The sequence below is a fragment of the Medicago sativa genome, chromosome 1 (assembly GCF_051527215.1).
Source record: "Medicago sativa cultivar Bolivia chromosome 1, Bolivia_mono, whole genome shotgun sequence".
Classification (NCBI taxonomy): Eukaryota; Viridiplantae; Streptophyta; class Magnoliopsida; order Fabales; family Fabaceae; genus Medicago; species Medicago sativa.
The window spans coordinates 6534078-6605936 of NC_140749.1; the positions used below are offsets into that span (position 1 = coordinate 6534078).

General features: G+C 32.4%; 7 protein-coding genes and 2 non-coding genes across 12 annotated transcripts; 6 read left to right on the plus strand and 3 right to left on the minus strand.

The window, feature by feature from the left end:
* The first annotated feature begins 7526 nt into the window (after positions 1 to 7526).
* LOC146952107 (uncharacterized) lies at positions 7527 to 9470 on the plus strand. The gene is made up of 5 exons (XM_085716129.1): positions 7527 to 8307; positions 8455 to 8691; positions 8814 to 8879; positions 9002 to 9067; positions 9198 to 9470. Exons 1-5 carry the CDS (start codon positions 7666 to 7668, stop codon positions 9294 to 9296), a joined length of 1110 nt encoding a protein of 369 aa, XP_085572255.1. The 5' UTR covers positions 7527 to 7665; the 3' UTR covers positions 9297 to 9470.
* A 3842-nt stretch (positions 9471 to 13312) lies between these two features.
* Positions 13313 to 26808, plus strand: LOC146952108 (nucleic acid binding protein). 4 transcript variants are annotated; one of them, XM_085758031.1, is made up of 9 exons: positions 13313 to 13720; positions 15165 to 15898; positions 19343 to 19604; positions 19725 to 21090; positions 21819 to 22042; positions 22128 to 22737; positions 22960 to 23041; positions 24387 to 24434; positions 26112 to 26808. In XM_085758031.1, the coding sequence occupies exons 1-9, from the start codon at positions 13351 to 13353 to the stop codon at positions 26313 to 26315; spliced, it is 3900 nt and encodes a 1299-aa protein (XP_085614157.1). In that variant the 5' UTR covers positions 13313 to 13350; the 3' UTR covers positions 26316 to 26808. The 4 variants fall into 4 exon arrangements, with proteins under 4 accessions (XP_085614157.1, XP_085614165.1, XP_085614160.1 ...); XM_085758039.1 differs by having other exon boundaries at positions 22143 to 22737; XM_085758034.1 differs by having other exon boundaries at positions 19728 to 21090.
* Positions 26809 to 30786: 3978 nt separating this feature from the next.
* On the plus strand, positions 30787 to 32259 carry LOC146952109 (Galactose oxidase/kelch repeat superfamily protein). The gene has a single exon (XM_085758051.1). It carries the CDS (start codon positions 30866 to 30868, stop codon positions 32045 to 32047), a length of 1182 nt encoding a protein of 393 aa, XP_085614177.1. The 5' UTR covers positions 30787 to 30865; the 3' UTR covers positions 32048 to 32259.
* A 3829-nt stretch (positions 32260 to 36088) lies between these two features.
* On the plus strand, positions 36089 to 36162 carry TRNAN-GUU (transfer RNA asparagine (anticodon GUU)). Its single transcript has one exon. It is a non-coding gene; the product is annotated as a tRNA-Asn (tRNA).
* Positions 36163 to 36959: 797 nt separating this feature from the next.
* Positions 36960 to 39554, minus strand: LOC146952111 (mitochondrial outer membrane protein porin 2-like). The gene is made up of 6 exons (XM_085758064.1): positions 39320 to 39554; positions 39138 to 39205; positions 38935 to 39045; positions 38459 to 38545; positions 38157 to 38365; positions 36960 to 37547 (listed from the first exon to the last, which is right to left on the minus strand). Exons 1-6 carry the CDS (start codon positions 39369 to 39371, stop codon positions 37241 to 37243), a joined length of 834 nt encoding a protein of 277 aa, XP_085614190.1. The 5' UTR covers positions 39372 to 39554; the 3' UTR covers positions 36960 to 37240.
* TRNAT-AGU (transfer RNA threonine (anticodon AGU)) lies at positions 39480 to 39553 on the minus strand. Its single transcript has one exon. It is a non-coding gene; the product is annotated as a tRNA-Thr (tRNA).
* A 1303-nt stretch (positions 39555 to 40857) lies between the features above and the next one.
* Positions 40858 to 46547, minus strand: LOC146952113 (beta-galactosidase-like). The gene is made up of 18 exons (XM_085758055.1): positions 46297 to 46547; positions 44855 to 44950; positions 44654 to 44766; positions 44503 to 44569; positions 44292 to 44384; positions 43989 to 44132; positions 43671 to 43759; positions 43463 to 43568; positions 43243 to 43330; positions 43040 to 43161; positions 42781 to 42945; positions 42504 to 42679; positions 42292 to 42401; positions 42093 to 42202; positions 41859 to 41969; positions 41646 to 41756; positions 41346 to 41551; positions 40858 to 41256 (listed from the first exon to the last, which is right to left on the minus strand). Exons 1-18 carry the CDS (start codon positions 46474 to 46476, stop codon positions 41151 to 41153), a joined length of 2193 nt encoding a protein of 730 aa, XP_085614181.1. The 5' UTR covers positions 46477 to 46547; the 3' UTR covers positions 40858 to 41150.
* Positions 46548 to 49561: 3014 nt separating this feature from the next.
* Positions 49562 to 51995, plus strand: LOC146952114 (uncharacterized). Its single transcript, XM_085758060.1, has 3 exons — positions 49562 to 50155; positions 50241 to 50705; positions 51647 to 51995. The coding sequence occupies exons 1-3, from the start codon at positions 49643 to 49645 to the stop codon at positions 51701 to 51703; spliced, it is 1035 nt and encodes a 344-aa protein (XP_085614186.1). The 5' UTR covers positions 49562 to 49642; the 3' UTR covers positions 51704 to 51995.
* A 10527-nt stretch (positions 51996 to 62522) lies between these two features.
* Positions 62523 to 68621, plus strand: LOC146952115 (uncharacterized; the record flags this gene model as incomplete). Its single annotated transcript, XM_085758451.1, has 3 exons — positions 62523 to 62680; positions 63049 to 63635; positions 66587 to 68621. Coding segments are annotated over 3 exons (2628 nt in total), but the record flags the coding sequence as incomplete, so codon positions are not given.
* Positions 68622 to 71859: the final 3238 nt, after the last annotated feature.

The window sequence follows — 71859 nt, forward strand, 5'->3', positions numbered from 1 at the left end:
GTGAATACAAAATATAAGGAGATAAAAATTATTTTTGATCTAAATATTGTGTATTCACCTTATATAAAAATTAACAAAAGTGCAGTTCAATAGTCAGGGGACAGTTTAATCTGTAGTTTCTTTTACAATATGTTTTTATTCAATAAAAATTAGTGGATTATGATAAAACTTTCTTTTTGTTTCCTTTTTTTTCTTCCATTTTATTTCTATCCCCTCATGCTTTGTTGTTTTCCTTTTATTTTAATCTAACTTCAACCTTATGAAAAAATAGTGAATTTTATTTAGATGTCAGATTGTTATTCTAACTTTAGTCGATGAAATTATTTTATAAAAAAAATGAAATAACCCCCTTTAAGTAAAAATAATTTTTAAATAATTTTTTTTAAAAGAATATTTTAATAGAGTAGTAATATTATATTCATCTTAATCCCATTTTAGTAAAAATAGAGTAGCAATCCTATATTCATCGTAATCCCCTCTACAAAGAATATTTTAAATAAAATTTAATTTGATTTTTTATAGTTTCAACATTGTATATATAAATGGTGCACGATATTTTTAGCATGTTTAGTGTTAAAGATAAAAACAACTTTTTTATTACAATAAAAATATTATTATCTACAAAGCATATGAAATTGTATTTAGCAAAACTGAAAAATGTGATAGGTTATTTCATCTTTTCTTTGCATCCAGATTGAGTATTATCATTGTAATTGAGTCCATACTTTTTCAATTTTCACCTATATATATACATTTTCAATTCAATAAAGTCAATTGAAAAGAATACATTAAAAAATATTTTTTAAAAATAGCCTAAATTAAAAAAATAAAATATTACTCCTTGATGTTGTCAAACAAAAAATTTCAAATATAGTCATTTTATTGTCCTATATGGTTTGGAATGGACAATAAAAGGCATGAGAGTCCAATTTTCAAACATATGCATATCATTGGTACTTCTGCAATAACATAATGACATGTAAATATATAGTGTGGCATGAAAATAAATATGAAACAGAGATAAGAATTTTCTCACTTGAATAATTGCATTAGCTGATTTGTTTGTGGGATATCTAGGTTGATATTAATCTTTGTTGACTTTGATGATGACATGCATATAGTATCACCTTTACAGTGAGGGGAAAAAAGTTTTTAGGAAGTTTGCACATAAATCAAAATTTTCAATTGAAAATCCACACTATAAACCTTACCTTAATAGTTCTTAACTTTTCAATTGAAAATCCACACTATAAACCTTACCTTAATAGTTAACAGAGATAAGAATTTTCTCACTTGAATAATTGCATTAGCTGATTTGTTTGTGGGATATCTAGGTTGATATTAATCTTTGTTGACTTTGATGATGACATGCATATAGTATCACCTTTACAGTGAGGGGAAAAAAGTTTTTAGGAAGTTTGCACATAAATCAAACTTTTCAATTGAAAATCCACACTATAAACCTTACCTTAATATAGTTCTTAACTTTTCAATTGAAAATCCACACTATAAACCTTACCTTAATAGTTGTTTATGATTCTACTAATTATAGAGTAATGTGAGAACAATGAATTTTGTAACCCCGATGCCAGCTTACATTGTCCAACATACTTGAATTGACCGTTTTTTTAATAATAAAAGAATAGTTATGGGAGGACATATATATCTATCATAGACAATTAATATAGATAAAAGACATGAGATTCTGAGTGAAAAAATATATAATTTCAGTTGAATGATTCTAGATATAATCAAAAATCGGATGACAAATGTAACAAACCACCAAATTATAGAATAAGTAAAAAATAATGGAAGAAAAATCAATATTAATGTAACGATGACTACCTTTTCATATAAGAAGTGACATTTCAACAAAATCCACATATTTCTATGGCCTGCAATGAAACTAATAAAAGAAGAAATATTAAAAGGAATGAACATGAAAAATACCAAAAAAAATGAAATGAAAGACAATGTAAAGATGGACAACCTTTTCGTATAAGAAATTGCATTTCAACAAAATTCACCTATTTCCAAAACCTGCAATGAAAATAATAAAAGAAGAAATATAAGAAGTAATGAAAATAAAACTACCAACAAAAAATGAAGTGAAAGAAGAAATGGGAGGAGGATAATAAGTAACATGAGTTGTTACTAATTGAGGGAAAATAAAAGGTTAGTGGTGGCTAGGAATTAATTGATGGAATAGAAATAGCGTAGTAGAAACAAAAATGAACCAAAAGATGAAATGGAATTGGAAGAATTAGTAACATATCTATCTATTAAAAAGTTTTTTTAAGCCACTCTTTAACAAACCAATTATCAAAGTCAACAAAGATAGTGGGGAAATAGAGCACTATTCCCCTTCTGTAACAAACCAATAGTGGGGTTTGTGGTTTTGGGTGCGTTTGTTTCAGCTTTAAAAAAAATAGATTTTGAGTTAAAAGAATCTAGAGATTTTTAAAAAAATCTAAAGCTATTTCTGTTTGTCTACTATTATAAAAATCATTTTTTTTGAGATTTGAAACACTTACACTTGAGTTCCTTGCATTAAGAAAAAAATAGATTTTGGAAAAGCTACTTGAAATAGATTTTCATTTTGAGGCTAAAAATGATTTTTTTAGCAAAATGGATTTTTTAAAAATCTCAAACAAACACAACAAAAACTAAAAAAGTGATTTTTTACTCAAAAAAAATCCAAAACAAACATGCCCTTTAATTGGTTTATGTTAAAATTTCTTAAACCGTTACATAATTTATTCAATTAGACTATGAAGGGATATTCAATTAGGAACTATTAAAGAATGACATTATTGTAAAATATAGTGGGTCATGTTTAATTATAGATGAGAAGCTTTAAAAAAAAATTAGAGATGAGAAACATCTCTAAAGCATGCCACATCGTCATAATTGAAGCCTAAGAATAATTCAAGTTTCTAATTCAAAGATATATATATATATATATATATATACACACACAATGTTGGACAACATATCATTTCTCATAATTTATCCTACGAATACTTTTCTTTAATAACTATCGGAATACTTTTTGTTTGCGCGAAACTACTTATTGGAATACATTAATACAAAAAGTAGGTTACACACATAATTTTATATCTGAGTTTTAGTGTACTTTTTGAGAATGACAATTACAGTCACAGGCTCACAGCTGGAAGTGGAAGAAAATGCAAAGATATTTTTGCCAGACATTTAACTAACGGCTTTGACTTTGTTGTGGTGGCATGATTGCTGACGGTAACGTCAAATACATTTCCGTATGTAAATGTACTTCGTTGCTGTCATTGACTTGGATGATATACGCGCCTCATCAAAATAAAGTTTTTGCATGGTTTTACAAGCAAAATGGATTAACTATAGTACAAGGTATATACCCTAATCCATTACAACATTCATTCTCATCCACTTCAAAGACAAGGTATACAACTATTCCACCAATCCAAAAAAGAAAATTTGTATTCCTCACTACCCTACACATTAACCAAGACTAAACCAACGTTTCATCGATCATCTCTATAAGTTAAAACCAGACAATTTCATATATGTTTGTTTCCTCGATCTCTCACATTGCTTTTATGGCCTATATAATGTGTACCTTTAAGTTGGCCGCCACACCGTGCTATTGAGATTTGGATGTTTTTAAAACATAAATTTAATGCATGTTTTGAATTACGTTGAGCTCATCCTGGATTTTGTGAAACTCACATTAAATCTGAACATGCAATTAGTCAAATTCTTGAAAGGAACACGTATTCCTTACTTTACAACTCTACATTTACTTGTTCTGATGTACTCCCTCCGGTCACATTTATCATACCTAAAAAACAACTTTTTAGGTACATCAAATAATTAATGTATCTAACCTATAAATGTGACCGGATACATTAATTATTCAATGTACCTAAAAAGTCATTTTTTGCTTATAAATGTGACCGGAGAGAGTAGAATTTAAGGTAATGAAAAAAGATATCATAGAACTTTATCAACATGTGTTGATCTAAGTGGTAATAGACTTAAAACACTTTAAACTTTAGATGGGTAGAGATTTGGTCTCAAAAACTTATAGTTACATGTATCTGAAAGTTCTAGTTAAAATGAGATAACCTATCTTGTGCGGCGAACAAATTTTCAAGGAGAGATTAATTAGTGTTAAATAGAGATGCATGATTCATATTTATAATATGGTTATAAAAAAGAAATCATGAAGCTTTTTTCCCCTTTTTTGACGGAAGGAATTCATAGAAGTTTGGATTGTAATTTAAGAATTTTTTTTATTCAACTTCTTCTCAAATCAATGTTTGAAACTGATAATCAAACTCAACATGTCTTTTATTTATTAAACGCACTCAACATATTTAATTATGGTTTCTCATTTTGTAATATTTTCCATACAAGCATGGTTACATATAATTTATAGGGGTTTCAATAAACCTTTTAGATGAATCTCATTCTATCATTTCTTTATGGTGTTGCTGCTGCAACTTTTAAAGTAAGGACAATTAGCTAATGATGTCAAGTCCCAAAATAGACATATTAACGATAAAAAAGAAAAATAGGATCGCACACAGCAAAATTGGAAGAAAACAAAAATCAAAGTCAGAAATGTTCACACAACGATTCCCCAAATTCGGAGGATTGCAATATTTTCCAAGCATTAGTACTAGACCATTTCAATTCTCCTCCATGTCGGATTTATTCCACTTGGATTGTATTCACAACATAAAGTTCCACTCCACATCAACCCGAGTCGAGTCTAGCAGAACCGAGTGTGTCAAACTAAAATTTGAATTTCATTAGTTTGAAGAGATTTTCACATTTATAGTCTGTTTCAATTGACATACTTTAGCTAATTTATTGGCATAAGCACTTGTATGATTGCTTATGAGAACTTATGAAAACAACTTATGACAAGTTGTTTTCAAGTTATTTTCGTAAGCTCTTCAAGATTGCTTTTAAAAAATGCTTATAATTATATGAGAACAATATTTTAGCTTTGTTTTATGATTAATATAAAAATAGGTTATCCACAAACACTTTTTGTTATATGTGCTTATGCTATAAGCTGTAAATTAATTTGTTTATCCTAACAAAGCTTAGTGTCTCATAGTGACTCAAACATAGTTACCTCCTTAGAAGTAACTTGTGGGAAACCAACAAAAAATGTTATACTTTTGCCATATTGTAATTGCTTTTTGTTCTATTAATTTAACTTCTGTCAAAACAAATAGTGCCAGGTTTTGTTTAAACCCCCAAAACATTCCTGATGAAAAGATAAGACCTATTTTATATTAGGCACAATTATTAAAAAGGATAAAAAAAAACACTTTGATTATTGTTTAAAAAAACTGATTTTCTTACTTTGTCAAAAACAACTTTTATATCGCCCAAATTATCTGAAAATTCTACCCCTCTGTGAGGGGGATAAAAATAATTCTGTCCAAATTCTAAGAACATCTCTACTTTGTCAAAATATGAGGGCAAACTGAGTTGTTAGCTTAATAGTCATGCATTTTAAAATATTAATAATCTGTATGCTTTTAATTAATACGTCACGAGACCTTAAAGGTCCATTTCTCAATACACTACTTGTTGTGTTCGATTTTAATAAAATAGAAAAGCATAATTTATTCAGCTGTACTATTTTATTATCAAATGATTAACTTTTGACAATAAAGAAATATATTATATTTTTATACAATTTTCTTCTAGTTTAAATAACATTGTGAAAATTAAGAAAGTGTTTTGATGAGGTAATTGAAATTCTAGAAATCCTTTTTGAGCAATTATTGGGAAATAAAAAATTTAGAAATTAAATGATTCAATTGAATTTATTTATATTTTCATTTTTTTGGATGGAATAATACAAATTCTTCACTCTTAAACTTTGTTGGACTATTTCTATAGTAAGGAGAATAAATCATATGAATGATAGTCAGCTCATTAGAGAGTAGAGACATAAGAAGACCTAGAAAAATTATGAGAGAAATTATTATGAAAGACTTAAATTAATGAGTTAGACCAAAATATGGTTTATGATGGCATATTATGAGATAGTTCCATCAATGTAACTGATCCCACTTAGTGGGATAAACAAACATGGTTGTTAGACTATTTTTATAAAATTTCAAAAAGTTAGAAAACAATATCAAAATATGAAAAATAGGGACCAATTCGCAATTTTTTGTGTGTAAAATATAGCGAAAAATTTGGAAGTTTTTAAAGAATTATATGGACCAATTTGTGATTCACAATGTATGAAGTAGGGAATGAATTTCAAATTCTTAATTTTTAGGTGATATTTGAAATTTCGTAAATTTATCTTTGACAAAATAATTCATAAAATCTTTTGATGTTAAAATTTCTTCAAATTTATCATTCAAGCAATATCATTTAGAGAGAAGAATTTAAATTAGTTCTAAAATTGCATTGCCTAAAAAATTTCCTTATCCAAACACACCGTGCATATTTATTCTTGGTTTGGACTTTGGATGCAAGAAGAAAATGATTCAAGAGAACATGGATAAAAAGAAATTAGGTGTGTTTTTATGTATACTATTTGTATGAATAACATACGAGTGAAATGTGCACCAGAAACAAGAGATTAATGTGTATATAATGCAGCCACGAATACAAGCTATGATCTCTTTATAAACTATATTGATATACTCATGATTGATGATTAATACAATCTCTTTATCCGTATATAAAGTGTACATAAGTGGCATAATACATCCAAGATAACATGCATGGTTAAAACATTACAACTAATTTTGAAATCATTTGTATAAAAAACAAGGTATAAGAATTATTGATCATGGATGGATTGTACATTATTTATTTATCCTAAAAGCTTATCTCTATCCTTATTGTATAGGTAGTTAATGTTGTTAATGTAGGAGTTGAAGCAAAGGTTAATGAACTTGTTAGTACAACATACACCACAAGGAGACAATGACCGTTCTACACGGTTGCTATGTCGGTTTTAAAAGTACTTATAAGAATATTTTTCAGATTCATCCCACGATGTATACCCAACCTAATTGTGACTTCAAATTTTTTATTAACTTAACACAATTCCTTTTAATTTGTTTATTATATACATGGAGACTCCCACGTTCGTTGTTCAATTTCATAATTAAACGCGCATGCTAAGCTCACACTTTTTCTTCTAACTCCTAACTATCACTATCACCATAATTAATCAAAATATTTATAATTAATCTAACTAATGATCATCTCTCAATCATTAGACTTAGACTCCCCTCCCTCCTGTTTCAGTTCTAAATAAGTGTAATTAACAATGTTTAAATTAAAACCATATTGAAGAATTATATTATTGTAAATTATCATACCATAAACTTTGGTCCCATATGAGTTGTCGTTTGCTTTGTATATGGCCCCTCAGTGGACTTCCCTAAGTTTAGTTACATAGAACTAGGACAAATCCATTTTACAATAATTACAATTTTAATATTTCTATTTACATATTAAGTCAATGCTTATACTACTAACATTTTTCTTGTGATTGAGTATAAATATGTCCACAACTTTTTGATTATGGCAAAGCAAAACATTTTACTTAGCTTTTAAAAAAAATATTATAACCTTTAGCAATTTTTTTCCTAAGCATATACATTATAGAATATGGAACCTATAGGTACTTTCCCTGAAGGAGAATGGGATTTCTTTCGCAAAATGTTTGCTAGTGAAGATCATGAATATTACTCACAACAATTTCTTGATCAAAATTCACTTCTTCTAGGGAAAAATGATGGATTGAACAATGGAACACAGTCCACATTTTGCACTGCTGAAATTGGTGAAAATGAGCGTATGTTTTATTCTTTTGATCATGCTCATATCCAAAACTCTAACTATATTTCTCAATCTCAAGAGAATAGTTACAATAGCAATTCTAGTGCTAGTGATGATACAAATTACTATTTTAGTTATCCTGATCAAGTACTAGTAAATAATATTAATAATTGTATATCCAATGATTTTTGCATGGATGAGAATTTGTTTGCTTCTTCTGTTCCATCCCTTAATGAGATTGTAATGGAAGAGAATGTGAGAATGAATGAAGATTCTGCAAGTGATGATCATATTTTGGAGAAAAATGGTTATAATACTCAAATAATGGAACCTGTTCATCTTCACACCGAGCATGAGTTGCAAATGCAGCTCAAAAGGAAACTTGATGTGATAGAAGTGGAGGTTCCTGTTGAAGAAAAAATTAACAACAAATCAGAGAATCCGAAGAAAAAACCTCGCATTTCAAAAGATGTAAGTTTTATTTTGTACCTAATCTTACTAGCAACAAAATTAACGTGAAATCCGTCTCTAATTCCGCTTTTTAGTGTTGAAGATGCCGGATATGGTGATCAATTTTATTTTTTGTCTCTAATTTTCGTCGTTATTTCAATTATATAGGGCCAAGGATGCATGAAAATTGCAAGGTCAAAGAAGAATAAGAAAGTTGCTAACAATGAAGAGGAGATTACAGAAGAGATTAATAATAGAGGATCAAATGGAAATAGCTCTAGTAGTAACATTTCTGAGGATGATAATGCTTCTCAAGAAAATAGTGGAGGAACTACTCTCAACTCAAATGGGAAGACAAGAGCTAGTAGAGGATCAGCAACAGATCCCCAAAGTCTATATGCAAGGGTAACTAATCAATTACTTCAACTCAAACAAAAAAACTAGCTTGATTTATTTATATATTTTCATATCAAAACAAAAATTAGTTTATGCATATTTATGATACTTTTTTTATTTGGATTTTGCAGAAAAGAAGAGAGAGAATAAATGAGCGACTAAGAGTCTTACAAAATCTTGTACCGAACGGAACAAAGGTAATATTAATTGTTGATGTATTTTTGTTTTAATATTGAAATTGGTGGCATTTTCATGCGACAAATTCATTGGTGTGTAATTAATTGTACAAGAGAATTAATTTCATTGATGGTTTATGCAGGTTGATATAAGTACAATGCTTGAAGAGGCAGTCAATTATGTGAAATTTTTACAGACTCAAATCAAGGTAAAGCACAATAGGAGACATTATATATGGATGAATAAAATTTAAATCCTTTTTTTTTTAATATAAGATATATTCATAAAAGACAAGTACTAATTAATAATCATTGTTTTATTGTCTTTTTTTAATGTAGCTTTTGAGCTCTGATGATATGTGGATGTATGCACCACTTGCTTATAATGGACTTGACCTTGGACTCAATCTCAACCTCAACAGTTCTCTACCACTATGAGCTTCAAAGATATATGCTTTTTTTTTTTCTCACTGTAATATGTAGCAATTAAACGGGAAACAATTCCTTAGTAAGGGGAAAAACATAAAATGAAATTGAGCAATTATATATATGTGTATTCTTTTTTTGCAAAGGCAAAATGAATGAATTAAGAAACCAATTATATATTATGTATGTATTCTAAAATAGCAATATCATGCTCTAAGAAAGTATAATCACTTTCTTTATTAATCACGTGGGGTAGTTTGTTTCTGACTTTTGTATTTGAAAGCCATTAAATGATTAAGCAGACATCTTTGTTGCTCCAACTTTGGGACTGTCTTATGTTGAGAGAACAAAGTAGTAATGAGCTCAAACATACACAAGTGATAAATCAACCTCGTGCTCCTTACATCAGAAAAAGAAACCATGAATATCTTATTGAAGTTCTAAACTTCTTTTTTCAATGAACCTAATAACCTTGGCCATCCAATTTTTCTTTTCTTAAAAAAAAAACTGATCAAACAATCATTATAGTATAGATAAAATCACCATTCAGTTTGCAAAGTTCTGAACTTCTGATTACAGATTCATAAGGTCCTGACTATATTTGAGATAAACATATTTGTCTGATTGTCAAGTGTGAGTAAAAAGATTGCATGAGTTTTACATTGGATAGAAAATTAAATGTTGAACACTTATAATAAGATGATTTATGGTTAAGATGTGGTGTCCAATTCCACTTTGTGTGGCTGCTAAAAGTCAAATGTGATGATCTCGCGGACCTTCTCTCTTGACCCAATAGTGGTATTAGAGTTGATGGTTTGACCGACTCTTCATATTGAAAGGCTTCGCCACAAAGATAGTCAGAAGACGTGTCTTGTTGATGGCACACTAATGGAGGTGCAAATGTATGTCGATAAAAAATCTTCTGCTTAAGGGGAATCATATACTCATATAAATTGATCGGCTCACACTTGATGAAAAAATTGTTATAATATCAAATACGAGTAAGGGTCTCATGTTGGACGAAAAAAGAAATGTTGATTAACATATACGTGAAAGAACTCATATAATAAATGTCTTAAGGCTTTTTATTCAGATATGTTGTTTAATTCTACTTGTAATGGTTTTTCAAAGTCGAATGATTCCTGAACCCCCATGTTATCCAACAATAATAGTACAGGGCTATTATATGTGCACCATGTCAAGCATAGGGATGCACCTCTGAGAACACTAGCTCACGTAACTAACTAAATTGTGGAGCTGTTACAAAGCTAGCTGCTAGGTCATATGATAATCTGATCCTATGTTCCTAATAATAAAAGAACAACAGATCGATAATAAATCAAATACGGGAAATAATTATACTATTTAGTATTTACTCTATCCATTGGAGATGATGTATTTTTTAGAGTAATAAAATGAGAGCAAGCTCAGCTATCAAATGCTATTTATATGCTTAATTTTACCATCAATAATTAAAAGTCACTACAATTTATATAATGAGCAATATTCAAGACTATTGAAACTTGAGATCATTCAACAACCAAAACTTTCATAAAGCTATGGATCACTTAAAAAGTGACATATTGGCACGTATGATTTAACTATAGGCCTAAACAAGTCATCAAACAACTTTCCCAACAACAAAAAAAAAAATTCCAACATCACGATTTGCAAATCAACTAGTTTTACATGCATCAATTAATTTTACATCAGTTAAAATTAGGGTGGAAAAAAAAAACAAAAAAAATTAAACTGAACCGAACCAAACTAAAAAAAACTAAATCATTAATAACAATTTTGAAACTGAACTGAAATAGTCCGGTTTGGTTCAAAACAGTTCAGTTCGGTAACTAAAATTCGATTTCGTTTGGTTTATTTATTTATTTTTTCAATGGCACCAATAATAATAGTTCAGTTCAGTTTGGCACAATTCGGTTCAGTTCGAAATGCAAACTGTTCGGTTCGGTTCAGTTATTTTAAATTTAGCAAACAGTTCTATTCGATTCAATTCATTTTCATCCCGAACCGAACCATGTTCACCCCTAGTTAAAACAAGCATTGTTTAGTAATTATAGTATTATGTTACGAGTGAAGTACGAAACAATCATACACATGACATTGCCCACGTAGTGCATGTTGTTGGTCAATTTGTGAATTCTCCTGATACAGTGCATCAATCAGATATTCTTTGCATTTTCCGATATTTTTCAGACACCCAGTTTTAGAGTCTTTATTTTTTCCTTTATCTTCTTTAGAATTGTGTGTTTAATGTGTCCATGTGAGATTAACTCAATTGATAGACCATTGCATTATATATAGAGGTTGAGATTCGAACCTCAAACACCTCATTTATTCACCTCAAAAAAGTAAATTTCTAACCACTAGGTTATTTGACAAAAAAAAGTTGCGTGCTTACTCTATTTTGGTTGGATTGGTGACACCATTAATCGCAGACCTACCACATGCTTTTGTAGTTACGTGCTTACTCTATTTTGATTGGAAGTCCAAGAAGCAAGTGTTGTTTTCTTATTCTTTCAATGATATAAGTGTCCATATTTCTAATCGCGTTCATATGTATTGTGATACCAAGAGTGTCATTCAAATCGCCAACAATTCAAACTTTTATGATTGCACCAAGCACACCGAGGCTCACGCATCACCGCCTTTAATATGACACCATAACCTTATAGTTTGTTTCTCCATCCTTGCATATTGTTGTCACTTTTACAAAAAACACATTCATTTAATATTTTTGGTTCTTGATTCATTACAAGAGATACTTCTTGTTAATGAATCAAGAGTTTGACGACTGATTTCAATGACCAATCTGTAATCTAAGAGTATATTTTTTAAAGAATCTAAGAGTATCTTATATTATATCTTACGATTAGATTTTATATATTACCTATTACTATTATTATTATTATTATTATTATAACCAAAATTTATCTCTTGCCTTCAAGTTTATCCCATCAGCAAAATAGTTACTTATAATTAAACACAATGTTTGCCCTCGTGAACTTAACTCAGTTGGTATGGATAATGAATAATATATAATTGTATAATATATGCAAGGTTCAGGGTAAAAACCTCGGCCACAAAAAAAAAACAATGTTTTTTTTGACCGACTAAAGTTTTGTTTTTAAGAACAATAAATCTTAATCTTAATATATATAAATGTTAAACAGTTCTGATAGGTTTGCCCTAATTCTGATCCCGCCTTTTTTGGTGGGTCTGAGTAATTTTTATGAAAAAAAGAGTTTGCAAGGAATCGAACCAGGTACCATTTGCTTACACTTTACAAGTATAGCCACTATGCCACTTCTCTTTTTGTTGAAATATTGTTGCTTCCAAAAATGAAATACATGACTAAAATATTTTTTTTAAAGCCCCAACCGCCCTAGCGGTTACCTCTCTCATAGCAGTTATTTTTTAGTAACTTTATTGATAGTAGTTCTTTTTCATATTTTTTTTGATGTACGCTAACTACGTGTTACGATATTAAAGTTGCATCTTTAAAATTGTAGATAATTTGACTGATTCATATGATAATTTTTTTCATTAGAAACTTCACTTTTTCCTGTATTATATTACATGAAGTTTTTGTTCTGAATTTTTATTTGCAAAAATCATTAAAGTAGACTGACTATAACATTACATTGTTTTGACAAAGTAATGACTTTGATTCTATATTCATTTTTGTTGATTTCCATATTCATTTTTGTTGATGCAAACTAAATGTTGTTAATTTGCTTCTTTGAGATTGTGCATGTCGATCACTCTCAATTGTCACTTAGTTTGATTGTTTCTGAGTTTAAATGTAACTCTACAATTAATAGTATAGCCAATTTGATATTTTATATATGAAACTCTACAAAAACCCGTGCATCGCACGGGTTAGAGTCTAGTTTGAAGTAAAGTTTTTTAAGAACAATAAATTTGAAGCAAAATGATGATTTATCGGAAGAATCTTTTACTTTGGTAAACTCAAGAATCTTACAAAAGCCTTAACTTTCCTTGTTTTTAACACATCACTCTCACTCTTAACCGTTTCCAAATAACTCCAATGGAGGGGGAGAATCTTCTTAACACAACAAAACTCAAACGACAACATACAGAAACCACCGTAACAAACTCACCACTCTCCACCACCACCACTGCCATGACCTCCGTCGAACATCCTCTAAAAAAGCGAAAGCTCTACGATTCTCCACCGTCGCAATCGCCACAACCGGAAACTAGCTCTCACTTTCTGCAAACCCTACCTACTCCGCCGTTGTCTCAAGATGAAATTCTCGCGAAACGCAGAAACAAAGACGCAATTCGAAACCTCTATGAAGGTTACAAGCGAATTAAACGTTGCATCCTTCAGAAACAATCTTCCTCCATACCTGATCTTGATCAGAATTTTCTTGCTCTCATCGCATCTTCGAGAGGTAATCGTTTTTCGTCATTTCTTTCTGCAGACTTTGTGTTGTTCAAGTAGAATTTCTTCGTGTATGATTTACTTGTTAATTAGGGTTTTAGGATGTAATTACTTGTTGATTAGGGTTTTAAGATGTAATTACTTGTTATTGAATCTTGAGTTTACTGTAGAATTGAAAACCATGGAGGAATCGTTTGTGCATGGAATTTCACTAGGTTCTGTTGTTTGTTTGCCTCAAAATGTAGTTTCTGTAATTGATTGCTGTGGTACTCCTTTTAACACTGTGTTTTGAGTAATGAAAGTTGAAAATAAAATGATATTGAATGTTGTTTGGAATGGTTCTGCAGTGAGATAAATTGATTTTGAATGAATTTATCTTGTAAAATTGATTCTGAGTTGAATGTAAAGTGATTTCTGTTACGATATATTCATATAAAGGTGAGTTGAAAAATGAATTCAAGGCTAAAAACCAATTGCAGAAGCCCAAAGCTACAAATTTTAGCTTCGAGTTAGAATCAATTTTGGAGGCAAAATTAATTCTATACTTCTAGAATTAGTTTTTAATCCTCCAAAACTGGAACCAAACATGCACTCAAAATTTCAATTCACATCAAAACTGTTTCGTCTGAGTAGTCAGTGATAGTGAATTAGTGATACACGAGTCACCTGGAGGCATGTCTGCTGAGCATGTATCGCTATGACCGACTCCCCCAAAATAATAGATAGGGATATGGGGGGAGGGGGTTGAGCTGGGCGAAAGAGAAAAAAATTAATCTAACAACTAACGATTAACATTTGCCATTTAAAAAAAAGACAGGGATATGCATATGCTCGTTAAATTGTAAGGTAATGTTAAAATCAGGAGTGCAAACAGAGAATAGTAGTGATAGGAGAATTCAACACAGAATTTAACATGTTTCAACTTAAAGTAGACAATAGACCTTCGTGCATAAACAAGGAATAACACTAAACACTTAAGTCCTAATCCATCCAAACACTCATTGTGACTGAGATTTAAAATGCTTCACCTGCCACTGTTGAATTACTGATTCAGCTAAATTTCAGCTCAATATATACTTCTCTACTTACCCATGTAGGAATTCCATGTTTGATTGAATCACTGAGGTAAACTGCAGCTTTCTGTACATTTGAACTAGAACTGTCCAAGTTACACGCATTGATATGTTTCATTTTTGCATGTTAGCATCTTGGATTTCAGAATCTCCCCACTTAAGGCCAAATTAGTTGCATAAAGCACAAGATATTTAAGTTTCAATATCACCTCAAATAGCCATATGTGTACATCATGTGGTGTGATTTTGTAACCTTATTAAATGCTTAATATGCAAGCAAACTATATTTCATTGCCCATAATGTAGGAACTGATAGAAAAATCTTCATGATTGGAGTTGGAATTCTCTTTTTCTCAAAGTGAAACTTTTAAAATGTGTCAGGTTGTACGAGTGTACAAAGAATTGTGGCCGATTTAATTCCTCGATATGCTGGTCACTGTCCAACAGCTTTGGAAGCCGCATCCAAAGTCATTATCAATATGCATAACTGGAGTTTGGCATTGACTAGTAAGGAAGAGGATTCCAATGGTATTGCATTTGAAACTGCTAAAGCATGTATTTTCGGATTGGCTGATATTTGCTGCATTGCTTCTTCAGTAGCACCAACATCAGCTGTAATTAGAGGAATTCGCTCAACAGTTTTTCAAAATGTGCTCACCTTTTTTGTTGTCTTATTTGAGGGAAATGATGTCTTAAAGATGATTGACAAGAATTTCCTGAATATGCAAGATAATCCCGAGGTCTTTTCTGAATTGAAAGAAAAGGTTTTAGATGAAGATGATTCTTCATTGACTAAATTGTCTAAGTTCCGTGCATTATGTATACTTAGGGTATTCTTCTCTTGTCCAAAAGAATTGCTTGCAGCTTGTTTGGAACTCTTAGGCTCCACCACAAAAGAGGGATCTTCTAACGAAGGACAGCGTTTTCTGAGCATGGTGACTAGCATGCTTAATTATGATGAAGCAGTTCACCTTTTGGGTAGAGCAAATGATGGACCTAAATCATGTAACGATTCTATTGAGGAAGGCATCAAAGAGATTGAGGTTGGCGAGAAAGCCGTCACCAATGACAACCATATCTCCGATGCGATTCAAAAGAGCTGTTTGCTTATGCTGGTAATACTGTGTTTGTTATCTTCATGTATATTTGTATGTATATATATCATTTATTGGCTCTATGTATTTTTCATTTTTTGTCATGCTAGTTTTTTTTTTTGTTATTACATGCATGTTCTCTGTCTATTTTGAGCTTTATTATTGGTCTAGTCTGAAAAGTATTTATGCAACTTGGAAAACCATGCTGTTTTTTTCATGGTGATCTCTCCCTTGGAAGAATTCCACCTATGCCCTTATCTATTATTTAAACCTTTAATAGCCTTGTCTTAAAATAGTTGTGCATAACTGCATATATTATAGAAGTTTAAGTTAACTTGAGCTTTAGGGCTTGTCGTCTAAAGCAGAATTTTTTTATTACTGTCATTGTGTTAAAAAACACATCAATATAGCTTTCACAGTCAAGCTTCCAGAAAGACACATCGATATAGCCTCCATAATTTGCATCAGTACACGAAGGCCGGTTCATTATCCTTGTTCTTCACTACTTCTAATACTGGTGGAAGGTACTGATTCCTTTAAACAGAAGACAGACGAGGAACAAGAACAGAAGCAATTGACTCAAATGTTGATCTGGAAGACAAAGACTAAGGATGAGAAGTTTGGAATCAAATTTTAAATTACCATTCTCCTCCTGAAGGTGATTGGGGGAGGGGTGAAGGACACGTGTTCATGGAAGGTGACATCCATAGAAACAAAGTATCAAAGACTTAGGAGGATAGTAGCAGCATTTGTAGCCCTCTTTGCTAGGTGCATAGGCATAACCCAAAAAGAAGCACCTGACTGCACGGGAGTCCAACTTAGTTCAATGTGGTTTATGAACATGGACAACACACCCAAAGGCCCGAGACTAAAAGCTCTAGATGATAATAAAAACAAACAAATATGAGAAACAAAACAAACATTACATTACTCAAAACACGGAATGATATCCGATTAATCAAATAGGCAGCAATCAATACTACCTATCTCTAATATTAGTTTGAGACAGGCATTTGAAAGAGGAAGGCTCAAATAACTTCACTTAAGAGACAATTTTTCCTTTCTTGTGGCCTTATTTTGCTTCGGGGTGTCAACCATAAATTCATGAATGATGCCATGTATACTATAAAAGCTTGAAAGCCTCTGATTAACTCATTGCTTTCTATTCTTAGAACATAAACTTTTGATGTGTTCCTCAAATTAAGTTTGTACCATATGGCAATTGAATGAAAAGTTTAGGTATTTTGATTTACCTTTCATGAAAAGTGAAGTTACTTGAGTACAATAAAATCAATAAATACAAGCCATCTGACACCAGAGATATTAGAAACGGATAGATCCCTAATCACCTAAAGAGTAGATTCCTAATTATCAGCAAATGGTTGAACTCTTTTATGAAAAACTAGGGAAAAAAGTAACACAAAGGTGTTTAGAAAACTCACACGTATCTCATTTAAAAGATTCAACAGACTTTTTAGAAAACAAAGCTGGAAACATAGAATTTATTAACGAACGAAAATGGGGATGCCCAAGCACTTGTGTTGAAGCTAAACTTGGGAGGCAGGAGATTTGGACTCGTATCAAAGGCACAGCAATAGTACCTTCTGATCAGAACATGCATCACCTCTTTTATCAACAAGGTAGTACATATGTTCTCTAGCAAATCCAATGTTTTCCCCTGGCTAAATCCTGAAAAAAACAATGGATGGAAAAAAGGTTGCTGCACACTTCAGGTCCCGTGTAAGTTTGTATATAGAAGCAAGATTATTGGAAAGACTGGGAACATTTAGGACATTATTAAAGTGTAAGGAAGGGTGAAGTTGAATTTTTCCGCTTTTAGTAATAGGAGCTTAAGATCCATTAGCAGTGATAAGATGTTGCTTTCTGGATAGTGTGCAGTAGGATACAAAATATAAGGAACACAATCATATACAATCAGTTGCAACGATGTCAAGTATCCACAAATACACAGGAATAGCACCAGTGACATTAAGAGAAGTCAAGGATGAAATGAGTCAGTCGTGAGGCCCAGAAGCTGGAAGTGGCCCCAGTCGGCCCATGTAGGGATGACAATCTGCTTTGGCAGTGCAATGGCGGAGATCGGCAAGGTGGTATTGAAAACAATGAGAGGAACAAGAATATATGGGATTCAAATGATCCAGGAAAAAAGGAGCTCATATCGAAGGTGGGCCCCTTCAAACAGAACGGGAGACACCAACGAGGATACCATTGAACTTTGACGGAAAATAGAGAACAACAGGGTGTTGCTTGGGTTGCACATACTGGAGAAAGGAAGTCACTATTGTGGTGTGAGGGGGGGCATGGTGTGATCTTCTGGGTTCGAGCAGGTTTTGGGGCGATGATCCTCTTAGTGTCGTTGCTGGTTTGACATCAGTGGCAGGCAATGTTTAACAAAATTGAATAGTGACAGACGATGCCAACAAATTGCTTTAATGGGTGACATCCAAAGAGTAATATAGGTCAAACCAATGGTTCCAAAGACTGCAATGAAGGCAGCCAAGAGAGCTGAATGAAGGTGATAGGCCCGTGGCTCGAGTGTACAGGAGGAGGGAGTGAATGAGAAAGAGAGTCCAGTTGTAGATAATGAGCTCAAGGAGGATGCTGATTTGGAAGTGAATGGCCCAATTAATCAGTGTGTTTTGGCTGCACTTGAAGTGGAAGGAGCAAGTGAGAAGGCGAAGAGGATGGTAGAGTGGACAGGTGGTAGTCTAGGAGTGGGAGAGAATGTGTGGCGAAGGGAAGAGAGAGGCTGAATTGAGTATTTGGGGGGAAAATTGTAACTGAATAGGTAGGAAATGAATTAGGAGGTTATTGGTAAGGAAGAGATCAGGGAGATTTCGCTGGCTCGAGGGTATTCAATACTACATTTTTCCTTTCTTATCCATATTGTAAGGAGGTTTCCCTCAAATCCGTTGTCCATATTCAGTGTTAATTCTACATTTCCATAATCTATTTCCAGTATAGCTCTTGTTATATCCCAATATTTCAGTCTATTTGGCTTGTGATACCATATGGATAAGTGTTTTGAAATATTATTGAATTATGTACAAGCACTAATCCAATTATATAGACTAAGCTCTACTTAACTGGCTTGATTGATGAGCCTAATACAAAAGTTGCTAATAACTACATAATATTTGCCTATGAGGCTAAGTCAATAATTACATATTACATACTCACAACAATAAGCATTCGATTGGTTAGCCATGATGGTGCAATTGTTCTTTTGTTATGTTATTTTCTGTTGTGCTAGTCATGGCCGAGTTTTTTTTATTGTATGGTTGAATGCTGATATGTTGTTATTAATTGACTTCCGTAGCATATGCATTGCTCGTGAAAGAGCTCCGTTGCAAATTTAGTACTTATTGGTTATGCTGTTTAATTTAAAGTTTTAGTTCTAATTGCTTCTTACTAAGAGACTGTTGCATGTCCTTTCTATATAAGGTTCTTAACAAGGACCCCTCACTGCGGAAGTGGACTCTGCGCCGATGTAAGAAGTTGCTTGACTCGCTCACTAATGCTTCACCGGAAACTACATCAGTATTGCAAGGAATTCTTGGAATGTTCGCTCAACAGACAGAGTTAGAAGACTGTCAAGTAGATAGTGATGAAGATAAGTCCGATTCTTCAATCTTCACGAATAGAAACTATGTGATTCCTAGGATCTCCGAGGAACTTGAAAATATTGGTGAAAGATCACAAAAAGGTAGCAATTTATGAGTTCATGTTGGTTCTTCTAGTGATAGTTTTACTGATAATGTGTCTGAAAAATATGTGACTGTTCATTTCTCTTCTGTTTCTCTTGACAATGTTTCTATTTTTAAAGCAGGTTCGCACTTTGATAATGGAGGGGTATCAAGGTCTGTGGGCGTTGAGAAAGGTGATATACCCCATGTTAGATGTTCCACACCTAGGGACTCTGTAAGCCATCAGATGTTCTCACCTACAGTTAGAACAGCAGTAGACTTTAGGAGTAATTCATTTGATGGTAGAAATGAATTCCCAAATGTTGAGAAAAATCAAGTTTCAAATATAAATTTCAATTCACCTCTGTCGAGGTCCTCTAGTGGAGCTGTCAGCAATGTTCTGGCTTCTCCCAATCATCGTTTTATGTCACCAACTTCTTTAACCAAAAGTCAAATTGTTTTGTGCTTTGACGGGGATCCTGCTGCTGTAGATATTGTTGCTGCTTCTAGGCAGCTATGGGTAGGTTGTGTGGCACCTGACATGCCTGAAAGCCATATTAGGTTTCAAATAGAGAGGTTTGGTCCTATTGAAAAGTTTATATTCTTCCCATCGAATGGATTTGCTTTAGTTGAGTACAGAAGGATAATGGACGCAATAAAAGCTCGACACTGTGCACCTGGAAATTTTCCTTGCCGTGTAAAATTCATGGATGTGGGACTTGGTAGTAGGGGTGCAGTGAATGGTGTTGCAGTTGGCTCTAGTTCTCATATTTATGTTGGAAATGTTTCCAGTCAATGGGCCAAGGATGAGATTCTCCATGAATCAAGGAAAGTAGTTTATAAGGGTCCTCTCGCTGTGATTGATCTTAGCTTTGAGTGTGCGTTGCTTATGGAGTTTGAAAGCCCTGAAGAAGCTGCCTCCGTCATGTTGCATCTGAGACAGCTCCGAAGAGAAAGAAGTAGTTATAGCCCACATTTTGGTCCAGGAACAGTTAATGTTGTAAGTGGGCATGGTTATATGGATGGTGCAAGACCTTTGCCCGCCCCTGCTCACCTGGACCTCAAGGTCAGCAACTCTGCTGGATCACCTCATGCTCGAGCTTTACATGGGAGCCCTGCCGACAGCAGTCGAACAAGAATGTCTCACTTGTGTAACATACTAGCTTCATTGCGTGCAAAGTATAATATTAATCAAAACATAGGTCTCCATGATAATTATATGACTGGAAATAGTTGCGCTTCTTCCACGCGTGAGGAAGATGCAGTGCCATCCAACACTCTGTGGATAACAATTCCTCATAGTAGCTCCCAGTTCCTCACAGATGATGAGCTAATGAGTATTTGCAACCTTGCTATTGGAAACTCTGGTTCCATTGCACGGTTGACACAAGCAAAAATGCAAATGGGATGTGGTTGGTTTGTTGAATGTAGTAATGTTGACGGAGCAGTTACAGTCTTAAACAATCTGCGTGGTTGTCCAGGACTGTTTTTCCAAATAGAATTCAGGTTACACAAGATTAATCTTTTTCATGTACATATACACATCAACATATTTGTTGATTTAAGTGTGGTTCGTGTTTTTTATTTTTCTGTTTGAAAGCATATGTCTTGAACTCCTACCTTCGTTTTCTTAAATGTTATTGGAATGGTTCATCTGTTATCAGTAGTGGGCCTTACAACTTAGAATCCAACAGTAATTTTTTTTTTTTTGGTACAAAAATCCAACAGTAAATTTATTAGTAGTGTGGATAATATTTTTTCCAAGCACTTGTATAGAATAAAAGATTAGTATGGAAGAAAAGTTGAAATGATGTTGCAATAAGTTAGAGTACTATAACTAATAACTTCTTTCATAAGTTGAAATCAACTTTTGCATATATGTTTTGTCAGAATCTTTCTCATTTAACTTCACACAATCACCTATAATTTTGTAAGGTCTTTTTCTTCTTTATTTCATGAGTTGGAAACTGAATACTTATTTCATTTGAAAAACTTCTATAGGCTAGAAGCTAATTCAAATCAGGCCCTCATATATGCATTCTGATGATGTTTTCCGTTGATGTAGATTATTTATGTTTTACACCACACTCAGCTGATCTTGAACGTTGTATCTATGTGTGCAAGTGATTCTTATTTCTTCCAACAGCTTTTAAATTGTTTTATAACAAAGTCTTTTGGACAACTAGTAGTATTCACTAACTTTGTTTAGTTCTTCTTGTTCAATCTCTACACAGCAATCCAGGGAATCAGAATGCTGTTCCATTTGCAATTAAACCTGAAAACCGTGCTATGGAGCTTGTCTCCCCCAGAATGAATGCTGAGAATCGTAGTAGTGGAGGACATGGCGCACCTCTGTCTCAATCAAACTGGCACTTCCCTGATTCAAGAGAGATGCCAGAAGTTGGAGGAAGGAAACCTGATGGTTATGATCATTTATCACTGGATCCTCGTCAAGGAGGTAATATTTTATGGTTGTACAGCTTTTTGTGTGTCATGGAATTATGGATTAAATATTTACAATTGTGTTTGTTTCTGAAATGGAGTCCCTTCTGCACCAGGAAATGTTCCACATGCATACTCTGGAGCACATGGACCTTCCATTCCACCACCACAACAAATTCAGTCATCTCCTTTCACCCGCCCTGTTTATGTTCCTCCAAATGGCCAATGGGATCCCCATGGAATAAACAATCAGTTACCTGTGAACCAATACCAAACTGTTGTAATGCCAAATAATTTTAATGGCAGTCCTTTTATACCTGTTTCAGTAACTCCACTTGCTCAAATACAGGGAACTCCAATGCAACCGTATAACCAGCAGATTCCTCCCTCAATTGTACCACCACCCTTATCATCCTTGCCACCTCCTCAGCCTGAAATGCCACCTCCTCATCCACATCCTCCTTCTCAGCCACCTCTACCTGAGACACAACCCCCCTTGGTTCCTCCACCTCCTCCACCTGGTTCTCCTCCACCTCCTCCTCCTCCGCTGCCTGTCCAAGAACCAGTCAATATGGAATGTTCGGGGCAGCCGCTGCAGTATCAGTGGCAGGGAAATCTCTGTAAAAGTGGAGTTAGCTACTGTACAATTTATGCATGCAGGGCAGATTCAAATATTTGCAGCTATTCGAATGTCTTGCCTGAGCCTGCTGAGTAAGAATTCATATTTTGCTTTCTTACTTACTGCTCATCTTAGAATTTTTATATTGGGTCTAACTAATCCTTACAAAACCGTCTTGTAAAGTGAGAGGTGCCACTCTTTATAAATCTAATCAGGCCTTATATTTAATCTATCTGGGACTTGGTTTTTTCAATAGCTCAGAATGTTATTTTCTTCAAAAATATGCTAGTTTAAATTCCTTGTTTCTGTTGCAGATGGCCCACCAAATTAGACATGACTAAACGCACAGATTTTAAACATGTGCAATCAACATTTGCTGCTACTCCATCTCATAGAGTGAGTTATCAAATATCCTTTGGGGATGTTCCCTGCCTTCTCCAACATCTCATATGCACCATATCATGAACTGTGCCTACTTTATTGTTAATTGATGTTTTATTCCAGGCTATTACTTTAGATGAGCATTCGCAGTGTATGTTTTTAGGTTTATGTAGCTCGGTATTAAGAAGTATGTTCACTCAATCTCATGTAGTCCCTTCTCCATCCTATGATTCCCATCATTCCCCTTGTAATTAGCCTAATTTCACCTGTGACTGAGATGTCAGATAGTTAGCTTCCCATCACCATCTAGACCAATCTGTAAATAGATTGTAGCTATACATAATTCCTTAGGAATTCTTTTGAACCTCATTTCAGAAATTAAAAAAATTTCAGTTTTCTATCAGATTTTCTCCATCTAGTTTAGATTTCCAAGACTCGGCGTACTATAACATGCCCAAACATAACCAGCATGCTTTTGTCCCCATTTGTGCTAACGTGTATGATGGGATATACTAAAGATTGTTACATTGATTTATTGGCGTTCTTTTACTTATCAACTGCACATCATTCCAAACATTTTATTGACATCCCACATCAAATAGAGATATGACCAAAGCAGTCTTTACAAGGCTTTGGTAAGGCAGTGGTGGAGAAGGAAATAATTTGAAGGAAAAAAAAAACAGAGGAAGATCGATGATCGAAAACGAAAAAACAAGATATAAAAGAGAAGAGGGAAATCAAATTAGGGAAGATAAGGTAAAGGAGATAAGCTGAAAAGAGAAAAATAGGGGAAAACAGGTGAAAGAAAGGGAGAAGAGAGAGGTATAGTAACAGAGGAAAAGAAGAAAGAACAGAAAGAACATAGCTTTACACCTGATAAGGAACTCGCGAGAGGAACGCAGGCTTGCCAGAAATGGAGTTCGATGTGAAGAGAAGAGGATGGAAGCAGTTTAGGTGTTGAGAGGTTTACCATTTGGGTATTAGGTCGTGATTATATACGAATCAATCCTCGTGAACTCTGTTTTTCTCTTTTAAAGTGGTCATGTGCAGCTGCTTTTATAATGTTACTATTAAAAATCCTACAAATACTTATTTTTGGCAATTGCCACTGGTAATTGTGGCCGCTGTTGCCTGTTGCAGTGGTAACAAAACAATCATAGCATATTGGAGTTTATAGCGTTTTGCACAAACCCTGTACACAATAGTTCTATGGCGCCACCTTCTTAAAGAGAAAAAAAAGGATCTATGGCGCCATTATAGTTGCTATTTAACAAGAGTCTCTCCATAAAACATATTAGTATGCATTGCACTGCCCTGCCATTCCCTGAGTCTGACTTTATTGTGTTGACTTCTGATGCAGAGGGAAGTGTGCCGTTTAATCCCATCTTCCACAAGTGAAGACAGAAGGGTATGTTTTCTTTTCATCATTTGTTTTTCATTTCAAGATGGTATTGTCTTAGAACTGTGCACCGAATCTTATTTTAGTTTACCCGTACAGTATAATATTACTTATTCAGTGAGACTTCTAGGAGCTGCAAAATTATCTTGCAAGTTACTTGTTGTCATATGTTTTTGATGAATCTTGTTCTGAGCAAGGAATGGGAGACCAGTGTTTAACTGCTGGCTGAGATATACTTAACATTATCCCAATTTAGTATATTAAACCAAATATGTCTCGTCTCTTAGTCCCTTTTTTAAGAATTTGGTTCTTTTTTAAGTGATGTTTGTATTTTAATAGTAAAGTGTAGTACAAAATATAGAGTATGTTTTAACAACTCCATGGTTTGTTTACTTGTGCATGTTTTAATAGTGTTGGAGTTGTGAAATTTTAAGTTAACAGGAGAGAGAGTATAATATATTATTGATAATAACTTCATACCGACTTGATGGCGACTTCATTTAAATGACTAAATAATAATCTCCGTATTATAGGGAAATCAGGAAACAAATAGTAATACTAATAAGTAAAAAATCTGGGAAATAATTTTAGGTTGTAGGTTAAGTAGTGGCAGAAAATGGTTGCTGGAAGTGATAATGGTCGAAAAAGGAGATAATGGCATAAAAGAGGAAATTATTATTACATTCCCAAACTTCTGGAAACTCGGCTGTAGAATAGTGACGGGACATGTCACTGGTGTTTGAACCAAACTCTAGATATCATGTTGAAGTGGTTTGGACTTTACATAGGACGCCAGAAAAATAATAACTTTGAATATTGTTGATAACTAGCGTTTAGACGGGCACTCTGTGCCTGTCTTTCCGCTCTTCTTATTGCGCTTATGAGTATAAATTACAAACAATAGATTTTGTGAAATTTTGATTAAAATTATAGGTATATAGATAGAGAAATGATATTTTGACAACCACTTTTTGACAACTTTTAGACAACTTTCTCTCTCATACTCACATGATATTGTTATCCTTTCTCTTCCTTTTTCTCTCTCCATTGTTTTTGACCAATAAGAAGTGAGAAAAACAAGGTTGTCAACAAAGTTGTCATCAAATGGATGTCAAAATATCATTACTCATATAGATAATAGATATTTTGCACTTTCATATTGTAACAAACTATATTTATCCTTTTCAACAATATAACAAATATAATATTTTTAAAAAATATAATAAATATACTATAAATTTTATCTTTTTGAATGACACCAACAAAAATAATGGTTAAATTTGCTCAAGGGTATAATTGAAAGGAGAAAAAGCCAGCCCAAAATGGTCTATTTTCTTTATATATAGTATAGATAACTTCATACCGACTTGATATTGACTTTGAGTACTAATCCCTATTTATAGGGAAATCAATATGCAAGATATTCTAAGAAAAGATAAGGTGATAAACCAAGATTTTATAACACAATAGATACTTTACTTTCTGACAAATAGTATTCATTTTCCAATTAAGAGTTAAAACTGTTACACTTTGCTCTCTAGGTTTCACCCTTCTGTGCAGAGAAGCCAAATTCCTTTCTTTCAACATCATAAATCATTCATATATATTATATTTACGTTCACATGTAATACAAAAGAGAGTTGGAATGTGATTTGTCCTTGTGTTGACCCTGTGTTTGTCAACCAGTTTCAGGATTTCGTATCATATTTAAAACAGAGGGATTGTGCTGGAGTTATAAAAGTCCCAGCTTCAAAATCCATATGGGCAAGGCTGCTATTTTTACTTCCTCATTCACTTGAAATGTGCTCGTTGCTTTCTATTGCACCCGATCCATCTGATTGCCTAATTGCTTTGGTTTTACCCAAAGAAACAAACTCTGACTGGTTATAATAATTGTCCAATCATAGGGTAAGATCATTGAGCATCACGAATGTATGTAAGTTTTTATGCTTTTTGCTTGAGATGTAGGATTCTTTGTAGAGATAAGCAAATACATATAACTCAAGATGTCAGTAGAGCTGTCAAAATGGGTTAATCTGGCCCACCTAGATTAGCATAACATGGATTTGAAGTTACTATCACATATCATTTATAAATTTTTAATGAATTTAAAATAATTTGGTATGTTATTGAGATACATCAAGAGTAACGTTATTCAATATAGAAGTGTTACGCTATTTTGACATATTTCAATTACATCAAATTATTTTAGTTTATGTAAAATTTTGCTTACATGATTCATGTGATAGTAACTTTCAAACTAACAGTAAATTTTGTGGTATAAATATTAGATAAAAAGTTATCGACTGATGTAAATTATCCAAGTATTATAGTGTAGTTTGGCTTCTCCTTATATACATAAAATTTGACAGTTATGTTTTTATGTTTGTGATGATTCAACACTATCCATATAGCACGGCTTGGAGGTCGAATATGGAGGCACATAGAGAATTGAGGTGGTAGAGTATAGATGATACGCAATAGAATAGGTCGCACAGATAATAGAGTTGAGAGGCACGGTTATGAGGGCAAAATAAGACACGTGTATTTCGTCCTATCGGTTAATTTAAAACTCAGTCTAAACTTAGGATATAAATTATAAAGACCCGTTGGGATAAGATTAGAAAATGGTTTAATTATCATATCCCTTTGAAGCATTAAACTGAAGATTTAAACATGATATGACAGGTTTGTCATTTCATGTCTCTTTACCCTAACTATCAAACAAACTTTTACATTTTGCCATAATCAAATATTTATGGTATGTTTGAGTTGGTGGTATAGAGTGAAAAGAGGTGAAATGGGATGAAATTAGATAACATCTAGTTTTAAAATCCAACAACCTATTTCATTCCATTCTTCCCATAGTATTTTGACGAAAGAGAAGCTTTGGACAATTAAAATGTACAGCCACAACAAAGGTAGAAAAAAGACAGCATGATGAACAACACAATGGTCTCAAACACCAACTTAATCTTAAAAATCACATAATTTATAAAGGAAAATGGCCAATAATTCCTCTTCCACTTAAGTGCAGACAAAATATTCTTCTGCCTCCATGATTCCTTGCTTAGTCTCTTGAAGAACCATCTCTTAATACATCCCATGTCCCTGCACCGTCTCAATAAGACAATAACCTATGTGGATCTTCTCACTCTTTAGCTTTTACGGTTTTTCTTGTTGCCTTACATGTAGAAGAAATAATTTCAGTTTTATAGTGGGGAAGAGAAACGTTAGTGGAGGATTGAGGAATAAGTATTTTCTTAGTTCTTACAATGCGGTTGATTCTTAGACCAATATAGCATTCTTAATTCTATTAGCTTAGCAAAATATGCTTTGCAAACTAAAGACCAAAGAATATGTTGAAATGGAGATAATTATATACTAATAAAAGTGTAAGCTTTGTTAGTGAGAAGATTTGAGTGGGTGGGTGCACAAGGGCAGCTAGCTTTTCATAATGTGTGGAATATTCTACCGAAAGCTCAACCGTAAAACTTTAAACTATCGGGTTTGTTATTCCATTCAAAGTACAAAATGTCTAGGATATATTTACTAGGAGCAATCCATGATTAACCAATGGCTAATACAACATCTTGGTTTGACAGACAGAAAATAATATACTCCCTCCATCCGAAATTGTTTTGGGAAAAAAGTCTCAAATTGATGAGCTAAAGTTTCTGACAAAATAGAGCAATCGGCTTAGAGCATCCACATCCATGCCACTCTATATGGGTGGTATAAACGGGTCCCACATAATACTTTATACACCCTCCGGTCACTATTATAAGCAAAAATCAACATTTTAGATTCATTCATTAAATGATATACATCATTTAATGAATGAATCTAAAATGTTGATTTTTGCTTATAATAGTGGCCGGAGGGTGTATTATTTCACACTTTCCAATTATTTAAACAACTTAACTACATTTTCTAAATATTCATACCACTCTTCCAAAACTTAAAATGGGTCCCACTAATCTTACAATATACTCCAAAAGCAAGTTAATAAAATATTTCAAAAGCAAGTTTTCAAAAGATTGGCAAAAGCAAGTTAATAAAATATTGTTAAAGGAGTGAATGGAACCGGTTCCATACTTTGCTACGTATCCAACAAATACCACCTCCATCATGTTAATTATCGGTGTCCAAACTGACACACAGTGGCACACGTTGGAATGGATACGGCCGATGTTTATGCTCTTATGGCACTGCACTAGGTATTTTTGAGCAGGAACTGCACGCAGGTTACCCATACCTTGTCCTCGGCAGACCCTTGCGCTAGGGCCTGCCGATAAAAAATCAATACTGTCTGTCATTGGTGTGTTGCTGCTTGCTACGTTCACATTTTCTTGGCCACGGGTCCTCTTCTTTCCAATTCAAGATATCATTTAATCAAAATTCATGTTGGTTACTGTAGTTGGTGTTGCTGAATTGATACGCATTAAAGACTTTCCATGGTTAGCCGAATTACCCACTAATTGGTGTGTAGAATATATAGTAACAGCAGATTGGCTAATTAATAATTGTTGACTTTCGGTTACAGAATTGCCATTCATTGTCTCATTTGGATAATAGAGAAACTGGGAGCCCCTAATATGGACCTCTTTTTTAAGGGTTCACCCATGGTCCTTACTTCATGACTGGGAATAGTAGGTACAAACCCCTTTTTTATTTTTGTTTACTGTACACCCTCTTCTTCCATGTGAATCTATCCATGGTCCTTACATGACCGACAAACAGTGGGTAGTTTTCATTTTTTTTTCTTCTGGTTTACACTTCTAATTGATTGTGTCATTGAAACTAATTTGTAGCAGCTTTAGCTCATTGATATCTCCTTAAAGACCGGGTCAGTTTCAAGAAATCTAGATTGAAATCAGTTTGTTATGAATAGTTAATCAGTTACGGCCTCTGCTCCCGCTGCTATCTCTTGTCTTCCCCACGCTGATTTTGGAACAATTTATGAAGATTTCTTTGCTTAACTTTCAAGGTTGACTCCGCTGATAAGAGAAAATACACGATAGTTTTGTTCTGGTTGTGACACGGTGTCGGCGTTTGCAGAAAACATGTTGAAGAACGTTGATTCATGTTTAAGGCCTTGTTCAAACACTTGTTTCATGGAATCTCTATTCCAAATGATTGTGAACCTAACGAAATTGAATTGTTTAATTTGAAATTAAATTGTTGTATAAATGATGCAATTGATCAAGTTGTGGAAATAAATACTGAGTTAGAGATTTGTTGAGAGTTGAACTAAATGATTCATTGGTGTCGATTGAAAAGCTCAGCCATAAGATAGATTCACATGGAAGGAGAGGGTGTACAGTAAACAAAAATAGAAAAGAGGTTTGTACCTACTATTGCCGGTCATAAGTAAGGATCATGGGTGAACCCTTAAAAAAGAGGTCCATATTAGGGGCTCCCAAACTTAATATAGCTTGCTAAATTTATCCTTAAGAACTTCTCCTTCCACCCTCTCTCTATGCTACAAACATCTTCCCACCAAGATGAATCTAAACTACTCACTTCATTCCTTAATATATGTAATTTTTGGAATGCTTTCCTATAATCAATGATGATCTTGTTTGTTAAAATTGTTTATAGTATACTCTTATATTTCATTTCCCTCACTTCGTTATAAAATGTCGATCTTCATGGCTAAATAACACAACTGTTATCACGCTCCTTATAAAATGAAGAGTAAGAATGTTCTAAAAAAAAGAATAAAGAGTTAGGTGGTATTCCATTTCATTATTCTTTCTTGCAAAAATTATCAGGTCAAAGTCAATGAAATTTACTCCTATTGTTTTTTTTTTCTTTCAGTTTTCTTGTCACTTTCTATGGGCCAATGCTGCATTTTTTCCACCCCGGATTCACACTTTCTTCGGTAAAACAATTTTACCATATTAAAAAAAAAAAAATCAAATTTTTACTCTGATTGGATGATATCATAATAGTAACATATAAGATTTTATATTAACATAGAAATAGAAAAAAAAATATATATAACTCAAGAACACTTGAATAAGATAATAAAAGATTTGTTTCAACTTAATCAAAAAAGTCTAATCTAACTTTAAAAACACTTTAGTATTAAATCTTTTAAACGAGAGTTTATAATTTATTGACGTCCTACCTTCTTCAAGAGAATCGATATTTGGTTAAAAAAGACCATGATACAAATTTTTTTTTTCTATAAAAAAAAGACTTGATGCAATTTTGACTGTTTTGATTTTAAGAAATAATATAAAAACATTCTTCAAAAAAAAAAAGAAATAATATGAAAACAGAATCGATTCTCTTTTGAGCTTTCACATTTTTTTCTTTTTCTATAATAACTTGACACAGTTTCAGCTTTCACATGAAACACCAAATCCGACCAAAACCATCAAACCTCAAAAACCAACCAAATCACAAAACATAAAACCTAGTAAACTCCGATGAAGAACAAAAACAACCTTAACATAATCACAAAAATGAACAATCATAACATCACTCACATCAATCTTAAATCACTTCCAATGGATCCAAATATTTGGAGCAAATTACCACCTGAAATTCTTGAATACATCCTTTCTTTTCTTCCTCTCAAAACATTCATGTCTCTAAGATCAACTTGCAAAGGTTTTTGGCCATTGATTTTCTCTCCTTCATTCATTTCAAAACATTCACCTTCATCATCTTCATCTTCTTCTTCACCTTTTTCTTCTTTTCTCTTACTTTCTCACCCTCAATTCCACCGTCACTTTCCTCTCTATGATTGCAACCTTGGAACATGGCGTAATATTTCTCTCTCTTTCTCTGATTCACTTCACTCTTCACCTTCTTTCACTACTCTTGTTTCTTCTGGTGGTCTTTTTTGTTTATCTGATTCACTTTCATGTTCTTTACTTGTTTGTAACCTTTTAGCAAAATCCAAGAGAAAGATTCAATATCCAAATTTCAATATTCACATTGAGCATCTTACATTTGTTACAACACCAAAAGGGTATGTCATTTTTGTACTATCTTCTGAATCAAATTCAAGTAGTGTTTTTCTTTATGAATCAAGCTCAAAGATTTGGAAGAAATTCAATGGTTTTGGTCCAATTCTAAGTGATAATCCTCATCAACAAGGCGTTTACTTTAAAGGGTGTTTGTATTTTGCTACACCAGAACCATTTTCTGTTGTGTATTTTGATTTGCAGAGTGGAAAATGGGAAAAACCAATTGCTAATTTACCTGAACAACTCACTTTTGTTAGATTGGTTAGTGTGAATGATGATGCTGTTGAAGAAGGTAAAAAACTGTTTTTGATTGGTGGGGTTGGGAGCAATGGAATTTCAAGGAGTATTAAATTGTGGGAAATGAGTGAAGAAGGAAATTGGATTGAGATTCAAAGTTTGCCTGATCTTATGTGTAGGAAATTTGTGTCTGTTTGTTATCATAACTATGAGCATGTTTATTGTTTTTGGCATGAAGGAATGATTTGTATTTGTTGTTATACTTGGCCAGAGATTTTGTATTATTTGGTTTCTAGAAGAACTTGGCATTGGCTTCCTAGGTGTCCTTCTTTGCCTTTCAAATGTAGCTGTGGTTTTAAGTGGTTCTCTTTTGTTCCTAAGTTGTATGCTGAAGTTTGAAGACTGAATGAAGGGTGAATGTTGTTTTGGGTATTTTATGGTTAGGATATGATGATCCAGTTTCGGTTATTATGTAATTTGTTTTTATTTATGTTTTTGTGACAGATTTTGGAATTGAATTTTGTCCAAGGAAACTGTTTGTTGGAAGATGATTTCTGATTTCATTCATGTGTGATTGTGTTTGAAGGTTTTAAATTGATTGCATTTTCTTGTTACCTCTTTTTTTTTTTTGTGGAGAATAACGGTATTCAAGCGGGATACTGCTGTGTAGATTGCAATGCTTGTTTATTTTTGCCGCGGGTGTGTGTTCAACGCGTGTTAGTATCAAAGCTATAGTTTGTAGCTTCTGTTAAATCACAGTCGATTGGCGTTTGAATGCGAGTTGAGTGTTTGTAGAAGTGAAACCAAACATATAGCAGCTGGGAATCATTGCATATGACATGAAATAACTGATATTAACATTTGCATATGCCTGCCTGCTGACAAATGAAATTACTAAGTATATGATTCCACCATACTTTAGTTCAAAGTTTTTCTTTTGCATATTTCTTGTTCTGATTGATTTAACGGTTGAACAAACTATAAGACATTGTAAATTTATGAAACTTGTAATCTTGTGAGAAAGTGATCCAATAATCAAATTATTCTTTGAATCAACAGTTTTGGTTAACTCTGACACAGAAAATCATCACAAATACTATTATAACAATAATATTAGTCTTTAGTGGTTAATTATGATGAAATGCAGGTATAACATACCTAATGAGTAAAAAATACTAGGAAGTTGCAATTTTGACCCCCTAACAAAATAAAATACAATTCAGTCCCCTAATCAAATTATTTTCTATGACTGCTATTAAGCCTTTTGGATATAATGAAACATTTGATTCTTCTCATACATTTTTCAATTAGTTAAATATATCCGAACCAAAAAAAAAAAAAAAAATTAGTTAAATATGTACACCTTGCAATACAGCTACGTGTGAAAGGAAATACAAAAAATTGGAAACCGTCGTAGAAAATAAATGCATTGGAATGTCCCTATTGGTACTGACAAAAGACGTGTGGCTTGCATATTTGAGCTGCAATCAACAACATCATGATGATTTCAAATGATTAATAACATGTTGACTGAGTTAATTTTGGGTATAGTATTCATACTCGGTAGCATTTGTATGAGATCATAATTGGTCTCTTCTAAATTAACAACGTATATATATTCTGGATTCCAACATTGCTCTAAAAACATAATAAGTAATGTTGAATATTTAAGTATAGTTTTATCACATATTATGATCTTACCCGACTAAAAAATTAGTCTTTAAAATTGCAGAGATATGATTCAAATATAACAGAAAATGCAATAAGTAAAACCAATCCACTTTGTCGTTGAACTACAGCGCTTCTAAAGTCGAGAATATATACATCTCTATTTTCTAGAACACTTTGACCTTTTCAAATGAGTTGAAAGCTACGTATGAGCTTTTTCTTTGATAATTAAAAGTTAAAACTTTTCTTTTGTGCAAAAGTTAAAAACATTTGTTTTTATATAATTATCTTCAATTTTGGGAGAAATTAGTTGCAGTGTCAATCGAGCGATCTGGCTTACCTTCTAATTTAAGTCGGTCCAATATATTTCTCTGTTTTCAGTCAAATCCCAAACACATTTATATATAAATAAAGACCAAAACCGTGTACCAAAAATAAATAAATAAATAAAGACCAAAACCATATATGATGTGATGTAAGATTTTTCAATTTGTGAAATGTTGACTCAGTTTCGTCATATGTGATATGAGTTTTTTTTTTTGAAGGAATATGTGATATGAGTTATATGAGTACTAACACCAATTTTTCATTAATTCAAAAAAAAAAAAAAAACACCAATTTTTCATAAAAGAAAAAATATAAGTTAGTCACCTATATCTTTATTTATTTGTATATATAGATTCACCTATAATTTTCATATGTGATAAATTGGTATTATAAATATTTTAATAATGTTAATTTTAGATTTACATTTAACTAAACCTTTTTTATTTTGACAAAACGTTTAACTAAACCATAAAAATACGAAACTTAAATTCTATGGTTGTTCTAGTTTGTTGACCAGCCCATAATTGCGTTAGATTAGAGCTAACGAAAATATTTTCTTGGCATTAATTTGTTCGTCCAACCAACGATTAGCCATATATATTAATAATTAACGTTTCACACTCAAATTATCAAAACAAAAACGTTTCAAACTCAATTATTTTACCCTCTAACAATTTTATAATAGATGATCCGATCTCAATCCTCTAAGTCCGTTGCACAATTTTTCTAAGATATTACCTGCTTTGAGTTTGATGAGTTATCATGGTTCTATCATTATAACCTGCATTTAGTTTCGATCCACAAACAATAAAAAATTTATCAGTTTTTTTTTGAAAGAAAAAATATTTCTGTTGTATTGAGAAATTTAAAACAATAGCTTTTATTTTATTTTACTTTTTTGTTTGAATTGTCCAATATTTTATTTTAATAAAAGTTCAATTGTCGTTCTAAACATTAAAATATCAACAAAAGTTGTTAATATGATATCGTATGTGAATATCGAGTGAAAAATTACTTGTTAGATTTATTTTAACAAGTTTTTAAAAAGAACAAGAACTAATAAAATAAAGGCTTAATTGCAGTTTTAGCCCCCTAACTATCCCAAAGTTGCGATTTTGGCCCCTAAGAAAAAAAACTACAAAACCACCCCTTAAGTTTTGCAACTGTAGCAGTTTTGGCCCCCCAAGGCAAAAAAAAAATAAAAAAAATGACACCTGGCACGTCACTTAGGGTGCCACGTCAGCGTAGACCGAGTCAAAATTGGCCTTAGGGGCCAAAACTGCCACAGTTGCAAAACATAGGGGGCGGTTTTGTAGTTTTTTTTCTTAGGGGGCCAAAATCGCAACTTTGAGAAAGTTAGGGGTTAAAACTGCAATTAAGCCTAATGGGGTGTTTGTTTCATGGATTGCAAATTTATTCCTAGGAATGTGACATTGGAAATCCTTGGTTCCCATGTTTGTTTCAAGTTATCATAAATTATGCCTAGGTATATTTTATTCCTAGGAATAAAATTTACACATGACTTTTCCATTTGTTATTCCCATGTTAAAGTAGGGGAATCTTTTATTCCCATGGGAATAAGAGGTAACCACCCATAACTTCCCACTATCACACTATTTTAACTCTTTTATTTTTTATTTTAAATTATAAATTAAATATATTTTAAAACATTTCTGGGAAACTAAAATAATTAACAAACACTTTAATAGGATTAAGATTCCTAGGAATAATGTTCCAGGAAAAGTTATTCCCAGGATTGTAAATTTAATCCTTGAAACAAACACACCCTAAAATAAAATAATACTACCTCCGTCCCGGTATAATTGACCTACTTTGGTTTTTCACACAGATTAAGAAAAGTGTATAAATAAAGGGGAAAGTGGAATATATTGTATTGGGAATGATAAAAGTAGTATTATTTAGTGTTATATTGTATTGAGAATGATGAAAGTTGTATTGAAAATTGAAATGAGTCAGTTATTTTGGGACACTTTTTTTTAGAAAATGGGTCAGTTATTCCGGGACGGAGGGAGTAGCATATACTCCCTCCGTTCCTTTATAATTGTCACTTTTGCATAAAATTTTTGTTCCTAATTAACTGTCGTTTTCAAAGTTCAAAGTATCATTAAATGTGGCTTTACCTATATTACCCCTATATATTTATTGCAGAGAGAGAAATGTATGAAATGAAGTATTAAATGATTAAGGTTATTATAGGAAAAAGATAAATTATTGTATCAAAAGTAGTAAAAGTATTTGTTGTATTGGTTTGTGTAAAAAGTCAAAATGTGACAATTAAAAAGGAACAGAGGGAGTATCTAAAGGCTAATAACTAATCCTCTCACTTTTTTGACTATCTAACAATTTTCCATATTAATAAGGTAATTGAATAAACGAGATCTGTTGGATATTTTTTAATTATTGACTAATGATATTGAATAAGAAGCTGGAATAGCTCAGTTGGTTAGAGCGTGTGGCTGTTAACCACAAGGTCGGAGGTTCAACCCCTCCTTCTAGCGAAATTCTTCTTTTTACGTGCTTTCAACTTTCAACTACAGTTGTTTTATTATTTCATCTCCAAATCATTAAAAATACGACACAAAATTAAACTTAAACCAGATTCTTTTTATACTCAGTTACAGTTACCACAAACATAACGACAAAAAAAAAAAAATAGTAGTAACATACTAGAAACTAATTAATGTTGTTAAACATTAAACTAAATACTAATATTTGCTTATTCAATCAAAAACTTATGTGCTTAATCCCAACATGGGATTGAATTAGAATGTTTGATTGCGAACAAAATTTAATGCATTCCCCTAGATATCAGTAATATGATTCTGCACAGATAAAATCAGATGATTGTGAATGGGAAGACGTATCAAATCTCCCAAGACTATAATAGCTGAATCTAGTTTCTAATGTCGCCGCAATTTGATAAGGACTATATATATTCACACAACTTAAATCTGCACAATTCTCTTGAAGAAGCTTACGAAATGTTTTCACTTTAACTACAAACGAGTAGATTTTCCACCAAAACAACCCAGAAAGAACCAGGGTGAAAGGACAACACTTTTGTGGGAGGGAAATGAAGACAAAACGAGCATGGTCGAATGCCGTGAAAAGCGAGATGGAGACAAAGTGTGGATGCTTGATTGCCGCTATCTCTTTAAAAGAATATGAACAAATTTTGTTCCTGAGATTTCATTGGTATTGTTACAACAACTACCTTCTAAATATATCCAGTCAATTATGCATGAAGGAAGCAACGGCTGGAAATGTATAAATGCATCTGAACACAATTAATAAGTTACACAGAATACTTGGTAGTTCAAAATTAATAATTGCTTAAATTTCTTCCACCAACTAGTTTTCAATTAGGATATTATCAATGGTTTATAAATCATACACAGTGACAATGGATTTCTAATCTTCAGATATCCAACCAATCAATCATTTGAAGAAAAAAGGGACAAAACAACCATGAAACCAACAATTGATATCAATTTCGTAAACTTTCTTCATCACGTTCAACTTAATTGCCGAAAAATGTGACAGTAACTTAGCATATTGTCCGTATTTTAAACCCCTCTAAGGCTTGAGCAAAAGTGAGAAACCAAACTTGGGACTATTTTCCAATGCCTTTGTTTCGAAGGCACCAGAGATTGTCAAGAATGACCTATGTGTAAGATGATGTTGCAATACAGCCTCAAGATTGCCATGGTTGTTCAGCTTTGCCTTCACAGTTGTTTGAGGATCAACCACATAAGAACATCCAACCGTCAACGTGTTCTCATTTGTAGAGAACCTTCTGCTAATTTCTCCCACAACAGCTCCCCCATTCAACTTTTCTAGGTCACGCAAGTACGATACCTTCATGGAGTCTCCCTTGTCAGCTCTGAAAAAATGAAAAGCAACTAAAACATAAATTTACAATATTGACATTGCACAATAATTAAGGCCCCGGAAATTTGCAGGGCTCGGTATATCTTAGTGCAACCGACACAAGTAACAGTTATTCGATAAGTCTTCCAAAGTCGGCAATGACTTAAAATCGCTTATGCAAATACATCAAAAAATTGCCAGAGAAAGAACATCCCATCCAAGTAAAAATAAAAATGGTCAATAACTATTGTATCTATAAATAATTAACATTGTATAGATTCTGTGTAGTTTATCATCAAAATCACCACTGAAGAGCCCTTGCACACTGCGCTTTTGGTCCCCACTGCCTCCTACAATGTGCTTTTTATTCTTCCTTCCTACAGTGTATTGTGCAGTGTTTTGCATACACATCATGTCATTTTGATTTAGGACTTGAATTTTGAAATTTGTATACATTAGCTAATGTTTTTTGCTTATGTCATGTCGTTTTTACATAAAAATGTCATGCTCTTATTGATTATATATCTTACAATTGATGATAAGATTCAATTCACAACTCAAAAAAATGTGTTCCGATTCACAATATGAATCTGGATTTAATAAAAATACCTCAGTTACTTACAAAAGTACTGAAGCACTGGAACTTGGCAGCTTCAAGCACAATCCAGCATTATACTTTGTAAAGTTGCCAACATGTGTGGAGTAGCTGGTTTCTGCTCCAAACGCAATACCAGGAGTACCAATTGTCGCAGAAAAATCAATAGCAGGCTTTCGATTTAAATCCACAGCAGCGGTAAAACCAGCATGATCATGAAGATATTGAACCTCAATCTAAATAAAACAAAACACACAAATCATCAAAATTCTAAAATCCTACATTTTCGGTCCAAATCCAATCTTCATATACCAAACAATCCCTAATACCTTGCCGGATTTGTAGTCAGGTAATCGAACAGAAGCAAGAACTTTCGCAGAAGGCACAAAATCTGTCGAACTAAATGTTGTCAACACCTGAAGAACATACATGGATTACAACACAGCTAAACAAATAAAAAATATATAACTGAATTTTAAATCAATTAAAAGCCTGTTTGGATCAGCTTATTTGAACTTATCTAATGATATGAGTTTCATATCACTGCATGGAAAAACTTATGAAAACAACATATAACATCATTATAACCTGTTTTCAGCTTATTTTCATAAGTTCTCCAGTTTTACAATATAGCTTATATGAAAACTATTTAACTTTATATTGCTATAGATATAGTTTATCAATAACCGACACTTTTGATTGAAGGTATGTACAACACGTCACGGAAGCATGTGATTACAGTTCAAGTTATTATCGGTGTGGACGTGTCAGTGAGAGGCCGAAATAGAAGATAGAGAGAGCTTACAGTTGAATCAGTATCAACTTTGAAATGAAGAGTTTTGTTATTATGCTTAAATTGAGCAGCAACATCTCCAGAAGAGAGCCCTCTACTCTTCAATAATGTAGAGTTCAAATCCTGAAATTATGATTAGCAATAATAATAATCATGAATTAATTACTACTAAACTTGCGGTAAAAAAGGAATATGAATAGAAAGTAATTACTTACGAGACCGGAGTTGGTGGAGGAGGAGATGGTGAGTTTTTGATCGGAGTTGTAATCTTTTGTGAGAATATCTGCGACGGAATCGAGATCGGAAAACCAAATCGGAATCGGAAAGATAATTAGAAAAAAAAACTGAGAAAATTGGAAGAAAAAAAAGTGTGAGAATGAAAGAGAGTGAGTGTTACCTCTGGATTTTTTGCCAATATCGGAGAAGAGGCCAGGTCCTTTGGAAGACATTGTTGTTTCTTCGTTGGAAGCAGAAATGAAGAAAGAACGAAGGGTTTATGTAAACCCTTTTCGTATTCAGAAAGCACAAAACAATAAAAATAAAAAAGAGGAAGAAAATGCTCTCGTTGAGAGTTGAACTCAAGACCTCCCGCTTACTAAACGGGTGCTCTAACCAACTGAGCTACGAGAGCTGCTTGTCAGATAAAGAAGATAACAGTACATATCGATGCAATAACATGACAACAAATTAAAAGGCTTGAGAATTTGTTGAGAGACCTATTTTTTTTTTTTTAAAGTAATTCATTTTATAAACAAATAATTAAACAGAAATTACATTTCAAATTCAAAGGGTTTTTGAAATAAATTAGAGAACGTAAATAATAAATATTTAACCCAAGTAAATGATAAGTTCAACGTAAATAAATGGATGGTGGATAAAAAATTGTGGTTATTTACAGTTTTAATCAACCTGCTTATATGCCACTAGTCCATTTATGATTTTTTTTTATTTACTTATTGAAGTTTTTGTACAATGATATTCAGATTATTACTTCAAGATGATCGCTCAATAGGCTGATTTAATTGCTCAAAATTTGCAAAAACAAGCATCGAAAGTTAGGACTTGATCGGTTTTTTAAGATAAAAAATGTCTATTGAAAATTATGTGATGACCAATTCTGATAGACCTATTGAGCAACCATCTTACTTTATAAAAGTAGGGAACAAAAGAGGCTTTCACGTTAAAGATTTCTAGCTCTCTTTGCTTGTTTCCCTTGGGGGTGACCCCATCTTTCGTCATAAAAAAGAACTTGTGAAATCCAAAACCAATTAAAGTAAATCAATCTTACTCTAAGATCGAATGCTTGAATTTTGATCAACTATCTTTTTCCTAAAAATCTTTATTGTTGATTTGCGGTACTCGCCTCTTGGCATTACCTTTTCCCTCGGTTGCTTGCAGCTCAAGCCAACTCAGTAATTAGTTCTTTTTTTTCTTTTTTTTTTTTGATAGTTGTAGCCATCCTCAAAGGGTAGTGGCTATAAGTATAAAGCCGTAGGAGTAACAATCATGAGAACATTTTTTTTACTTGAGATAAAAGCATTGGAGAAGTAAAGAAAAAGGAAAACTGTCATGAGAGAGTATCCAAGAGAGAACCTTGATGATTCATTGTTGAATCATACTTGAAATTTAAGGTGTAACTCTCATATTCATAGTGATTTTATAGTCGGATTTTGTCTCGGAGATGTAGAGCAGTGCGAACTCCGTTAACAATCTCTCGTATTTACCTCTCTTTCTCCCTTTGAAGTTTCTTCCATTTTTTCTTGCATTATCGATTATGATTTTACTCAATTGTTTCTGTGAGCTTTTGCAGTTGTGTCTTCATTGATTTTTTCATTGATTCTTTATTAACAAAGTCGCAACATTTATGCAAGATTTGTTGATTGCGATGTAATAAGACAAATACTTCAAAAGCCATTTGCAAGCAACTTTACATGATTCCAATGTAAAGAGAAACAAATTTATTTATGGCAAAATGGAACAATAGTGCTCAATCTTCTCAGTTACAAGCTCTATAATTCATGGAACAATATTCACCAAAATAGTTTGGCTTTGTAAAGTAGTAGTATAAATTATACAACATTTCTGCATCCAATCTTTTGGTGTAAACTTGAACTACCAGAAAAAGATGGAGCATCGATGTTGAATATGAAACACTTTACACACTGAATATAATAATAAAATTTAAACCATATTAATTTGGTAATTTGGTAGAATCAAATAATCAAACTTCATGTTCTTTTCACCAATGAAATTCCAGTAGGGTCACCTCCCCATTCTTCAAGCACAACCAAGACGTTCCCACTTGGACTCAACCATGACCGAGGAATATGATACCTATCCAAAAGATTAAAAAAAAAATTACTCTCATAATCTCAAATTACTTACATCATTATTGTAAAGTACCTCGTTATATGAAATCTTACCATTTCTGTGTTGGTTCTCCACAATTTGTCCTGCATTTTGGATTAGTAAAAGTTCCAGCGTAATTACATTCATCACAATTACCATGTGCTATATATGCAGGCCAATGACGACCAATGCTTTGGTCGTTTATCCATATTTCACCCTTTCCCATGCTACTCATATCTAGTGCCACTGGATCGCTGCCACTCGGCGCGTCAAAGGTTGTCTAACAAGATTGAAGAACTCAGATTTATTGAAAATGCAGATGGTCATATGTAACATTGGCAAAGGTGTAGCATTTTTAGTACAAATATTCTTACCTTGTACCATGTCAAAGGTTGTTTTTTAACCAATGATGATCCTTGTGTCCAATCAATGGAGGAACTTCCAGTTATGGTATGAAGGCTCAAAGATTCACCCTTTAGTCCAACCTATCCAACAACATAAAATTTGTCTCAACAATGTACATAATATTAAAAGTTTGACTTAAATATTTTTTTAATCTCTATAAATGAATATACGATATATCAAACCTTGTAAGACCATTTCTGCCAAGACAAGTCTCTTGTCCCCTCATCTAGACCCTTCAATGTTACTGGGCCTAACACCCCAACATTCCATGTTTCAAAGTGCAGACCAACATTCTGGTATTAATTTGAAAGTAGAAAAAAATTAATATAATACTTATCATAAATTTGAAAAATGTCGCCTAAAATGTGCGACCAGAGCAACCAAAAGGAGTGTGCATCGAACGAGATAATACTAACCGGAAGACCCACAGCAACACTAAGTAAAGAAATCTTGTTATTGCCGACCTTTAGGTTAACACTTTCACTAAATGTTAATTTAGGATTATCCAATCCTCCATACACAGTTCCTACATTCATATATAACTTAATGTTAATTTAGAATATATAAATTGGAATTTATCATGAAGGAATTTCTAAGAAGAAAAGGCATACTGACCTGAAAGTTGACCATTAACAAAAACATGTAGAACATGACCTGCTGAATTTATGGTAAGAGTAGGAGATTGACCATTCTTTACAAAACTTTCATTAGGACTAATGTTTACACTGAAAATGGATAAATGATAGAGTTAGTATCAAGACTCAATGATTAAAATTCCAAATTTTTAATGTGTTTTAAGAAGTTAGGAAAGTTAAAAAAGTTCTTACTCTGTCAAATACCACAGATAATCTGAAGAATCGCGAGTAACGTTGATTTGCTCCCAAAGTGCATTTGCTATGATGGAATCGTCGTCACTGGAGTAGGCAGGCTCTTCACTGTATGACTGCCAATCAAATGTAGTATCCATGGGAGTCATCCTTTTATGGAAGCTATGTCCATTAACCTGCATGAAATTAGTAAAATTTTATAAATGTTCAAACTTCAAAAAACTTCTAACATGGTAAATACAAAACTTATTTAACATGTTCAATTATCTTGTGTTACCGTTGCCGTGTTGAAAACTACAGTTTTGCAATCAGGAAGAATGCTGACAGACCAAGGTGGTAGATCATATTTGCCATTTCCAAATGTAACCGTTGCCGCAGATTTTGTGTCGTAGTTTGCAAGGAATGCAGCACAGACACTGGTACTTACGTAGTACACATGCGCCTAAGATTACATTAACAAAAAAAATCAAACTAGGCTTCAATAAAGTAACAATTTTGGACCATAATCTTATCATGAACTGAGTCATAGACTTTACCTCAAGGTTTTTATTTCCAAGCCATGTGACTGTAGGATCCACAGAAATCAAAGCTGGCTCACATTGTTTTATTGCTTTATGTAAATTTTTCAGATGGCTCCATTTTGGTTCATTTGGAAGTCCTAATATTTTGAAAGGCGTTAAAATATTTCTAATTGTTGTTATAATTCAAACCATGAAACAATTTAAACCTTATTGCATACCATATTCATCAATAGGAGCATCATAATCATAGCTTGTGGCAATAAAAAGGCCACTAGATGTTCGACCAAAATTAGTTCCTCCATGATACTACAATCAAATATAAAGATATGAGACTAAAATCAAAGTTTCTAGATCATATAACTGTGTAGTGATTAGTGAGAACTTAGAAGTATTCACACAGGATTAATCAAATGTAATTATGCCATCATATTCATATACCATATAGTAGTTAACAAAGGAGCCACGATTTTGTATGAATCTAGCAACTGAGTATGCCAAGTCTTCAGTTGGTCTATGAGATAGAGCACCACCGAAATCAGTGTACCTATAGAATAGGTAACATAAAAATTAAACATATGATCCCAATTCCCAAATGAAATATTTATAGCTTTAAATTAATGGTAGCATTTGAATGAGTATGACTTACCAGCCAGACCAATTCTCAGTCCACATTTTGGGTTTAAAGTTCTCGTTGGGAGTGAAGTTTTCACAGTAATATCCATTGCAAGTGTCAATCTACAACATAGTTCGGTAAATATATATCAAACAGAGAAAAATGAAAGTAAGAATAAATTAATTTAGTTTTTTAATCCTTTATCCTTCAAATTTGTACCTCTTCTCTAACACTAAACACATACATTAACATACAACTCATCATCTATAAAGCAATGACTCTGACAAATATGCCTGATACGATTGACACGACACAGATACGAACACGCTGATACTGCTAAGGTAAACTTACAACGGGATCAGGTGCGTCTTCTTGCTTGCACATGTCCCAAGGTACACCAGTATCTAGACCTACAGCCATTTGAGCAGCCCATTTTGTGTAAGCCTTTCCAGGAGCACCAATTTCCCATTCCACAGGTCCATACTCATTCTCAATCTATCAATTCAAATGAATATCCAATTTCAGTATTAGATTAAATTGAGCATCGCTTCTTATTTATTTATTTTTTGAGGGAAAGCAACGCTTCTTATTGTAATTGGCTCCAACAAAAACTTTATAATAAAAAAAAAATGTTAATGTCATTTCTTTATTTACCTGAGACATAATTATTGGACCACCCTGAGTTTGAAACAAACTCTCTGCTTTCATCATGTTCACAATTTTGGTCGTGAATTTTTGCATAGCAGCCTAACATATATACATCATGCCAAAAGTTTGGATTAATTAAAAATTAATTAATAAAAAAATAATCAACTATACATAAATAAATCATTAGAATAATGATGCTAAAAATTGAAACTCCAACCTTAAATGGCTCATTGTCTGTTCTGAAAGCCATCCCTGGAACATACTTGAGCCAAACAGGAAATCCTCTGCACATAAATAATTATTTCATTTTAGAGTGCTATTTTATTTTATTTTTTTATTCTCATGAACTACATCATTAAAATCATTACCCATAATTCCATTCAGCACAAACGTAGGGACCAATACGCAAGTGAACATAAAGACCAGCTTGTTGTGCTAGCTTGACAAACTTTACTAAGTCAAATCTATCTTCGAAGTAATACTGAAATTTTTCAACATTATATGAAACTTCAATGAGTGAAAAACAACTAAATTGAAGCACTATTAAAAGAAATAAATATCTTCGTTACATTTCCAGGAGAAGGCTCATGTCCATTCCAAAATACATAGGTTTGAATAACATCAAGGCCTCCATCTTTAGCCTTTTGAAATAAGTCTGGCCACATCTGCATTAAGAAACATATTTGATGAATTTTTACCGAGAAAACTTATGTACACAAGACTCAAATCCAAGACATTGCATAAGAAAAATCTATCTTGTATAGATACAGGTATGGGATACAGTTTTTTTTTTCTCAAAAAAATTAAGGTACTATACTACTATATGTTAATATACATTTTATATAAACAGTATTAAATTGTATAAAAATATATGCAAAACCACAAATAAGTATCTATACTACATTAAAAAAATAGACAAAAAAAAGTTGCGTGCCTTTTGCTTTTAGTTTTATCTTTTATATAAACTTTTTATTAACAAATTTTTCAAATATCTATGCTTTTATATAAAAAGATATTGACTTTTGGTGCAATATTTTTCCTTCCAATTTTACGAATGGTTTAAACTCTTTTTTTACCATATTATCCTTCCTTACCAATCAAATAACTTAACATTTTAAATAATTGGATAAAATTTTACAACTATTAGTTTTATCGTCAAAATAAAAAGTTTTATTCATCAAAATAAAATAAAAAATGTGCATGTTGGTGCCCGTTGGTAATTACACCCTCTGATCATTAATATAAGCAAAAATTTGTTCTTAAGGTTCATTTAATAATTGATGTATGTGGTCGATATTATAGACCACATACATCATTTATTGAATGAACTTTAAAAATGAATTTTTACTTATATTAGTAACCGGAGGGTGTAATATATAACAAAAATACACTGGCAAAATTTTTCCTAGTTTACTACATTCCAACTTATAATAAAAAAAAAAAATATAGATATCAAAATACATAAGACAAGAAGATAATATTTATTTTCATATAATAGAAAATAAAGAAAGGTGTTCATTGCATAATATATGCAGGGGTCGGGTTCGAACCCCAGACATCTCATTTAGTCAGTAATCTCCTTATTTTAAAATTTGACTGTTTTGATTATTCCATAAAATATTTTATCTAAAATATGATGATATGACTTAATTTAAATGAACTTTTTAAGGAGAAGCTTTTTTACAATTTTATTGATATTGATCTTTTCTTATCATTAGAACATGTAAAATGTCATTTAAAACATATTACATTACTAATTTTTTAATTCAAAAATATTATGGAGGGACCAAAAATTTTAGATTTTAAAATAGGATGACCAAACCCACAAAATGGTGAAAAAAGGGGACCACGATTAAGTAACAACAAACATATACATAATTTTGGTTCATGCATGGATCTATCTGTAAAATGAATAAATAAAAGAGAAAGGAAAGCAATAATTTGGAGAACAAAAAAACAAAAACTAATGTTGTACACATGTTGGATGGAGGTTGGAGTGGAATGAGTGTACCTCGGGTGTGCTTCTTGGATAGTGGATGGAGCCAGATATCAAAATTCTTCTTTGTCCATCAATCACAAGGGCTTTGTGATCATAACTCACTGAAGCAGTAACACCACAAACCCACAAAGACAATAATAAAATCAACCCCAGCATGTGAAACTCTTTTTGCATTGTTAAATTCTCCATCATCAAAACTCTTGAATAGCTGAATAATTGATTCAGCTATTTTTCTCAACCCAACAATGGTGTGTCTTTTGTTGCATTCACTTCTATTTGATAATTTGATATTTATAAGAGTAGAAAGGTGAATAAGGGACTTAGAGAAAACGGCTTCTAGTTTTTGTTTGAGGACAGATGTTACTTTTTGAGAGATAGAATGTTTTGTTACAAGGTGAGGTGTGTGCTTCTGATGGGTGAGCTGAGGTGAAGGGAATGCAAATGAAAGTGCTTTTTATAGATTTGGAAAACGATGGGAAGAGAAGGGGGGAGTGTCATTATGTGACTCCCTGCTCTTCTAAATCATTCACATCATTCTTCACAAGCATTGCCCGTTTAAGGAAACTTTAGCTCTTTAGCATTGTGGAGGAAGATTGGCATTGCATTTTTTTTAAAAAAAAAAATTATTAAAAAGAAGCAACTTTTCCATCAAGCATTGTTCCGACTTCAAGTTTGTCGCACCACCTTCTCATTGTCGGCTTTAGGTTTACGTCCTTCACGGTTTTGTGCTTTATAAAAAATGTTTCTTGGGTTGAAGAATTAAGATGTTGCTTATTAATTACTCTTGACCTCGATTTACAAGCAACGCCAATGTTCCGATCTCAAGTTTGCCACACCATCTTTCAAGGTATTGTCCATTTTGGATGTAAGACCTTTATGATTTTGTCCTTTATAAAATGTGTCTCGTTAAACCGAGAAGTGTGGATGATGTTTATAAACTTCACTTGATCTTGATTCTCAAACAATGTGTGGCTTTTTGGTGTACTAAAATAGTTAATGATTAGAAATACTTGATGTCGCAACCCTGAATTGTTATGCTTACATGCCCTGTGAAATCTAAAGAGCGGGTGAATAAACTTTCACGACTTTTGAACGAAAACATGGTTTTAAAAACGTTTAATAGAGTTTCAAGAAAAGGGTACACCTGCATTTATACAGGTTCGACTACTATCGTCATAGATGAGAGAGTTTCTTCCATTTATCAATATTGAATGTTTGAGGATTACAATTACTAGAACTCAATGAACCCATATATTATCACATCTCTGCTTGGATACAAAAGAAAGATTATTCACTCTTTTGTAATTAAAAATTTTAAATTTAGAACTTGAGTAATCTAATTTCCTCAAAAATTCTCAATAAAAAGAATTAGCCAACTCCTCTAAAGTTTCTCATGAAAATCCATGTTTCTATGTTGACAAAGATATAGACTATTTTGAAATATTCTTAAAAGTTTCTCAATTAAACTTATGTTTCCATATTTTTTCACACGACGAGGGACTTAATTGAAAAACTTTTGACAAAGACAAAGACTATTTTGAAATATTAATAGAGTCAGTGATTAATTTGAGAATCACTTACAAAGACAATGATCAAATTGATGGTTTACTCAAAAAATTATTCGCTCTTAGAAATTCATAATTTCAAATTTAGAAGTTGAGTCATCTAAATCCCTCAAAATTTCTCAATATCAAGTATAAGTTGTCTAAAATATCAATTTATTTTTTGTCCATCAAACATCATATAAGGCAAAACATAGTTCCAATACTTGACTTTTAGCAGATCAAATATAAAGGTATGATAAAAACACAAGAAATGATGAGTTGAACTGTGTTGGCTTTTTTCTCTGAAAATATTTTCTAAGTTAAACAGAGAAGAAAGAATAGATCAACACATAGATTTATCCTAGTTCACCTCATAATCCTGGATTACGTCCAGTACCCCTCACGCTTGAGAGAATTTTTCACTATAATCAACCTTGATTACAAAAGTACTTAGACACCATGTATAAAATTTCTTTCCATCCTTGAGGACTTCCTTCAATCAACGATTAAGAGTTTACAAGAATTTGTAGTTTTTATTTACACTTCGAACTCAAAGAGTGGTAAACTAATTTAAGCACAGTACAAATAATTTTGTATCTAAAGAGTATTTTTAAACACTTAAACAAATTATACGATGAAGTTTTGTAAGATCTTTTCTAAGTATTTTTTGCGCTAGAATTTGATCAAAGTTTTGTCACACTTAATTGTGTGTGGTTCTCTCAACTTCAATTCTTTATAGGAGATTTGACTCGAGTCGTTACTTGTTTAAAGCTTTGACATTTTGTTGACCATATTTAGATCAGAGCTTTGTCATTAGAGTTTCTCTTGAGTATTCTTTGTTTAGATTGTTAGTTTTTAAGCCAGAATGCTGACTTTATAGTCATATTTTAATTATATGGTCTTGCACACTTAAACAAACTTTATAGTACCCCAATTGTTCTATATGCATTATTTTCATCAAAACCTTAAAGATATTGTTCTAAAACTCATCTTGATCCAATAAAATACACCCTAATTTGATTGCCTCCAATAGAATTTGGCTGAAAAAATACCATCCTTTGTTATATCTGACTTTGAAAATGGTCTTATATTTTTAATAAATCACTGCTTCTTTTTCTTTATTAAAAAAAGGGAACAATGTTTCATCAAAAAAATTATGTTGACATATCATTTTCTGTTTTTGAATGAGTTAATACAACAATATTAAATACTTCGTCTAAGTTTACTAAGTCCTTCTTTCAAAAAATAAAAAATTTACTAAACCATGAAAAGTTGAAATAAAATAAAATAAATTAGAAAACACTTCATCGAATATGATATTTCAACGCACGCGTTTAAAAGGTGAGCTTTCTCACGTGCTTCTGGATTGAAATTTGGTACAGTTACTAAAGTAAGTAAAGTAAATTGAATTTGGTGCAGTTATTAAAGTAACGGAAATGTTAACGGTGTCCAGGTACTAGTTAAGGAAGCTAAATATTGTAATGTTGCATTGCAACTTGTGTATTCAAGATCTTAAAATATAAAAAACGACATCTTTAATTTAAAACTTTCTCTTTTAACTTCCTTAACTAGTGTGCCCCGGGCATTAATTAACATGACCCTAAAGTAAATAAATTAAGTTAAGTAATCTTTAATTACACGTGTCATCCTACACCCCAAGACTTGGTTACACATGTAAAAATGTTATCTCCCTCTCTCCCATATAAATTCTCCTTTCGTACACTTCTTCGTCTACACACCGTGGCTCCGAACCTCCAACCCGAACCACAACCATAGCATCCGAACCTAATTCCAAGCCTAACGCAAACACCGATATGGGAACAGAGAGTTACACATACATGGGACGAAGTTTCAAAGAATTCACCATCAACGACGATTCAACTTCCTCCGCTTTCAGTGACTGCAACAGTGACAGATCCGGCGAATTCGCCACCACTTCTTCTACCTCCCGACGACTCTTCCTCGCCTGCGCTTCCGAAAATTCCGATGACCTCATCCGTCAACTTGTCTCCGATCTTCACTCCGATTCAATCGAAGAACAGAAACAAGCTGCCATGGAAATTCGATTGCTCGCAAAGAATAAACCGGAAAATCGAATCAAAATTGCTAAAGCTGGCGCGATTAAACCATTAATTTCGTTAGTTACTTCACAGGACCTGCAACTTCAAGAATACGGTGTTACCGCGATTTTGAATCTCTCTTTGTGTGACGAGAATAAAGAACTAATAGCTTCTTCCGGAGCTATTAAACCGTTAGTTAGAGCGTTAAATTCAGGAACATCAACAGCTAAAGAGAACGCTGCTTGTGCTCTCCTTCGTCTATCTCAGGTTATTAGATGTAATAGTTAGTTATACCGGTTAATTATTAGTTGTTGTCATTGATTATTGAAAGTTCTAACGGTAATGATTACAGGTGGAAGAGAACAAGGCGGCGATTGGAAGATCAGGTGCAATTCCGTTATTGGTGAATCTTCTAGGAAGTGGAGGAATACGCGGGAAGAAGGACGCGTCTACGGCGCTGTATACTCTGTGTTCTGTGAAGGAGAATAAGACGAGAGCGGTGAAAGCGGGGATAATGAAAGTGTTGGTTGAGTTGATGGCGGATTTTGAATCGAATATGGTGGATAAATCGGCTTATGTTTTGAGTGTGTTGGTATCGGTGCCGGAGGCGAAGGTTGCGTTGGTGGAAGAAGGTGGTGTGCCGGTGTTGGTTGAGATTGTGGAGGTTGGATCGCAGAGACAGAAGGAAATTGCGGCGGTTATTCTGTTACAGATTTGTGAGGATAGCGCGGCGGTTCGATCCATGGTGGCTCGTGAAGGTGCCATTCCTCCTTTGGTTGCTTTGACGCAGTCCGGCACAAATCGCGCCAAACAAAAGGTAGAATATTATTATCTTTACTTTTTTTTTTATTAATTATATATTGATAATTTGATATAGATGTTAATTATTCAATAGCGTAATTTTTCAAAAAAAAATTATTCAATAATCTAATTTTCGAATTAGATGACTCGAGTCTTTTCCTAAATTTTGTTTTTACTCAGCTAGTTCGATTTAAATTATTGGCTCAAATTTAGTCTTGATTTATCTCTTTCAGCTTAACTAAATGTTCGAATGTCGTTAGTTTGAACTCAGCCCTAAATCGAAACTCTTCTTTTCTATTTGTTTTCAATTTAATTAGAGGTCATCAATTCAAATTTAGTACAATTAATTAACTATATATCAATGGTTCGAATTCTTCATTGATTGGTTCGAATGTAATTTTGATCTTTTTTTTAACAAAAATGTAATTTTGATCTTGAAAATGCAGCAGCATAAAAAAAATTACACACATTGCCATTTTAGTTTAAATATTAAATGAATTATTCAGCTTGAATTCAGCATTGCTCCCTCAACTTGCGGTAGCTGACGTTGCATGGTGCCGTTTATTGCTTTGGTGGAAGAACATGTAATGCCACGTCGACTCATTGTTCTTGCAGAATCGACCTCCACCCACCGCAATTTTTGCCCTATTGTCTAATTGTGTCTAATTAAAATGCTCCTCATTGCGTTCATACGACAAACCTGCATTATTATTAATTTATTATTATTATCATGTAGTAATATATTTCGTAAAATCTTGAATATTCTTATTGAATGGGTATAGCATTATTTTAAGAACTATTTATGTCGTGGAAGCTTATCATGCGGCTTGTGTTGTGCTTTTTTTTTCTATAGTAGTGCCACATGTTTGGACAATAATGAAATTTAGAAATCACGTTAATATCTCAATCATTTCATTTTTTTTAATAATAATGTTTTTCTGTTTTTGGTGGGTTCAGGCTGAGAAACTAATTGAGCTTCTGAGGCAACCAAGATCTACACGTACATCAGAATGATAACATAAACCCTAGCAATTATTTTATGGTGCTAAATGACAATCTCACACGTGCTTGTTAATGTGTAAACATCGTGGTCAAGAACACAATGAATTGGTTCTCGAAGAGAGACAGAGAAAGAGAGAGATCAAGTTTGTAAATATCTTCTTAACGGAGAAGCTTTGTAAAGTTTGTGGTGTAAATCATACGGTTTGAGTTTTGTTTGCTTTTTTGGACTTTAAAGAATAATGTTACTTTTTATCATCAAAAAAGAAAAGAATAAAATGTTACTGGTCTTTTATTTTCTTTTTCATTTTATGAATCGTTGAATTCTCTCTTTTGGGGCCCTTTTGCTGTGAATGTTCTTATCACCGTTATAAGTGTGGTCCTAACTCCTAACTTGACCAATAAAATGTGGTACTAACTTTATGGTCTTAAATTCGGAACATTAACAAGATAAGAAAGGGCAGCACTAAAACATAAATAGTTCTTTTCCTGGGATATGATATTAAATTGCCATCATGGATCACATTCTAATCATCAAATTGGTGAAATGTTACATGTAAATGTAGTCCCACTCCCATGTAAATGGGGCACAAACACATCTATGATTGTTGTCACAATTAAAATAGTGTATTGCATTTTAAAACGCTGCTTTTAAGCTTACGACAATATGGAACGGAGTATCTTATTTTGTAGTACTTGATTGGCCATCGGGAGCTAACATCAAAACAGAGAGAACAAATAAAATTTTCTTTTTTAAGAAAAATAAATTAAATAATTTGATATAATTGCAAAGTGAGAAGATATCTCTAAATGTGTTACCAAACAAAATATCTTTTATGACCATTTTAGGACGAATCACTAGCAGATATTTGTTTTTAAAAAACATAATTGGAAATTATTGAAGGATATTTTAGAGATGTATAAAAAAATGAGTAAGGTAGAAAATGATGGTTTGAAAGGTGTGGCTTCCACATGAATGGCGAGAAAGAGACAGTGAAGAAAACAACAAGAATTGAAAAGAAAGTGGGTTAGGAGTTAAGACTTTAGAGCGCATAGTCGTAAGCAGCTTTGTTTTGTATGGTTTGCTAATTGCTATTATATATGTTTTCATCTTTTCACTTCTTGTGTCAAGGAGTAAGTGTCGAGATGCGAGTTGGGGTACTTACAAGTACTCTGACACTCAAATTAGTAATTGCTAATTGTTATTAAAACTGTAGAATTTGTGTGCCTTGAGTTATAGTCTATTGATCCATTTATAGAGCTGAAGGAAGAGTTGTTGGGATGGCCGTTGAGAAGCCATTTCAATCAGTGTTGAATTGTCGATCGTTGATGTGCATTTATGGTCAGAGGCGTTATGGTTCTATATGAATCCCAATCCTTCATATCGTTGGGGATATCGGGTTAGTAAAGTATAGCTTAAGGCGAAATTTTGATATGTTTGTGCAATGCTTTTGGGCTTTATACCGGATGGAATTCGTGATCTTGAGTTAGTCTAAAACAATATGCTTTAGTTTATCTCAAATGCATTTTCATATTTTTATAGTAAATTAACATGTTGGTCTTTAAAATTGTAAAAATTTATCAATTGAATCTATTAAAATTCACAAAATGACAATTAATCATGAAAATTAAAATTGTAAAAATCTATCAAGTGAATCTATTAAAATTTACAAAATAACAATTAATCATGAAAATAGATAACATGATTCAACTTAGTCATTTTTCCGAATTTAGCATCACAATTTTAAAAGTTTTATGTATGTTCTGATGTAGTAAAAGACTATTGAAGGAAATATAAAAGTTTTTCATTGGTTTTGATAAATGTTTCTCAAACCCCTAAAAAAAAGGATAAATGTTTCTCAAATCAATATCGTAATAGAGAATTTAAATTAATCCACGTTCCTTAATTTATGACGTGGAATTCTTATTTTATTTTTCTAACACAAAAATGAGATTAATAAGTGAAATATATGAGATTCAAATTTCAACTCCTACATATTGCAATGCATTGTTATTAATCAAGTGAGTTTTGCTCACGAGAACAATAAAATATGTGTTTATTCTATTTCTTTATTTATGAATGATACATCGACACGTTTCTTTATGTTACTTATTACATTGAAACACCTAATTCCCTATACCAAACTAAAAGACCAAATTCCATATTACTATTATTTAATAGTACTTTGATCTTGAAAGAGTGGGAGTTAGTTGTTCAGTCCTATTGAGAATGATAGATGAACAGGTACAAAAATGAATCATGCGTTGACCATTCCAAAACAGAAGAAAAGACAAATAATACTGGTACTAGTTTATTCCAAAATCATTATAATTTATTATACATTTTTCAACATTACAGTTTAATCGATATTAGATGAATGACTCCCAAGTTAATACATTTTACCTTCTTTTTTTTTGGTACATTTTACCTTGTATTTAGGAAAATAATAATAATAATAATAATATGTTTCGTGTTGAGTTTGTAAGTTCAGATTGTAACCTAAGAGGGGGGTGAATTAGGTTTCTAGGAATATTGGTTAATTTTTTAGAGTTTAACGTTGTTGATATTTTTCCGGTAAATAATGATGAAGGTATGAATGCGGAAAAATAAAAGAGTAAGGGAAGAAGAAAAGACACAAGAGAGTTTATAGTGGTTCCCCTCTAAACCTTAGGGTCAGTCCACTCCCTTCACACCCCGCGAAGGAATTCACTATGTTAGAATCTTTGTTACAAGCAATCTCACCCCAAGACCCCCTAACAATCTTTCTAACATAAACACAAGAAAGAAACCCTCTCTCTTGATTACAACACAAACACCAAACACTTTTGGTGGACTTTGAATCTTCCCGAATCAAAGAACCTTTTACAACAATCACAAGATAGCACCCCCACTATCTTAAACAATAATTCTCACCAGCAATGGTAAGAAACTTTACAACAAAGTAATTGAAGAATAACAAATGTATGGCTGTATATCTTTATCAATATCACTCTAACAAATGGACTTAGTGCTCAGAAAACTTTTTAATAAATGTTAAAGTGTAAGCAAAGTTTTCCAAACAATTTGAATGAAAGTTTGAAAGTAAGTGATATTGAAAATGTCAATTGAAATAATGAAAGTTGTTGTGTATAAATTGTTTTGATTCTCAATTGAATTTATAGAGGCTAAAAAGATGTTTATGAAGCAATACTATTTGTTGAAAAATGGTTACCAATGAATAGACATATCTTTAAAATTGTACCTATTCATAAAAAAAGTATGAAATGCATTTTAAAATAAACTAGTCGTTTTGCAAAATAATTGAGGAATAACCTGTTGGAAGATTTAAACCAAGAACTAGCCGTTCCACCATGTTGATTTAATTAAGTAAATAATTTTGATCAACGGAAAAAAGTATATAAAGAAAGTTATCCAAATAGCCGTTGATACAAGGTGAAAAGGCATATCCATGTTTAAATATTTTCAACTATATGAAAAACAATTAACTTGATTCACGTAAGCCATATTTTTAATGGTAAAAGTAATCATGCAATTTTCATAATAAATTATGTAAAAAAAGATTTCATGCAAAATCACATTTATATGAAAATCATTGTGAGTGTGTGATTTATTTTCAAAAGATTTTTAGGCATTGCTTCACATGAGAACTTAGAAAAAATGTTTGTAATTATTTTCTGAGCATTCTAAGTTATTCCATAAAGTTAAGAATGATAAATCAAAGATTAGGACCATACTTACCAAAATATAATTATGAAGCCTAAGTCTCATTGTCTTCATTCTTCAACTTGAGCCTCCATGGTTTTTCTTCTTTTGTGATGTGTGTTTGTTATCATCAAAATCCAACCAAGTCTAAGAAGGAAATCTTCTTCACAGAGTTTATGAGAATTTGGAGAATTGGAATGAAAAAGAGCCATAAGGCTTTGATTGAGAAAATATTATCAGAGAAACATTTTGATCAAAAAGATGTTAAGAGTACAATAGTTAAGAGTACAATATTATCAAGAGAATTACAATGATTATTCAAACTGAAGTAACTAGGTAAAAAGGGGGGTAAACTAGCAAATGACTTAAAAGATAGAAAAACATAGCAGGCTCAGATTGTAGCCCAACAAAGCTGATGATGTCCAGGCCCCATATGACGAATCCAGAACCTTGTGAACAAAACAACTTCTGAACCAACAAAACAACTTCTGAACCAAAGCACAACTGAATGATGACCAGCTTCTGAACCAACAAAACAGCTTCTGAACCAACAAAACAGCGTATGCTTCTGAACAACAAAGAATGCTTCTGAACAGCTTCTGAAATCTGAATCTGAATTGAACACAAACTGCACAACACCTTCTGAAACATGCTTCTGATAATGCTTCTGAAACGCTTCTGATGCTAAACTTGCTTTTGAAGAATACGGCTTCTGAAACGAAAGAGCTTCTGATGAAAAAACAGCTTCTGAATCAAAGAAAACAGCTTCTGAATCAATGCTTCTGATGAGTAACAGCTTCTGAAGGACGCTTCTGATGAGTGATTCCAATAGCTTCTGACAAACACTTCTGATGAGTGATTCCTAATAGCTTCTGACAAACGCTTCTGATGAGTGATACCAATAGCTTCTGAAAAATGCTTCTGAACCGAACAGAGAAGACCAAACCACACAGATTTCCACCAGTAGCAAAAGATGAATTGACCAGTATCGAAAACAGATACAATGAATTGACTACGATTAAAAACGGTTAAGGTACGAATCAGATTTATTGAACCATGAACTACGGTTACACCGCCGGGATCGAAAATCAATGGAGAATAACCATCACCTCCGGCGAACCAAGGCGGTGCTGAAATGACAATTCTGAGAATGTTAACAAACTTCATGAAAAGATTGATTAGAACCTTGAAGAAATTATCACCGCTGAATTGATTTGCGATGGCGAAACTGAAAACAACGGAAGGATCTAGAAAACTCTGTGGTTCTTGATCTTCCGTAACAATCTTTGTTGAATTCGCTACAGATTCGAATAAGAAATCGAACGAATTAGAAAAATCACTTGCATTCAATACTGGTGATGCAGAAACAGGATCATTCAAAACACATGAGATTTCACCAATCTTGATGCTGCAACCTTCAATTGCTGGTATAACAGATTTGATTGGCTTGATAGGAACAATTTCTGAATTAAAACTTCCAAAATTGAAAGAAACCGCTTCAGTTGAAAGAACTGTAGAATCTTGCGGTGGTTTTCGAAGTGGCGGTAATGGCGAAAACTTCTTTTCTACCTTTGATTTCTTCCATAGATGACAAACAATGGAGTATGCCATTAGAAAAGATGGAGGATCGAAAAGAACAGTGAAGATTTCTTTGTGCTGAAAAGTAGAAGATTTCTCCGATACAACGACGGAGGATTTCTCCGATACGGCAGCGGAAGAAGAAGGATATCCCCGAGATCGCAACCGAGGCGATGATACCATGTTGAGTTTATGAGAATTTGGAGAATTGGAATGAAAAAGAGCCATAAGGCTTTGATTGAGAAAATATTATCAGAGAAACATTTTGATCAAAAAGATGTTAAGAGTACAATAGTTGAGACTTATTTATAGAGCTAACTCCTAACTAACTTGCTTGCTCTCCAAACTATCTAGGTAACTTGCTCTCCAAGTTATCTTCTCACTTGTAACTAACTATTAACTAATCCTAATTAACATACTAAATTCTATGAATCTTAACATTTCGTAAGTACCATTCAAGAAATTTGATATGTTATTTCGTGAGTTTGAATCCGATATTCTTTACTTCTTAGCATCTAGCATATGTAAGTTTCGCTACTATGATTTTAGAAAAGAAAAAAAATCAATAATTTATATGAATAATTTAGTAAAATATTTTTCTATTTAGCTCCAGTAAATATTGAACAAATATAGAAATATTGTTCTTTCTAAAAATTTGAGTTTCGCCACTATGATTAGTTTATTTGCATCCATGGTGTTTGATGGAAAGCCCCAGAGATGTTTGGTTGCAAGAAATATTGTTTTGAATGAGAATCTAATAGCGTCCGCTTCAAACAAGCTTGGAACCTCTTCTTAAAAATTGTTGTTGGATCTAACACAACCTCATAGTACTGATATGTGAAGTGAAGATTATCCTCATTTATAAACACATGTTCAAGCTATCTCTCGTCATCGTCTGACTCTTAATGCATCCTCTTACGTTCAATACTATTGGACTTGGTGCGTAGATATAAATGGCGGGTAACCCAATAACAAAAATCTAATATGAAATGGTTCAAGGGATATTGAACCAGACTCTTATACCGTCTTAAAAGTTGTGGTTAGCCTATCACAATCTTGTGAAATTGATTTGTGAAGTAAAGATTGTCCTCCCTCCCTCTTTATAAACACTTGTTCATGCGATCTCTTTAACACCTCTCCAATGACATTAATTTCTAGTGGAATCTCAATCATAGAGATAATTTAAGATATAAAATGAGAGATAAACAATTTTCAATGATGAGATTTAAATTGGAGAAAATCTAGTGAAAATCTCACTAGAGGAAATTCATTCCCGCTGCAAACCACTCTTTCTTCTCAAGTCAACTAAAGGGAATACATTCCGCCGCAAACCACTCTCTCTTGTGACGTTAACAATTAATTCATTCACATACAGCAAGTTTAACCAACTTTGCGAGCCTGTGTAATTGTAATGTGCAACCAAAAGAAAGTTGTTTTCACTTCAAAAAAAAAAAAATGTGCAACCAAAAGATATTGAATTGATCGTAATTGATTGGTTGCTTCAGCTTGGATTAGGTTATTGGTTTGGTTATTGATTTTTTGTTTCTCAAACTTTAGTGATGCCTAAATCTTGATTGGCTTAGTTATTTACGCTGTTTTAGAATGTAAATGGGAAATATCTTAACACATTATTTCTCCTTAATTATGCTTGTACGTTCCTTATATTATCTAATGCAAGATGTTGTTTCCTGTAAACAAAAACACACTTTTTATAACATATACAATTTTATTGGTTAAAATTTAAAATTTATTATGTTAAATTTATAAGAGCATCCACAATGGGAGAGTCTTAAACATTTAAGACCTGGTACCTAATAGGTACCCCCATTGTGAGAAAAAAAGTGAGGGTCTTAAAAGATGCAAGGTCTAAATTAAGACCTCATTCTTAAATGGGCCCACATCACCTTTTTATTAAAATACTAATTAAAAAGTGTATTAGAATAGATAGTGTATTAAATAAATAATATTGGTGGGACCCAATTAGACCTTTTGTTAGAGGGTCTCCATTGGAGTGGTTGAGTACCTATTAGGGATTATTATTAAAAAATTATTAAAAAGTGATGTGTCAATGTGGGACTCATTTAAGACCTCAAATATAAGAGTTTCCATTGTGGATGCTCCAAGGAACCTACTTAATTTAGTACTCCCTCTGGTCCTATTTACAAGAGAAAATTGACTTTTTAGATACATTGAACAATGTATGTATCTAGTCAAGAACATAAACCAAATACATAAATTATTTAATGTATCTAAAAAGTAAATTGTCTCTTGTAAATAGGACTGAAGGGAGTAAAATTCATTTTAGTTTCAACCGACAGAAACGTGTATTGAAAAAAAAAAATGTTTTACAGAGTATTGCTTGCTATACACTCTTCTCATGATGCATACTCGTTTTGTTCACAATGTCATTATTACAGTATTATTTTTGGTGCAAACAATGTCATCATTTCTAGTGGCGATTAATTAGAAATCGTTCAAAATTATGGGCAACGAGAGAAACTCAGCCACCAAAATTGGCTACTTCAATTGCTACCTTACCTACAACCAAACTTCAGACATTCTCAAACACATATTTTTTAATACAATTTCTTCAATTAAGTAAAATTCGTATGGATTTTACTAAATCACAAAATCTCATATAACTATGTGAGATATATGTGAGTTTTAACCAATTGAAATATTAAAAAATGTGTGTTAAAAAATACTATTATCATTTACTCATAATATGAAATTGCTTTCATATAGACCCAAATCATTAGCAAATTAAAACGAAAAGTCGTAGCATCTATCACCACATGACTAATTCAAATATAATGATTATGTGGGTTATAATTAGTTTGACATTAATTAAAATAGAATTCACGTACATTCCACCTTGTTTGCAACGTGGAACTTAAGAGAACAATAAAAAAATTGTTGTGTGTGAACTAAAGCATGCCACTTAAATTGAGTGCTTCTAAAGATCTTACCTTGAATCCTCGTTTTATTTTTAAAGCACGTGAATTGATAGAGACTTTAAGGCAATAGATTCACTCGGTTTATTTTCTCTCATGTCTTCTAGGTGCATTCAATCTCGCTATTGAATAAATAAAGATGAGATGAATTATTAATGTAAAAATTGAAAGTGAAATAATTTAATGATGAAATTGAATACATTTGAAAGACATGAGAGAAAATAAATAGAGAAGTTCCTATGAGCATAACTCAGTTGGCAGAAACAATGCGTTGTTATATTAATGAGTTCAGGTTTGAACCTCAGACTCCTTATTCATTTTGAAAAGATGGATTTTAGTCACTAAGTTACTTGATTAAAAAAATTTGAAGGAGTCCATTCCCAACATAAATAGAGCAAGAGAGTCAAAAAATACTTTCTTCATCCGTTGTCAATTATAAGTAAATTTTGTTTTTTGTTTTACATTCATTTCTATTAATGATATATGTTGTCTATATTATGAATGAACTAAAAAGTCAAAATTTATTTATAAAAGATGGAGTAATTAACAAGACCAAAAAAGGGAGAAAAAAATGCATGTCGGGCTGAGTTTGCATGTATATAATGGACGAAGTCCGATAAGGTTAACTGGTTCAACTCTACTCTACCGTCAGAACTTAGTCAAAGACTCAGCATGAAATTAAAAGACTCTACCGTGTCTTTTTTTCAATAGAATTAAATGATGATTTAGTCGTTGATCATTTAAATATCTAGTGTTTTTTTAGAAAACAAAATTCTAAGTGTTGTTAATGCATTTCGAATTGGCAGCAAATAATTTGAAATACCGCTAGCTTGTTAAATACCTCTGAAGTTTTTTGTTTTGTTAAGAAACTAGTTTGAGACCCGTGCCCGCACGGGAAATGTTTTACCGAAAAATTATTTTTTATATTTTAAGTAATATAATTTTTTAAATGAAGATATGCATTATTAAATTTCTTTTTCGACAATGTAAATTATTATTTTTTTTTTTGGAAAAAAAGCTTAGATGCATTTCTTTAGCTACTCTTCACATGGTTCTTAATTTAAAATACAATTTTTGTGGTTGTTAGAACTAAACTGTCTAAAAACAAACCTTAAGGATGAATCGATTATGATACACGTGCGATGGAGTACCGGAACGGTGGAGGAGATGCCCCGGTGAGTGTATTGTTGATGATTAAGGCGAGTGACGACGGTACCTGCAAAACAGACACATGATACATGGCGTGGCAGAGGTATCATGCTTCTATGGACATCAGGGGCCAGTAATGATCGTGGATGGTAAGATAACATATGAGGTCGTCCAGAGATCCCGTTATGTGTTGTGATGAGCCTGAATTGTATTATGCGAGAGCCTTCAAAAGACGTTGTTCATCTGCATATCTTGAATAGATGAACCGTCGTAAGGCCTTTGATGAGTCACTATATGAAGTGGCATAGTTTAACTTGTAACCTCAAATGACAGAGTTCGAATCTCATATGAGACAGTTGTAATTTAGTCATTAGTGTCGCTATTATTTATATAATGCTCCCTTCTAACTTTTTTTAATCACTATACAAAAGAATACCTAAATAAATGCACCTAAAGTTCTCTAAAAAAAACAGACTTAAGTTTTTTCTTTTTATTTTGTTTTTAAGCGTAATACTAATATAAAAAACATAAAAATAGACCCAAACATCTCCTCTCCCCCTACACATGAAAGGGTAAAATAATGCAAAACAATGCATATTTTTTTGGCATAATTTGAAATCAAATTCAAATTTACAATAATTGCAATTAATGTCTATTTATAAAAGGAAAGTATGTGATGGTCTAATTATTGTTTTTGACAAATTTAACAATAAAGTATTTGTTTTTTTTAACTAAAATAAAAGTACAGACAAAGGTTTGCTTTAACGGAAGAGGAAAATCTTTAACAACATGAAAGACCAAAACAAACCCGTATAAAAAGCAAGACAAATGAAGTCATAGCCTAAGGCATCACAACTTAATTATCTCCCTTAACATGTGTGTGTGTATATACTCTTAAAAAAGACTATACTATTTTAATTAAATATTGAGAGTAAGTACCCTTTTCATTTTGTAAAAAAAAAAAAAAAAGTACCCTTTTCATCCAAAAATGAGTGATCAATTTGCAAAATGAAATCGTTTTAAAATGGTTCTTTTTTTAATGTTAATACAACATGAATTACGTTTTTTTAATTATACACTCTATTTAATTTTATCTGCATCGCTCTTCGTTAACATTCCACCATGTTTTGACTTCTTCAAACACTCCCATGACCTTTAAACATTTGTCCCATGTCAAAAAAGTACATGTCTTAGAAAAATAATAAACTTATTTTCCCTAAAAAAAATTCCTAAACTTATTTTATTGATTTTTCCTTATCTATCAAATGACAATGCCGCTCCCGCCAGTGGCGGAGGTACCACAGGGGCCAAGGGAGGCCGTGGTCCCCCCACTTTTTGCAAAAAAATTTTCCTACTTGTAATATACTATGGTTTTCTATGTTATTTCACCAAAGTCAACAATGTGGTCCCCCTCAATATTATATGTCAAGTGGGCCTAGCCTTTTAACTTGTACTGAAAAAGCCTTTTAACTATGTAATTTCTAAGGACAACAAAGACAAAGTTAAACCTAGTTTTCTCTTTCTTCCAATCTTCCCAATCGTAGTTATCAAGCTGCCTCTTGGACCACCCCTTTTGTCTTCTTCCTCATCAGATTTTGTCTTCTTAAGGTAAGTGTTTAATGCTTTTATTATATTTTGAATTGTTGGTAGAGTAGTAATCTATAGTAGGTATTATCGATTTGTAATATGCTACAATTGGAAGATTTGAATTTTTCTTTACTGTGCTATGGATTGGTCCCTTATTTAGTTATGTTATTGATTGGAAGATTGAATTTTGATGTTCTCCTTTATTTAGTTGTGCTATGCTGCTACGCCATTATCCCTTTTTTAGTCCTTTAAACCATTGTCAATTTGTTGATTGATTTCACAATTGATTTTTCTTTTTGCATTTATCTGTACTATTTTTTAATTAGAAATTCTATGTGCAGTTTTTTACTTTCTTTAAATTTCATTGAATAATTGTTTATGTTTTTTAGGTTGAAATATGGTAAAAAAAACAAAACAATTCTCTCATTTTTTAAGAAGCAAAAGAGAGATGATGAAGAAATAGAACCATCAAATTCACTTGTTAATGATGAAAGTGTTGATAAAGTTGAACAACCAAAAGAGTCATCAAGTGAACAACTTGCCCAACCACCTCTTTTCAAAGTTCCAAGGATTGAACAAGAAAAAATCAGTATTGATACTTTGATCCGTGATCCTGGAAAACGTCCACTAATATGGGATTATTGTGTGAATCAACAAGATGAAATTCGTAGGGCGTATATGATGTTCGGACCATATCAATTTTTGATGGATGTGTACCCACTTTCTGGTAAGGAATATCATCCTCGTCGATTTCAAGCTCATTGGTGCAAAGCTTTTCCTTGGTTAGAGTACTCACCTGAAGAAGATGCTGCCTTTTGCTTTCCTTGTTATTTGTTTTCTAAAAAGTTAAGTCCTTTTACTTCAAAGGGATTTAGCAATTGGAAAAAAGTAAGCAATGGAAAAGATTGTGCATTTTTATCTCATATTGGGAAAAGTCCTAATTCCTCACACAATGTTGCTCTTAGATGCTATGAATGTGACACCCTAAATCCCAAAAATAATTATAACTATTATTTAATTAAAATATAGTTTGATTCGCAGCGGAAAGTGCAAACAAAAAAAACTTTTCTCATAATATAAGAATTCTTCCACAAAATTTAGGATATCACATTGACTCATGACAAACATAATTCAGATTTCACTTCATTGAAATTTATAATAAAATTAACATCAAATCTTTTGCTTTCAAAAACATTTTCTTTTACATCACAGACAATGGTTTTCTCGTACAAAACTAAACAAGTAAACATATCCCTCTTCCCGTGTCACTATCAGAGCGGTGCTTTTCCCCAAAAAACCGACGACACAAGACAAGTCCTCACGAAGGCATGTACTTGACTCCAAGACTCATAACCTATATAACTACGGTTTCGCAACCGCAGGGCCAAGCCATCAAACACAAACAACGAAGGGGTGAGTTCCGAGAACATGTAATAGTATAAAAAAAGAATGAGAAGAACACGTAAGCAATTAAGTCAAAGTCAAAAACAATTAGGCATATAATTCAACAATTATATCTAACATCTTAAACTTCATTAAATAGCATCGTTAATCTTCCTACATTAGTCATAAACTTCATCATACATCATCAAAAATACGATCATAAACATCACCATATATCTTCATAAATATAATCATAAAGCATCATCTTATAGCATCATAAGTACAAACATAAACGTCATCATATATCATCATAATTATATTCACAAAAGCATCATCACATATCATCAATTAATAATCGCAAGCCGTATATCATCTTAATCGTAACATCATATATCATATTCACATATCATCAATAATAATCATAGACATCATATCATAAATCATATAGCATCATATCATAAATCATATAGCATCATATCATCAACTTATCATAATAATTATCATAAACATCATAATCATTCATAAAGCACTTCATTAATAGCTCATCAACATGACATATTAACAACTCGACAACTTGACAATGCAACTCTTAACAACTTAACAACTTAAATCATCGTGAAACTTCTTATATGCAAATGCATGTGGTACCATTCAACAACATATATGAGCGTAATTAGGCTCTTCAACAAGTGAGCATAAAGCTGCCGGGCTTAAAGCCCCCAACGTATTTTGAGCACAAAGGCTGCCGGGCCTAAAGCCCCCAACTTTAATGAGCACGAGGCTGCCGGGCCTAAAGCCCCCAACTTTAATGAGCACAAAGGCTGCCGGGCCTAAAGCCCCCAACTTTAATGAGCACAAAGGCTGCCGGGCCTAAAGCCCCCAACTTTAATGAGTATGCAATGGACTCAACTCCTACAACTTAGACATCTTGAACTTCTTAAACAACTTATATGATTCCAATAATTTGGACAACTTCTTACGACTTCACAACTTAGACCGACACTTACAACTTTATGACATTGATGGTCAACAGCATCAAACGATAAACATCAACATCTTTAAATAGCATCATCATCAAATACACATCATTAAATAGCACTTCAGTTATACATCATCAATTAACACATCCATTTCACATCATCAAATAATTCACAAATTACACTTAGTCAAATAATACATCAATTATACTTTTTAAATATCACATCTTTACATACCACATCTTTAAATCATATACATCTTCAAATATCACATAGTCAAATAATATATTTCATTTACACATCTTAAAATAATACATTTAGCACTATGGTATCCAAGACACATCTATAAGGAGAATAAATCTTATTTCATATTCAAAGATAGTAAGAATAATTTCAATTATTATCTCTATAAAATCACATAAAAAAAATAAACTATTATTTATACTAGGCATACGGCACCACTACAATTCCAACTTCTAATACATAACATCACATCTATATCAATCATTAAATAAGTCATCAATCTAAATAGTTGCAGCAAATCAAGCATAAGCACCCACAAATTTATCCATGACTTCAAATATCACGTATTCAGATAGTTTAAATCAAGCAACACCTTAATAATGTTTCTAATTCTTCTTTTAACCTCCCACATCTAAATTTGCACATTAATTAATTATTCTCTCAAAGGGCTACAACCGTCGCGGTGAGGCCCGAATGAACTTTGGGAAATACGGCTTTCCCGTTCATCCCAATTAATTTACACTCATGATCTCGAACTCTTCTCTCTCACCCCATACCTGGATTGAAGCTTTAACACAACTTAGTGGCAATGAATTCAACTGACTTAACAAGTTATCGTCTCCTTCTATCAGTCATTACGATCAAATACCGACAATTGGCCAATCTTTTGAACACCGTACCCAATTAATAAAATCCAATATGAGATCCGCAAAGGTATTTTGATTCAGCGACATTGAAGTAATATTCATACTATAAAAATACAAAGCCAAAAGCACATGAAGATAATGGTGGCAGGAAAGTATAGAGATTAAGAATTGCAGTGGGGATATCAAAGGTAGGTGCAACGATGGGAGAACAAATACTATCATCGCCGTTGTCGGTCTTGCATCAGGCTATTAGGGTTTTATTTTTATTTTTGAAGAAGGCTATTAGGTTACTAAACAATAGTACATAGCTATATACAATACTAGGACTTCAAGTTACAACCACGTATATCTCATCAATAAAACAAATTATTTATTTATATACCATATAGTTTAGGTCATTGATATTCTCACACACTAAAAGTAACCTCAGTTATACAGATAATAACAAAGCTTAAAATAATAACATCAAACTAACATATATTGTGTATTTTAAATTAAATACAAATAGATATAATATTAAGTATTAACTGTCAATAATTCAAGTAGATTACTAAGGCAACCACATTAAGGTGATTATTTGGGAAAAAAATACAAGTTATCACATCACAACAAACACACGTATTTATCACAATATAACAAAGATATCATAATAAGAAATTTGGGGTGTTACAATGAAGATTTCAAGAATCACTCTTGTCAGATTGAAACAATTCTATACAAGCAAACTAACCAACAAATATTGAGTAACCGGTTGCGGCTTAAAACATCAGTTGATGCTGTTAGATGGTTAACATTTCAAGCTTGTCCTTTTAGAGGGCATGATGAATCATTGGATTCTAGAAATCGAGGTAATTTCCTTCAAATGATAAAGATATTGGCTGATTATAATAAGGAAGTATATGATGTTGTGTTGGAAAATGCCCATCAGAATGCAAAATACACTTCACCAACTATCCAAAAAGAAATTTTGCATGTATTTGCTAAGATGGTACAAAAGAAAATTAGAGAAGAGATTGGCAATGCAAAGTTTTGTTTACTTGTTGATGAAGCTCGTGATGAATCGAAAAGAGAACAAATGGCCGTTGTTGTTAGATTTGTTGATAAGAATGGATGTGTCAAGGAACGTTTCTTGGATATCACTCATGTGGGAGATACCACATCATCCACACTTAAGGAAGGGATTTGTTCAATATTGTCTCGTCATAATCTTGCCATTCAAAATGTTCGAGGCCAAGGATATGATGGTGCTAGTAATATGCGCGGAGGGGTGAATGGTTTACAAGCTTTGATTCTCCAAGAATGTCCTTATGCATATTATGTACATTGTTTGGCTCATCAATTACAACTTGTTCTTGTTGCATCAGCTAAAGAAGTAGCCGAAGTTCATACTTTTTTTCAAACTCTGAGTAGGATTGTCAATGTTGTTTGTTCTTCTTGTAAACGCAATGATGAGTTGCAAGCTGCGTTTGAAAATGAAATTATCCATTTGGTTGAAAATGGTGAGATTGAAACTGGAAGAGGGGCTAATCAAGTTGGAACATTACAAAGATCTGGAGATACTAGATGGAGTTCCCATTTGAATTCAATATGCAGCCTTTTACGCATGTATAATGCCACTCTTTCTGTTCTTGCAGATTATGCGGTTAAAGGATCGAATGCTGCTCAAAGAGGTGATGCTAAATATGCTTTTAATGTAATGATGTCATTTGATTTTGCTTTTATTCTACATGTGATGAAAGAAATAATGGGAATCACTGATAGACTTTGTCAAGCTTTGCAACAAAAATCTCAAGACATTTTGAATGCTATGTGTTTAGTCTCTAGCACAAAAGCACTAATTCAAAATCTTAGGGACTCTGGTTGGGATTCTCTTCTAGAAAAAGTCAAAGCTTTTTGCAACATACGTCTCATTCCAATTCCTGATATGAGTGCTTCTTTTTATGATTTAATTCGGTCTCGTCATCAACAGGACTCTGTGACAATTGAACATCATTATCATGTTGACATATTTAATGCCATCATAGATTTTGAACTAAATGAGTTGAATTGTAGATTCAATGAGCAATCAACTGAGCTTCTTATGTTGAGCAGATCTTTAAATACCAATGATGCATTCAAGTCATTTAATGCTGGTGACGTTTGTAGTCTTGTTGAGAAATTTTACGATTCAGATTTTTCTATTCAAGAAATGACTCAATTGGAGTATGAGGTGCAACGCTATGAGTTTGAGGTGCTTAAAGATGTTAACTTTCATAATTTGTCAACTATTGGTGAATTATGTCAAAAATTAGTTGAAACAGGGAAATCAATTTCGTTTCCATTGATTGATAGATTGCTCCGACTTGTTTTGACTCTTCCCGTGTCAACAGCAACAACAGAACGTGCCTTTTCAGCTATGAAACTCATAAAAACAAGGTTACGCAACAAGATGGAAGATGATTTTCTCAAAGATTACATGGTTGTTTATATTGAAGATGAGGTTGCTGCAAAATTCACCTCAGATATGATAATTGATGATTTTGACTTCATGAAACCACGACGAGTACAACTTCAAATGTAATGGTTAGTTTATATATATTTATTTGACAATATTAACTTTGAATGTAGTTTTTTTTTTAATATGTAGTGCATTTAAAATTTTATTTTTGTCTTTACTAAAGTATACATTTTAATCTTGGTCCCCCTAATGTTTAAATCCTGGCTCCGCCTCTGGCTCCCGCTCTTATATTTTTATACGTTAACAGTTACATTAGCCGTCAACAAAATATGAATTTACCCATTTAAGTTGACACTAATCAAAATTATTATGTCTTACGCTAACATAAATAAATGATTTTTATTGGTGTCAACCCGTAGTTAACATATATGAATGATTTTTATTGGTGTCAACTCATATAGGTTAATTCACATTTTATTGATGGGTAAATAAGAAATTTCTTATATTTTACTCTTCATTTTCAATGTATTCCATTTTTTTAACGAAAAATGTGTTCCTTTTCTCTCTTTATTCAAAAAAGTAAATGTGAGAAAGAAAGATATATAAAAAGAAAATAGAAATAGAATTTTTTTGTATAGCGAAATTTCATTCATAATTTAATTGATTAAGAGGCAATGACTTAATGTAATGATCTAATTGATTCACAGGTATTGACACAACTTAAAAAGCTATGTCTCAATTAAAACCCTCTTGATTTTTGTGTGAAACAACAATTTTTTATTAAAATAAACAGAATATTAGTGATACCGTTAGAAATATCAATTCACATTCTGATAGAAAAGATCTAAATTACAATAGCATAGGCGTTAATCCATAGTCCCTTATACATAACCAACATTTGTATTATGACATATGATACATTTTTTCTTCACCAACTGTGTCATATTCATAAGCTTTGCACCTTAACTTTACATTGATGGTAAAATAAGGAAAGACATTGCAAAGACATCAAATGTAGATATTCCATCCAAAAAAGTCTCCAAATCAGGGTTGCATAAAAAAAATGCAATTGATTTTCCATATACAATTGCAGCTAGAATATTGAAAAAACAATACATGTGTCAATTAATTCAATGACTACAACGCAAGTTCCTATATGTGCAACAAAGCCAAAATATAATATAGAAAAATAAAAAAATAAATACATGTGACAAACCCTATGGAAACACAAATTAAATAATAGCTTTTAAGTAAATTGGTAAGTAATCCTTATATTTACTTTTGCTTTGATTTCATACATATTGTAATTTTAAAGATTTTCGATCAGGTTCAACGATGTTTCATGTATAATTAGGACTATCTATCTCCACAACACCCTAAGATTTAAATATAATCATTATTATATAAGAACAATTCATACAAAATCAAGCTCTCAATACAAAAATGAACAGTAAAGTATCCACCAGTAGAGAATGGTATAGCCCTGCACATGAGGTTAGGAAAAAAAATACATCTTATACTTAGTTTCATAACACATCAAAAGACTATGGGACATCAAAGTATAAGAATGCGATAGCTAGTTTCACCATATGCTTAGGAAAATGAGAGAAACCCATTGCTCCAAGAAGTGAAATCCCACCAAAAACTCCTTGATACATTGCAAGGTATATTTTGATAATTTTGAAAGCTTGCATCAAATCAAGAATATTTTGATACTTTTGAAAAAGAGATGGAAGCAATGATATGGTGGAAAATGACAGCAGACTTAGCCTATTTATGGGATAATCGAGAATGTTGTTTTGTTAAGTCAATTAAATTGTAGTGATAAGATTTTAATGAAAATGAATATGCATTAAATTTACATCATGTGACAGTTTTAAGTCAAACAATTCTCTCCCACAATTTTTTGCTACACGTTTTTCTAATAATTTTCACTAATATTTTTTTGCACTTTTTTTCCCTGAGTCATTTTCACCAATATTTTGCTAAATGTTTTTCTAATAATTTTCACTAATATTTCGGTACACGTTTTATTAGCTATTTTCACTAATAATTTGATTCATTCTAATTAATATTTCACTAATATTATCTCCCTAATTTTTTGGTGTACACTATTTATCTAACGGTTATTCGTAGACTCATTTTTTTTTCAAGTGATTCACATGGATTGTTAACCTTTATATCCATTTCAACAATAATTTAATTTCTATTTTGAAATAAAGAACCAATTGCAAAATGATTATTGGTGGTTAATGGAGAGTCAACTCATTATGAGACATTCAAACTGAGAATTTGTTCCATTATTTTTTTGCTACATACATCTAAATTAATTATGTTGTAATTGAATTATTTATGTTGTCACTAATCAAATCGTGAGTAAAAAAATTTGGTTCTGATTTTTTATTTAATTTTTGAAACAAAAATGGTCCTAATTTTGTAGGGCCTATTATATTTTATCTAAGTGATTATAATGTATTGTTAGAATATTTTATCTAAGTGATTATAATTTATTGTTAGTATTTGGGCATTTTTTTGTTGAAATAAAAAACTAATTATTTTATATGCTAGATAGACATATAAACTATTGTGACTCTTTTTTCATTTGTGTACGTTAGGTACCAATTTTTCCAATTAAACAAAGAACAAACTGTTATATTTTATGGTATTATTCCATGTGAAAATAATATAGGGGCTTTTTCCTTTTTTTTCCAAAGGATTATCAAGCATTCCAAGAATTACTATTTTTTGTTTGATGAAATAAATAAAAATTAACAAATTTAAATGACGACAGAGAAAAGTCAAATGAGAAATTTAATCTTGCCAATTAACATTGTCTTATATAATTAGTGCCATGAAAATTGAGAATTTTAATCATCATTTGCCAAGTGGCACAATGCACATGTGGAGAGTCTAATAGAAAAGAAGCATTTAATATAGGTCAAGGTAAAACATTTGCATATGTATATAATATAGATAGATATAGATATAGAATAGATATAGATATAGATAGATAGATATAGATATAGATATAAATATAGATATAGATATAGATACCTCTAAAGCTAATATGACGAGATGACACTTTACCGCCAATAATGTAGGCTCCAACGGAGGAGTTATTTTCTCACAACTTGAAATCAAAGATCTAATTTCAGTTAGAAGAAATGTTCACATTTACTATTTAACAATATCTTCAATATAATTATCTCGAGTGTAGAATCTTATAGGGAGAAAAAAAAAACTACATCAAACCAAATAAGTCTACAATTCTAAATAATTTATGTGTGTTATAAATATTATAGTGGATGTCCAAATAGCAAATGGGTTAATGGGCTATACTACTAGATCATTGGGCTTAGTCCATAAGCTATTCTATTTCCCTATAAATAGAGCTCATTTGTAACATTCTCAACCACATCAGAGAATAATAATACTTCTCTCTATTCTCTCTTCTTCTCCTTCTCTCTATTATTGTTTCTATTTACTTAGTTTCATAACACGTTATCAACACGC

Excerpts from the sequence above, each read along its gene's own strand:
- LOC146952113 (XM_085758055.1), bottom strand. The coding sequence starts at position 46,476 with ATGATGGAGAATTTAACAATGCAAAAAGAGTTTCACATGCTGGGGTTG. Across the intron at positions 44,570-44,653 it reads TGTGCTGAATGGAATTATGG|AGGATTTCCTGTTTGGCTCA; the intron begins GTAATGATTTTA and ends ATTTATGTGCAG. Across the intron at positions 42,402-42,503 it reads TATCTGTGGTATTTGACAGA|TGTAAACATTAGTCCTAATG; the intron begins GTAAGAACTTTT and ends ATCCATTTTCAG.
- LOC146952111 (XM_085758064.1), bottom strand. The coding sequence starts at position 39,371 with ATGTCTTCCAAAGGACCTGGCCTCTTCTCCGATATTGGCAAAAAATCC. Across the intron at positions 38,546-38,934 it reads AAGTTGATACTGATTCAACT|GTGTTGACAACATTTAGTTC; the intron begins GTAAGCTCTCTC and ends TATGTTCTTCAG. Across the intron at positions 37,548-38,156 it reads TCCAGTGCTTCAGTACTTTT|AGCTGACAAGGGAGACTCCA; the intron begins GTAAGTAACTGA and ends TCATTTTTTCAG.
- LOC146952114 (XM_085758060.1), top strand. The coding sequence starts at position 49,643 with ATGGGAACAGAGAGTTACACATACATGGGACGAAGTTTCAAAGAATTC. Across the intron at positions 50,156-50,240 it reads CTCTCCTTCGTCTATCTCAG|GTGGAAGAGAACAAGGCGGC; the intron begins GTTATTAGATGT and ends TAATGATTACAG. Across the intron at positions 50,706-51,646 it reads CAAATCGCGCCAAACAAAAG|GCTGAGAAACTAATTGAGCT; the intron begins GTAGAATATTAT and ends TGGTGGGTTCAG.
- LOC146952108 (XM_085758031.1), top strand. The coding sequence starts at position 13,351 with ATGGAGGGGGAGAATCTTCTTAACACAACAAAACTCAAACGACAACAT. Across the intron at positions 19,605-19,724 it reads TGGTGAAAGATCACAAAAAG|CAGGTTCGCACTTTGATAAT; the intron begins GTAGCAATTTAT and ends CTATTTTTAAAG. Across the intron at positions 21,091-21,818 it reads TTTTTCCAAATAGAATTCAG|CAATCCAGGGAATCAGAATG; the intron begins GTTACACAAGAT and ends ATCTCTACACAG.
- LOC146952109 (XM_085758051.1), top strand. The coding sequence starts at position 30,866 with ATGAAGAACAAAAACAACCTTAACATAATCACAAAAATGAACAATCAT.
- LOC146952107 (XM_085716129.1), top strand. The coding sequence starts at position 7,666 with ATGGAACCTATAGGTACTTTCCCTGAAGGAGAATGGGATTTCTTTCGC. Across the intron at positions 8,308-8,454 it reads AACCTCGCATTTCAAAAGAT|GGCCAAGGATGCATGAAAAT; the intron begins GTAAGTTTTATT and ends TCAATTATATAG. Across the intron at positions 9,068-9,197 it reads TTTTACAGACTCAAATCAAG|CTTTTGAGCTCTGATGATAT; the intron begins GTAAAGCACAAT and ends TTTTTAATGTAG.